The 71,790-nt window shown below is 51.6% G+C and overlaps 1 pseudogene; it reads left to right on the top strand.

Annotated features, from left to right (window-relative positions):
- The first annotated feature begins 29,559 nt into the window (after nt 1-29,559).
- On the top strand, nt 29,560-30,770 carry LOC101282823 (60S ribosomal protein L5-like; annotated as a pseudogene).
- Nucleotides 30,771-71,790: the final 41,020 nt, after the last annotated feature.

Raw genomic sequence — 71,790 nt, 5'->3', positions numbered from 1 at the left:
GGGGTCCCCAGAACCTGAGGTGGGGCCTGGTCCCCTGGGCCAGCGGGGCCAGCCCTGAGGATGGATGTCGGGAATCTGAAGGCTGCTAGTCAGAATCCTGACTCCGGAGTTTTGCCTCTCCGTCCCAACCATCCCTCCCCCTCCTGCCCCTGCCTCCCACCACCTAAGATGGGATCCGGAGGCATGACCTCCTCTCTCCTCATCACGGCCAGATCCCCGGTCAAGCATTTTTGGAAACACCCCTGTTTCCCCAGGCCTCTGAGTCTCCCAGCCGCCCAAAGTGCACGCAGCAAGAGGCTGGGTTCTCAGAGACAAGGAAAGAACTGAGATGCCCAGCAGAGGGGTGAGTGTGTGTGCGTGTGTGTGTGTCACTCACCACTGTGAGTGTGCATGGTATAGTCTCTGAACAGGGGAGAAGGCGTACATCCTGGGCCCGGAACGGATGTGGACCTGCAGGCCCGTGTGCACAGGTGTGAGTTTATGTGTTGCGTGCACGTGCTCAATAATGCGTCAAGGAAAATAGAAGTTTCCAGTGTGAAAGGCCCATATACTCCGCTTCCATTTGTCTTTTCACCTAAAGTACCTCATTTTCCCCTACAGTATGGCTTGACAATGACAGGGCCTTTAAATTCTCCTTTTATCAGAAACACATCACACATACATACGTGTAGATACATACACGTGCGTGACTATATTATTGGGTACATGCACATAGGTGTGAGCACATGTTATAAATGCATTGCACGTGAACATCCACACACATCGACGGTAAACACACTCCTGTTAACACCCACAGCTCCCGTATCCACGTCTGGCACGTGGCTGTCCACATGTCCTTTTTGCCAGTGTGCTTATATGTGGCTCGTGTGTGCAGGCATGATGTGTGAACACAGCACTGCCCTGGCAGATCCCTTGGCTTGGGTGTGCCTCGGGCCCCGAGGGGACACGTGTGCCCAGGGCTGTGCCCGCACCCATGTGGGAGCACATGGGGTCTGCGTGACCGTGTGAGGAGGTGTGTGTACAGGACAGCATGTGTTTGCATATCGGGAATTGGGGATGTTTAGTAATTAAATCCCTTTTCATCCTTCTGCACCTGTCTCCTTCTGAAAGCTGAGAGAACAGACGTCAAACGGGACGAGGGCTGGATTGAATACAGCCAATTCTGAAATATTTATTAGCTTGTGACTCCACTCAATGGAGGAGAAGGAATGCCAGCTAATCCACCCAGCAGTGCTCACAGCAGGGACATTTTTCAACAGGGACTTCTCATATTTCAACGACAGCCCACAATGTCCAAAAATGGCAGAGTTTTCATCTGGGCCCACGCGGGGTTCTCCAGAGCTCTGGTTAAGGACCTATATAGGGCAGAGATCAAACCTGGGCTCCTGTTCCTGGGTTCCCTTGTCCCCTGCTCACCGCTTCCTGGGGCCCTTCCTCAGGCAAAGTACCGGTGAACTGGTAGATAATCGTGCTGGCCTGTGCCAGCCACCCTTTACTGGGCCCTTACTCTGTTGCAGGCACTGTGTGTAGGGGTTTTTATACATTCTCTTATCAAACCTTCACAAAAATTGAATAAGTGCCAAGTAGTACCCACTTAATATACTAAGAAACTAGGAAATTCAGAAACATTTAACAAATAAGGAAACTGGGACTCAGAGTAATGAAGTAATTTGCCCAAAGTCATCAGCTATTTAGTGGTGGAGGCAGGATTTGAAGCCAGGGAATGAGGCCCCCAAACTCAAACTCTCAATGGTTACACCCAATGCCTCCTAAGGGAACTAATAAGGGCCTACTCCATGCACTGTGCTGAGAAGATCCATGAGAAAGAGTGCAGTGATCCATTGGTGATGTCTGTCACTGTGATAGGAGGAGATGGCCATATATCTGCTGTCCCTGATCCTCACCCCACGCCAAACCTGCTCATCACCAAGTCTTCCCTTCTTATAAATGGCAACACAATTCCTCTAACCGCCCAGGCCAAACACTTTACAGTCTTCCTTTACTTCCCTTTCTCTCTAACCCACACCCAAACCTTTGGCAAATTCTGGTGTCTCTAACCACTTCTCACCATCCGCATGGATGCTTCCCAGTCTGAATCACCATCACTTTCCTTTGGATTATTGCAATGGCCTCCTAAACAGTCTCTTACTTCCAATCTTGCCCCCTATGGTGCTGTTCTCCTACCTGGGATCTCCATCCCCAGATATCCACGCAACTTGCTCCATCACCTCCTTCAGGCTCTGCTCAAATGTCACGTTATTCGAACCGCACTATAGAAACTAGCATACCTCCTTCCTCTGGGTCTGGCACTCCCATTTCCCCTTATCCTGATTTATTGCTCTCCATAACTTTTATTTGACATTCTATGTATTTGTTATTTTCATTCATTTCAATAATGACAAATATTTATGGAATATTTGTGCCAGGCACTGTTCTTTCATCACTGGTTCTCAGTAAGTTGACTGTGATGTTCCTAAGTGTGGTTTTCTTCAGGTTTCTTCTGCTTGGGGTTCATGAAGCTTTTCAGATTTGTGGGTTTATAATTTTCATCAAATTTTGTAAAAATGTAGTCATTATTTCTTCAAATATCTTTTCCGTCCCCACAAGGCCTTCTAGAACTCAATTATATATATGTTAGACCTCTTGATGTTTTCCCACAGGCCACTGAGGCTCTGTTGGGTTTCCCCCCACCAGTCGTTTTTTCCCCCTCTATATTTCATTTTTGATCATTTCTATTGCATTACTGTGACTTTAAGGTCACTGATATTTTCTTCAGCAATGCACTGTCTAAACTGCTGTTAATTGCATCCAGTGTATTTTTCACCCCAGATACTGCATTTTTCATCTCTAGAAGTTTAATTTGAGCACTTCTTATATATATTTTTAATTGGAGTATAGTTGCGTTACAATGTTGTGTTAGTTTCTGCTGTACAATGAAGGGAATCAGCTGTATGTATACATATATCCCCTCCCTCTTGGACCTCCCTTCCACCCTGCCAACCCACCCAGCTAGGTCACCACAGAGCACCGAGCTGAGCTCCCTGCGCTATACAGCATGTTCCCACTAGCTATCTGTTTTAAACATGGTAGTGTATATATGTCAGTCCCATCCTCCCATTTCATCCCACCCCCCCACTCCCACCCCATGTCCACATGTCCGTTCTCTATGTCTGTGTCTCTATTCCTGCCCTGCAAAATAGGTTCAACTGTACCATTTTTCCAGATCCCACATGTATGCGTTAATATATGGTATTTGTTTTTCTCTTTCTGACTTACTTCACTCTGTATGACAGTCTCTAGGTCCATCCACATCTCTACAAATGACCCAATTTCATTCCTTTTTATGGCTGAGTAATAGTCCATTGTATATGGACCACATCTTCTTCTTTTTTTTTTTTTTCACATCTTCTTTATCCATTCATCTGTCGATGGACATTTAAGTTGCTTCCATGTCCTGGCTATTGTAAATAGTGCTGCAATGAACATTGGGGTTCATGTGTTTTTTTGTGTTTTTTTTGCGGTACGTGGGCCTCTCACTGTTGTGGCCTCTCCCATTGCGGAGCACAGGCTCCGGACGCACAGGCTTAGCGGCCATGGCTCACGGGCCTAGCCGCTCCGCGGCATGTGGGATCTTCCTGTACCGGGGCATGAACCCGTGTCCCCTGCATTGGCAGGTGGACTCTCAACCATTGTGCCACCAGGGAAGCCCCATGTGTCTTTTTGAATTATGATTTTCTCAGGGTATATGCCCAGTAGTGGGATTGCTGGGTCATATGGTAGTTCTATTTTTAGTTTTTTAAGGATCTCCATATTGTTCTCCATAGTGGCTGTATCAATTTACATCCCACCAACAGTGCAAGAGGGTTCCCTTTTCTCTACACCCTCTCCAGCACTTATTGTTTGTAGACTTTTTTTTTTTTTTTTTTGTGGTACACGGGCCTCTCACTGTTGTGGCCTCTCCTGTTGCGGAGCACAGGTTCCGGACGCACAGGCTCAGTGGCCATTGCTCACGGGCCCAGCCACTCCACGGCATGTGGGATCTTCTCATACCAGGGCTCGAACCCATGTCCCCTGCATTGGCAGGCAGACTCTCAACCACTGCGCCACCAGGGAAGCCCTGTCTGTAGACTTTTTGATGATGGCCATTCTGACTGGTGTGAGATGATACCTCATTGTATTTTTGATCTGCATTTCTCTAATAATTAGTGATGTTGAGCATCTTTTCATGTGCCTTTTGGTCATCTGTATGTCTTCTTTGGAGAAATGTCTGTTTAGGTCTTCTGCCCATTTTTTTCATTAGGTAGTTTGTTTTTTTGATATTGATGAGCACTTATATTTTTTATTTCTCTCATTGTGTACATGCTTTCCTCTACCCTCTTAAACATGAAGAGTATATTAATAATCGTTGTTCTAAAGCCATTGTCAGCCAGTTGTATCATCTGGGTTTATCTCTATTGATTGATTTTTCTCCTGGTTATGGGTCATATTTTTCTCCTTCTTTGTTGCCTGGTAATTTTTATTAGATGCTGGACATTTTAAAAATAAACTTTTTAAAAAAAAATTAATTTATTTATTTATTTATGGCTGTGTTGGGTCTTCGTTTCTGTGCGAGGGCCTCTCACTATCGCAGCCTCTCTTGTTGCGGAGCACAGGCTCCAGGTGCGCAGGCTCAGTAATTGTGGCTCAGGGGCCTAGTTGCTCCACAGCACGTGGGATCTTCCCATACCAGGGCTCGAACCCATGTCCCCTGCATTGGCAGGCAGATTCTCAACCACTGCGCCACCAGGGAAGCCCTAAAAATAAACTTTAAACTTTGGAATAATTTTAGATTTACCAAAAAAATTGCAAAGATAGTACAGAGAGCTCTTATATACCCCATACTCATTTTCCCCCATTGTCAGCATCCTCCATTACCATGATATATTTGTCAAAACTAAGAAACTGACATTGACATATTACTATTAACTAAACTTCAGACTACATTTTGGATTCACCAGCTTTTTCATTAATGTCCTCTTTCTATTCCAGGATCTAATCCAGAGTATTACATTGAATTTAATTGTCTTGTCTCCGCAGTATTCTCTGGTCTGTGACAATTTCTTAATCTCTTATTTCCTGACCTTGATGGTGTTGAGGAGTACTTGCCAGGTATCCTAGAGAATACCTGGATTCTTAAATTGTTTTTCTCATGATTAGATTGGAGTTTGGGGAAAGAATACCACCAAAGTGAGGTGCCCTTCTCATCACATCATATTAGGAGTTAGATGATATCCAAATGCTATCACCAGTGACGTTAAGCTTCTTCACTTGGTTAAGGTGGTGTTCACCAGGTTTCTCCACTGTAAAGTTACTATTTTTTCCTTTCCCTGCTCTATTCTCTGAAAACAAATCACTAAGTCTAACCCACCCTCAGAAGGATGGGAACTACCTCCTGTAGGAAGAATATCTACATATATTATTGGAATTCTTCTGTAAGACAGATTTACCTGTTCTCCCCCTTTGTTTATTTATTCAATCATGTGTTTACATCAGTATGGACTCATTTATATTTATTTTATACTTTGAATTACAGTTCAACACTACACTATTTTATTGTCCAAATTGATCCAGCTTTGGCCGTTGGGAGTTCTTTCAGGTTAGTTCCTGTGTCCCTGTGATATGCCCCATACTTTTGTTTTTGGAGCTCTTCCTTACTTTATGGTACTGAAAGATGGTCTTGCTCATCTTATATTTTCCCCACTCTGGTCCTAGATTTCCATTCTCTTTTTTTAATTGGAGAATGGTATTAAAAACCAAGGTCCAGCTGGGACCTTTCTTGCTGCTACTAGCCTATCATTGCTTCTAGGCCCTCTCAGCAGACATAACCCATGGATACACACATGTCTGTAATTAGGTCTGCATCTATCCATCTGTATCTACATTACACTAAACATGACTTCATACTGATGTCTCCAACTCGAATCCACAGAGTTCATTCTCTAACTTCCCCTCCTTGCTTATCTGTAACCTCCCTCTCCAACCACAAGAAAACTGTCTCCCACCATCTACCTTTCCATGTACTTATTTGTTCAACCAACATTTAAAATTGTACACTGTTGAGGACTGGATTTGGTTGTATGCCTTTAAATATTGCTGGCTTATTTCCAAGAGACAGCTAGGTTACATGCAATTGGCTTGATACCATCGAAGAAGGCTTGTGTTTTAACTTTGTTAGCATGTTTAGAGTAGCCTTAGTCTAGGACTCACTTGGCCCCTCTGCTAAGGCAATGCCTTTCCAAGGACTCTACCTAATGCCCCATGTAGTGGGAGGTCTTCCCAACTCTGGCTGGTGTTGGAGGGGACCCCTTCTCACACCTCTGCATGTACTCTCTGTGCATCAAATTCCTCTTCTTTATTTTGCTCCACAAATTCTGGTCACTTGGCCTCCCTGAACTCTAGTTGTGTCTCCTTAATTCAGGGAGACCACCAGACTCCACTTGCCTTCCTCTTTGCCTTCCCTATGCTCTGGCCTGGTACCTTTCTCTAACTGGTAAGCTGGGAGCAATCGTAGGACTCACCTTATGTTTTCCTTCTCTTAGGGATCACTGTTCTGTCCTGCCCGTTGCCCAATGTTGAAAACCATTGTTTCACAGATTTTTGTCCAGTTTTCTAGCACTTTAAGGTGGGAGGGTAAATCTGGTCCTCTTGCTCCATCACGTCCAGCAGCAGACGTCCAAGCACTGTTCTAGATGCAGGGGCCACAGTAGTGAGTAAATAGACAAAAAGCCACTGCCCTTGAAGCTTGCATTCTAATGCGGGGGTCAGCAAATTTCTGTAAAAGGCTGGAGAGTAAATATTTAGGCTTGTGGGCCAAGAGGAAAAATCAAGTCATAGCCACATTGCTACCACTTGCAGGGAGCCGGGCACACAAGCAGTGGGCTGCAATGAGAACACCACATACAGTCTCTGTGCTCACTGCTCAACTCTGCCCTTATAGCGTGGAAGCAGCATAGACACGCATAAATGAAGGAGCATGGCCATGTTCCAATGAAACTTTATTTATGACATTGAAATTTGGGCTTCGTATCATTCTCACATGTCATGAAATACTATTCTTTTTTTTAAACCATTTAAGAATGTAAAAACCATTTAGTTCACCAGCCGTCCATAAATAGCAGTGGGCCAGATTTGATGGGCCATAGTTTGCTAACTCCTGATCCAGTGGGAGAGATGGAAAATAATCAAGATAAATAAATTAAGAATATGGTATTTTAAATAAGTGCCAAGGAGAAAAACAACAACGACAACAACAAAGCCAACAAAGCCAACAAAGCCAACAACAAAGCCAACGACAACAACAAAGCCAAAGGCAGGCGAAGCCTTAGATAAGATGTCTGTCCAGGTAAGTCTCACTGAGAAGGTAACTTTTGTGTCAAAACCTTTTGAGAATGAGCTGCCTGATGTTTACAGTAAGGGAGAGGTTTATTTGCTGTTGGTCTAGCATCTGCCGCCTGACCTGACTGAGCTCCTGCAGAGCCGAGACTGTGCTCCTGCCTGGCACTGAGCCGTGCTTAGTCAAATAAGCGTGTGTGTGTGTGTGTGTGTGTGTGACATCAGCAGACCTGGGTTCGAATTCCAGCTCAGCCACCTTCCCACGGTGGAAGCTGGGGAAAGCTCCTTCACCTCTCTGAGCCTCGGTTTCTCATCTGTGAAATGGATGGTGTCCCACCAGGGGGTTGTGGGATTTATATGAGATGGCACATGGCTTGTCCTGATGCTGACTTACAGGCTGCTGTTTTATTGGAAAGAGACAGAAGCTCTGCCCTGGAGTAGCCTCTGGGTTGGCTCTGTGAAGCCAGGGATCTGGACTCTCCATCCCATGTCCATCACCTCTGGCCCAAGAGGACTTGGACTCCCCACAGCTGAGCCCAGAGCAAAGGGACCCCCACCACCACCACTTGCCATGGGGTCATGGGCAGAGGACGGAGCACTGTGCCAAGAGTCCGGAGCCCCAAGTTCCAGTTCTGGCTGCATCAGTGCCTCCCTTGAAACCCTGGGCAGGTCGTACCCTTTGACTGGACAGTGATTCCAAAGAGAAGGAAAACAAACAAGCTGGGCCTTACAAGTGCCCCAGCTGACGGCCTGGAGAGTTTCCAGACTACGGCATGAGGAAGGAAAAAACTCGTAAGCAGTGGAGCCAAGATTCAAAACCAAGCCTCAGTCTTTTTTTTTTTTTTTTTTGCGGTACGCGGACCTCTCACTGTTGTGGCCTCTCCCGTTGCGGAGCACAGGCTCCGGACGCGCAGGCTCAGCGGCCATGGCTCACGGGCCCAGCCGCTCCGCGGCATGTGGGATCTTCCTGGACCGGGGCACGAACCCGTGTCCCCTGCATCGGCAGGCGGACTCTCAACCACTGTGCCACCAGGGAAGCCCTGGGCATCAGTCTTAACCAGCACGCTGACCCACTTCCCACAGGGCCCAGCCAGCTTAGGCCCAGTGGCTCCCTAGAAAGGGATGGGAGCCCCCAGACACAGGTTCAAGTCTCACCATTGTCACTTCCTGGCCGCATGACCTCAGATGGTCAGAGTTGGAGGTTGATGCTGCCTGTAGGCAAGGTCTCCTCCTTTGCTCTTGTCATTCAGACTAATGTCACCTCCCAGAAAGCCCTGACCACACCCCCATGGAAGCCCCTGGTTACTGTCACTGTCCCCTGTCCTATCGGCCTCACAGGGCTGCTCACTACCTAGTTTCCCTTTCCTCGCCTCACGTCTTCCCCACGGACTGTAATCTCCATGAAAGCAGCACTCATGTGGTTGTCTCCCATCCCTGTGTCTCCAGCACCTAGGGCAGTGCCTGGCAGGGTCTTTGTGCTCAGAAGATACTGCTTAACTGGATGAAGCCAAAGAACCCTCAACAATCATTCAGTCAAATGCCCTGCCTGGCCCATTACACAGATGGTGGGGAGCGGCTGAGGACCACAAAGGGGAGGGGTGTGCCAAGGATCCCCTGGGGAGTTTGAGGCAGAGCAGGGCTTGAACCCCAGACTTGTTTCCCTGCCACACACTCCTCCCCACCCCGAGCCTCAGTTTCCACATCAGGACAATGGGTTTTGTTTTGGTGGGCTGAGTGTTGGAGCACATCAACCGGCTCTAGGGAGATGAGGCTGGGAGGTGGTGGGGATGACCTCTTCAGAGCCACTGGGCAGGAGACCTGCCAAGAGGAGGGTGTCTGAGCCTCAGAAGACCCCATGTGCCAGGATAAAGCACTCAGCGCAGTGCTGCAGCCAGTGGAGCGATTGCTATTACTATTATTATTTCCCTGTCTACCCTCAGCGTTGTTCTAAGGCTTGGATGTGACGGCGTGTGTGAAAGTGCATTGTTCTTTGTGAATCCACAGCACGGTGGAGAGGTGAGGGGCCCTACTTTACTGTCACTACCGATAATGATGACATTATGAACGTGTACTTTCATGGACTTCCTTCCAAAGGGTATAAATAGGATGGTTAAAATCCATCCACACTGACAGACAACCCTGAGAAATAGGAGAGCAGGGAGGACCCTATCTGACCTTCAAGGACCTAGAGAGGTAAAGCCGCTTGTCCGTCCTAAGGCTCATGGCCATGGCCCAGAGAGACCCACCCTCAGGGCCCAGGGAGCCCTCCCTCTCATGCCCCCAGGTCTCCTGGCCAAAATCCAACACAAGTTGCCCAGAGCTTCGCTGGTTCTTCCGAGGCAGGCCCACGTGGAGCCCCCAGTGCCTGGGGTGAGGGACGAGTCAAGGGCAGACGTGGTTGGTTTGGGTCTGATGCTGTTAAATTCACGGTGCCAGCCCCTCAGGACAGAAAGTCGGAGCATTGAAAGGGGCTCAGCCCACAGGAGCTGCCCAGCTGTTCCATTCCCAGACCCAGATCCTCTGTCCGCAGGCCCTAGACTGGCAGCTGAGCCAGGCCTGCCCACGTTCTGGACTCCCTCCTGAGGCCCAGCAGGTGCCCATGTGAGAGTTGAGCGGGGGTGCCAACTCTGGGGAGCCCCGGGGGGCAGCAGAGGGGCCTTGAGTCAGCTGGTGATCAAAGTCAATAAATCTGACATTTCCTGAGCACCCTCTGAGCCAGGCCCTATGCTGGGCCCCTGGGACTGGAGGTCAAAGGCGGGTTGCTGCCCTCAGTGAGCTCATAATTAGTCTAACTGTGGAGGGAGACAGAGGACCAGGCCACTACAGCATGGTGCGTTCATCCCAGAGGAGATGGCCAACTCACTGAAGCTGGTCGGGGAAGCTTCCGGAGGAGGTGACCCACTGTGCCGGCCGGAAGGACAAGCGGAGTTACTAAGGGTAAGCAGAAGAAAAAGGCGATCTCAGGGAAAGTGGCTTCCTGGTCTATAAAATGAATAACAGAACCCATCTCAAAGGGTGTTGTGTTTTACAAGAAGGAAGGGGAAAATTCTTTGAAACTGGGGATCACAGGACACATGCGAGGAAATATTCTTTAGGCCCTTATGTAGGTAGGGGTCTGAGGTCCCCAGGTTTCTCCATTAGACCGACCCCAGGCCTGAGTCCCTGGGTACGCCCAGCACCCACATTGCCATGGCTCACGCCACTGTCCACCCGAGGGTCCATGCCCTGCAGGAGTCCCCTAGGTCACCAGGCCCACCCCGGACCCACACTGGGTACTGGGCAAAAGACAATGTCCACCAAGCCCCCTGTCGACACACTTGTATCTGGGCCCTGAGGTCCTCGCCTAGTCCAGCACCCAGTCCTCCTGGTTCGAGGCGTTTTGCTGCTTGCTATGTTTCCATCCTTACCTTGATCATCACTCTTGACACGTAGAACAAGTTGGGACCTTGACGGCCCCTCACAGGTACAGTTAGGATCTGCCACCTTCCTGCCTTGGTTACACTGAGGGAAATACTCCTTGTGGTTTGATTCAGACATCACCACAACAACCATCAACAGGACAACCACCCTTGATCAACATGATCACCGTCATCTCCATCCTCACCCCAGGCTCGTTTGCCTCTGTGCCCCTGCCCTGTCAGTTTCCTTTGCTTGGCGTGTTTTTCCCCTTGACACCTCCATGGGGATGACTTGACTCAAAAACCAGCCCCTACTCCCAGGAAGCGTAGCAGCCCCGAGTCTGGGTTGGGATCCCCTTCGCTGCTCCCAGGCCCTGTTCTGCTCCCTTAGATGGGGAAACTCGGCACCCCGTGGTGCCCCCGTCTTACGGTGGCACTCTTCGGTGCCCCCTCGATGGTGAGCTCCCTGGGGGCAGGGCTGAGTCTTCTGCAGCTCTGTGTTCCTGGCGCAGAGCCTGGCTCAGAGTGGGAGCTCCAGAAATATTTGTTGAATAGATGAATGCGTGTTAAATAAACAAATGAAATGTTGCAAATCATGAATCAGAGAGCTTTTGGCAGGAAAGAAGAGGGGGACATGTCCTCTACTCCTCCAAGGAGGGGAGAAAATGGGGGATCAGACTGTGGAGGGCAATGGGGGTGTTGCTGGGTAAAACTTCCCTGGTGGGGGAAGGCCTGACTCAGATACGCTCTGTCAGCTGAGACGCCCTCTCAGACCATTGCCTCCAGCTGGATGTTTGGGGAAGTGGGGTCAGGGGTTCAACTGCCCACCAGCCTGGCCCTATCCTTGGAGACCCTCAGCCTGGGGGAAGCGGAGGGGGAGGAGGCAGGCCAGCCCCCCTCGCAGCCACACTCACCGTGGCCTCCACTCGACCCCTTTAAGACAGCCCAGGCGGCCTCCCTTTGCTGGTTGAAACTGTTCAGTTTTCGGACAGGACAGAGGAGGGGGGCGGGGGGGAGGTCACACCTGTTGTGGAACTTGAGAGAAGGCTTATTTATAAATGTTCAGGGCTCGGGATTCTTGCGGAGCTGATGTCCGGAGGGGAAGGTCACCAAAATGCTTGTTTATAAAAGCAACAGCAACTGGGAACACCATAAACGGGCTAAACGATGAAATTAACAAGCTACCCGAGGCGGGGCATGGCGGGGCATGGCGGGGCCTCCGCTGGCCGGGCACCACTGCTGGGCAGAGCCCCAGGCCTGCCTCCAAGCCAGGTCCCTCCCCTGCCCCAGCAGCCCTGCCCGCCCCCCAAGGTCCAGCCTCCCTCCATGACACCCCTACCCCACGCCTGCCCTTGACCCGTCCCCACGCAGGGACGCAGAGCCTGTGTGACAGCTCCTCCAGGGCACAGCCCTCGCTAAGCCACGCCACCAAGGGCCGTTCCTTCATCACCCCAAGGTGAGCACTTCTGGGCCCCCCAAACGTGCCACGTTGGTGCCAAGTTGGGAGTGGTGGGCTGTTTGGTTTTTCTGGCTCTCTGAGGCCAGAGGCCACCCTCCAGTCTACCCTGCCCAACCCTACCTGGGGGCCCCCTGGAAGTGGCAGAGGGCAGTCATTTCCCCCAGGCTCACCCCCTCCCGGGACTGTCTGTCCAATTCCCGGTTTCAGGAAAGCTGTGTTTTCCTTGGGTGACTGATGGCTGAACAGGTGGCTTCTGGGTTAGAGAGTGTCAAGTGAACAGCGGCCGGGAGAAGTGGCCCTTTCAAGGCTCACTTTCGCTGCCTGCCGCTTCTTGGCTGCTCAGAGCTCTCTGGCCTCCTCCCCCCGCACCCCGTGAGGGCATGTGTCAGGCTGCCCACCCATCCTGGCCCCGCAGCCCACCAGCCGGGGCCGACAACGCACGGATTCCTCACCGAGGGGGCGTGGGGACAGCTGAGGGGGAGCAGAGCCCTGCCCTCCTGCACGTCATCACACACTTACACGCGTGCACAGGCCGCACGTGTGATCACAGGCACTCAGGAACAGTCCCATCAGGAGGGCACGCGTTCTCTTGGATGCAAAACACCTGCCTCCCCTACCACTCCATTTCCATCAAACCCAGCAAGGATCGTCCAAACGACTCCGTGCCTGGCAGCGTGCTCAGACAGTACTAGACCCCACATGCACAGGCCCAGACACGCTGGGCCCCACGCTCACTCCATCCCCCAGCCTGCCTTGCACACACACGGGCTCCCCGCTGGCCTCCTCCTCCTGCTCTTTGCCTCGGTTTCCTCAAGCGTGTGTCTCTGTCTCTGAGTGACTCCTAGTCTCTCCCTCCTTCCTCCCTGACATCTCTCAGAGTGTGTCTGTTTCTGTTTCCCTTGTTTTCTCTTTGCTCTCTCCCTATCCTGTTCTAGATAGATCTGCCTCTTTTTGTCTCTCTCTCTCTCTCTCTCCCTCTTGCCCTCTCTCCTCTCCCTGTCTCTCCCCACTCCCTCTGGCTCTTTCTCTGGCACAGAACCCACAGCCTTCCAGCACATCCTCCGGAGTCATCATCATCAGATCTGTGTTCTCCCTCAGCCTCACTACTCAGAATTGCTTTTTTTTTCTTTTGGCCACGCCATGCGACATGCGGGATCTTAGTTCCCTGACCAGGGATCGAACCCACGGCCCATGCAGTGCAAGCACGGAGTCTTAACCACCGGACCACCAGGGAAGTCCCACTCCTCAGAATTTCTGAGAGGAGCTACACTTCAGCCTGGGCCTCGCCGTGGGCCCTGTAAGGTGGAGCGGGCAGCTCTCTGGAGTCACTGGTGTCCCCGTGGCCCACGGAGGACCCACAGGCCTCCCCCACCTGGGGAGCGGAGGCTGGCCTGGCTCAGACCCCTCTGGCCTTGGGCTAGGAGTGGGCTAATGACCTCTCGCCTCTCTTCGGTGCCGGAGTCGGGGAGGACCTGGGTGTGAGATCTGGGTATCTTGGTACCCAGCAGACCATGGCAGTGGGGCAGGGGCTTAGGAGGGGGCACAGCCAAAGCTTCTTCATGATCATCCTTGGCCACCATAATGAGCCGCCCAGGCGTGCCCAGAACCCTGTGAAATCTGCTTAAAATACTGGGCCCTGTCTCTCCCTTCAAGGGCTGCAGCCTCCCTAGGGAAGGGATGTCAGGTCTCTGTTTAGACCCTAAGGAGGGACAGCTGAGCCACCCTGGGGATGCTTTAGCCTCAGAAGCCAGGGAGGTGAGGGGCCTCAGACACCTTGTGTGGCCTAAGGCAGTTGGAAGAGCCTGGGAGGGAACACTGGGGACACCCAACCTGGAAAGGGTCCTCCATCCCACCCTCATACCTAGAGGGCATCCCAGCTCCTGAATCCACAGGGAAGCAGGAAAGGTCTATTCCAATGACAGAATGGGGATGGGACCCTGGATGGTCAGGGCTTGCTCCTGAGGCAAAAGACAGAGGTAAGGTGGGCCCAAGAGACCGCTCCCCGCCCCGCGCGAACCCCCATCCACATACCCTTGGCCTCCCACAGTTTTGCCTGGGCCTCATTCAATTACTCATTCATTTGGCAAATATTCATTGAGCACCTACTGTGTGTCAGGCACTGTTCCAGGTACCCTGATAGACCCACAGTCTAGAGACAGGAACAGACAAGAAGCAAGAAAACAAATATTTAGTTACAGTACATGCTGGAATAAGCTCAGTGAAGGAGGCAAGAGCATGCCACCTTGGAGTTTAAAAGGGAGGCTCCTCGGAGGGGAGGTGGCAGAGGCCTCTCTGAGGAGGTGGAAGCCAGGATCCCACACTCTACCTCATCCCAGACTGTGGGCAGATCCACAGTGGATTAATAGTATAAAAACTTCAGCAATAAGTTAACTTGTTGAGGACCTCGGTGTGCCAAGCCCTCTGCAATTTGCCTCTATGTATTATCCCTGTTAATATACAGAACAAGCTAGAGGCAGATACTCATAAAATAAGACTTTTAAAGATGAGGAAACTGAGGCTCAGAGAGGTTAAGTGGCTTGTTTAATGTCACACAGCTTGTGGGAGGCAGAAGCAGGATTTGTGTGACCCCCACCTCCTCCATGTCCATTCTCCCAGATTCTCCTTCTCCTTGGGAGCCATCTCTGGCCCCAGAAAAGAGCGAGTAGGTGGGGCAGGAGGAATTGGGGGAAGAAGAGTGTTCTGCACCCCCTTTCCAGGGCCTCGTTCCCCCATCAAGCCCTCTAGACTGGGACGCTCTCATCTTCTCCTCTACTGTGGACTGTGGGCCCACAGTCCCCCAGATGCTCCAAGCTGGCTCATGACTCCAGCCCCCAACCCCGCCAGGCGCCCCCCTCCCTTTCAGGCAGGCAGTCTGGGTGGAGTGAGGCCCCATCCCAGTCCCCAGTTGCCATTGTCTTCTCCAGACAACCATTAGCATATGTGCAATGCAATTACCCTTCAGCTCTCCTGGCCCTGGGCTGACGTGGAGGTCCCATCCCCAGTGATTTGGGGGAAAGGGGGGTTATTACAACTCACAAAACCTTAAATTAAGAGTGAATAAGGGAAGCGTCGCATGCCACTTCTGAAAGGCTGCCAGACGGGCTGGGGTGGGTGACGGGTGTATTATATGCCAAGCTGATGGAGGAACTTATGGATGTGGGGATGGTGGAGAGGCAGCAGCTCAGCTGGTACCCACCCATGGCACAGGCCCAGTGCCCACCCAGAGTCTTGCCTGCTGGGTATGGAACCCCAACTATCCCCTATGGCTGTAGGATTTGCAAAAGGCAAAAGTGGGGTTTGATCTAGATTGTACTGGGGCGGGGGGTGTGATCAGAGTCTTCCTGGGGAAGCTGAAGTAGATCCTGAGGGTTATAGAGAAGTTAGGCAGGCGAAGTGGGAAGGGCAGTGATCCAGGCAGTGGGCTTGGCTTGGGCCAAGGTCCTGTGGTGGAGGGACCACAGCACACGGCAGGTCAAGAGCCTTTCTAGACCACGGAGATCGGAAATGGAGCTGTCGATGAGGGGGTGACCCTGGGGAAGTCGGCAGGGTCCACTCCCCGATGAGCCTTCTTGGCCAGAGTATGATCTGAGATTTGATGGTAGGCGCCCGGCGGGGAGTGTACCATGTAACCATGCTGCTTCGAGCAAGGTCTCTCCTGCCACAGTGCAGAGAACAGACTGGAGTTGGGGGGGCTTTGGAGACCCTCCAGGAGGCCGACACAGTACTCCAGGGGAGAGACGGTGGCCACTTGGACTAGAGGTCCGGGGGCATTGGAGAGAAGGGACCGCCCTGAGTGGTATTTGTGGCAGGATGGAGCAGCGGTGGTGAGGGGGGCGGTGAGCACGCTGGAGTTTGAGTGTGTGCAGCCTGGGGAGCCTGGATGGGCAGGCCAGGTGGGGACGCAGGCTGGAGGGTGGAGGGAGAGAACGGGTTTAGGTTTGAGTATAAACATCACAGCCCACCTGAGCCTCAGTTTCCTCCATCTGTAAAGCGCTGCGTGGTGCCTGGCTCCCACGCGGGAAAGTTGGGGCAGAGAGAAATAACAGGGGTGGGAGGTATGAGGAGTACAGAAGTCACCTGGGCGGCGCCAGGTGTTCTCACTCCACTTGTCCAGGTGGAGGTGATGGAGGGGACTCAGGGTGGGCACGGGGAGGGAAGAACCCAGTGCTGCAGGCAGGAGGCTGGGACCCCGTTCTGCTGCTCCCCCACTGTGTGTCCATGGGCTTGTCCCCTGACCCCCACGAGCTCTCCTTTCCTCCAGGGGGGCCTGCTGGCGCTGGTGCCCTTGGAAAAGGGGCAAGGCCCAAGGCCTGTTTCCAGGAAAGGGAGGGCCTCAGCCCAGGCTCAGTAGGGCTCTGGGGAAGGTTGGATTGGACCTGCCCACCCACCGGCTGGGCAGCCAGGAACCAGGCTTTCTCTGTCTCCATCAGAGCTTGGGGTTGAAGGTGGGGCTCCGGAGGTCCCCTCACTTCCAATCCCACACCCTCTCCTGTACCTCCGGCAGGGCCCTGCGTCTCCCACGGCTCTGGGGTCCTCCCTCCTTACACACACCTCCCAGGCTGGCAATTCCACCCGGAGCCAGGAGAAGCAGCGACTTCAAGGTCAGTGGGGATGAGCTCACGGGCGGTGGAAAGATGGGGCTGAGATACCCCCATCACCCCCACGGGGACGGGGGGCAGAGAGGGCTCCCTCTGAAGCCCTGTGACCCTGGGCTGCAGGGGAGTGGCAGGGAAGCCGGAGAACTCAGCCCCTTCCCCCAGCCAGGAGCCCTGGGCCTCTGCTCGTATATCTGTCCCTGGATAATGTATATCCAGCTTATGGAAAATATTCATAATGCTCCTTACACCAAACTGGCCCCCTTCCATAGTGCGTGATCTAAAATTAAATCCATTTCAACTATACAGTAGATCGAGTCAAGCTAATATAAATGAAACATGATTAATAGGCAGAACGCTGTCCTCCTTCGCAGGGACGGGGCGGCAGGGCTGGGGGCCACTCTACCTCTCCCTCCCCACAGCCCCCAGATCCCCCAAGGCCTCCCCGCTCCCATCCTCATCCCAAACTCCCCTCCCCCTGAACCTGAAATGTGAACCAACCCTGGAATTTGCCCAAATGTTGCCAGACCATTAGAGCAAAGCGGTTAAGAGAGTGTGGTCTTTGGCGTCAGGACAGAGCCAAGCCCTTGAGCAGGTGACTCCGCCTCTCTGAGCCTCAGTTTCCTCATCTATACAATGGGATATTGACAACCCCTGCCTTGCTGGGCTGTTGTGAGTGGTCAGTGAGATGATAAGCTGGTAAAGCGCAGAAGTAGCCAGCATCCCCGTACAGACAGCAAGCATCGTTAGGTTGCCCCCTGAGGTCTGCTCTATGGGCCCCCATGGGAGTCGGGATCTGTACGCCCCACCGGCGGGGTTCTGCCGATCCGCCGGCAGAACAAGGGCCAGCCAGAATTCCTGCCATTGCAGTGATACGCTGGGTGGGTTATTTTTAGTTCGTTGGCAAGTGACTGTTACTGACCAAATGTTCCCACCACTGGGGACAGACTCTGCTAAGAGGGCACTTGTGTGCTGAGCCCAGGGTGGGGAGGGGTGTTTATGGCCCGTTCCCAGGGGCTCCACGTGTGTCCCCCTTGCACACACATTTGGACACAGTTTCCGTGGCCACTGGCGGAGAGCAGAAGGACCTGGGCGGAGCAGGGCAGCACGCACGCCTGGCCTTTCTCTCCTTCCTCTCACTAAGGACGCTCCTCAGCGTGGAACGAGAGGCAATGTCACCCCTGGAGAGGAGTGGAGCTCTCAGCCTGCTGGCCAGCACACCGTATCCCTCCCTCCAGGAAAGACCCGGGTTCCCACGGGCTGAGTGTGTATGCGCACGCGTGTCACGTGCGTGTCTGGTCATCGCCTTCTGAGCGGTGTCCTGCTCCAGGTATGGGTGCCCTTTCCTACCTGCCTGAACCCCCACTATCCGTGTTCCTGGGTCTCTCAGACCCACACCACAACCCCCGTTGCAGGTGATCTTCTGAACTTCCTTGTGTTCCAAAGGGGAACCCCGCCTTCTGTACAAGCCCCTGAGTCCCGGGGTGTTTTCATCCATCTAGTCCTTTCTTTTTCTCCCCGAGGGGTGGGAAGCAGGCAAGCCCTACGGGGTGGGAGGGGGTGCCGCCGACTCTTTCCTTGTCATTGGCCATTTGCTGCCTGCTTCACCAGGCGTGTTTTGAGCATGTTTGCATAAAGTGGATGCAGGCTGCAATTCCGTGATGAATTCTATGAATACTAATCCGCTACTACCCTTGACCTTGGGGTCACCGAAAGATCAAAACCAAACCATTTAATATTTTCCTTTTGCAGATCAATAGAAGCATAAATTCCCCCTCAATGACAAGTATAATTTCAAACAGATCTATAGAAGGCATGCGTGCATTTCCAGCCGCAGACACTCACTGCCTGCCTGGCCTTTTGGGGAGCAGACGAGGAGTTTCTTGCCTTTTCTAACGTTGAATTTCTTTTTGCCCTTTTTTTATGGCTCTGAAATGCTATTTTCAGCAGCTGCTGTCATATAAATATCTCTTGTTTTTCTTCTCCTCTTTCCCTCCTGGTGAAAAGGGCAGGGGACCTATTGAAAATTCCGCTTTATCTCTTTCAGTCGGGTTCAAGTACAGGTCGAATAATCGATCCCTCCTCCTTTTCTTTTTTAAGTTTCCTGTCGTTCTTTTGGCCGGATCAGCAGCGGAGAGAAATCAGGAGGGCAGCTCTCTTATGCAGATCCTCTCAGAGGTCTATATTGCTGGGTTTGTGTGCGAGTTTGTGCGTGCACATGTGCGAGCTGCCCCTGGGTGTGTGGGGGGGGGGGATGAGTGTATGAGTGTGTGTGTGTGTGTGTGTGTGTGTGTGTGTGTGTGTGTACCTTTGTGTACATGACCATAAAAGCTCATGCTAGTTCAAACTCTCACCCAGAACTTGAGGAGGGAGGAAATAGAAAATCATCAAAGAGAAAAAGTGGAGGACTGGAGAGGGCATTGTTAACCCCTGCAGCTCCCAGGCAGAGCCAGGTCGGGCCTGGGAATGTCTCCCAGCTGGCTTGCCACGCGTGCACCTCGTGAAAAAGAGCTTCTGATTCTTTATGAATACAACTCCGAGAAGGGGGAAAAGATGCAAAAAGAAGACGGGGCAAAAACCAAACCAAACCAAAACAAAACTGGAGGCGGAGGGGAGAAAAGCAAAAGAAAAAAGGGAATTAAACCATTAATCTGCCCAGATTTTCCACTTCACAGAGTAATCAGTTTGGAAGTGACTGAGATAAAGTGGAAGCCACGACTGCCATCACCTCCTCCCTCCAGTCCACGTTTCTTATTTACAGAAAAATGGGGAGCCAGGAAGGCAGCCTCCCTGCCCCCCCGACAAAGGCCCCCAGTGTCCCGCTCCAGAGAGGGATGAGGACCCCAGCCCTCAGCCGCAGCTGCCCGGTGCCGTGACACCCGGGCAACGGCCGCCCTGAGCTGGAGGTGCAAAGCCAAGATGATTTAATTTATAGAAAGGACAAGGATGTCGTGTAGCAGATTTAATCATCGGAGAGTTTAAAAAAAAATAAGGACCCGGCTAATGTCGTAATTTACATTTCAGGATAATAAAGAGAGAAAGACAGAAAAGGAAGGGCCCATAAGCCTGCAAGAGGCAGTCAGAAGGGGAGGCCAACCAGGGGGCTGAGGGAGCCCAATAGATTTGCCTGAAACACCAATAAATTTAAAAACAAACCCAGAAAGCTAAAGACAGCCCCTGGAAAGTGCTGGGAAAATGGACCATCGATTTTAGAGTTGATCTGCATTTTGTATTTTAATAATGCTCTCTCTGTCTTTCCTTTTCTCTCTTTCCCTCTCTCCCTCTCTCGCTCGCTCTCTCTTTTGCAAAATATAAAAGCTGATCTGATAAATATTAATTTGAACCATCATAATGTATTTGAAAATTCCAGCTAAAATGTCACCACATGGAACATTAATGTAATATTTCAAGGCCCTGAGAGCAATACTCATATTGATTGCATTTATTTCACTCTAGGGAGGAGAGATAATTCTTCAATGTGGGACACATCTGGGAGCCAAGGAGGCAGGGGCTGAGGGGAGAAACGCGAAATTATATATGGTCATAAAAAATACAAAACAGAAGATCCTCCCCAAAACTCTCCCCTCTCCCGTGGCGCCCCACACCCTAACTTGGCTTTTTAATTTCTCAGCGTGGCGTGGGGCACGGAAGGCAGGAGCTCGTGTGCCTCTGGGGCCGGGGTTGCCAAGATTCAGCCTCCTCTCCCTGGGCCTCACCACGTGGGCCCTGTCTCCAGGCATTGGCTGCCTCCCAACATGGGGCATCGGGGCCCAGCTGGGGATGGACAGACAGATAGAGGGACTGGCCCAGCTGGGGGCCCCCCAGAGCTGTGGGGTGAAAGTCTGTGAATGCACCAGGGCTGTGGGGTCCTGTGGAGGGGGGGAGAGAAAGAGGAGAGGAGAGGAGGGCAAAGGAGGGAGACAGAGAGAAAGGCAAGAAAGAAGAGAAGAAAGATACCAAAACAGAGAAAGAGGAAAGAGGGAAGGAGGGAGACAGAGAGGTGTGAGTGAGAAAGCAGGGAGAGGGAGGAGAGGAAGGGAGGAAAGGAGGGGAAGAGTGAGTGGGGAGGGGAGGGGGCGAAGGGAGGCGGAGGGGGGCGCCGACCGACTGGAGTCCCAGTTCCTCTCACTGTCATTAAGGATATTGATGTGCTCAGGCGTCAACCAGTCTTTGCACAAGTGAAAGGAAATCCGATGCTGGTGATGACCCGGAGCCCACGCCCTCCATGCCCCCTGCCGGCCTGGAGCAGAGACCTGGGAGGCCCGGGGGGAGGGGTGTGGAGTGGCGAGACCCCCATACAGGGCTGAGGTGCCAAGGCTCCGTGACTCTAAGCTTCCCCAGCCCGCGGCCCGCGCCGGGGTAGGGAGGGCACCCCTGGCACCCGCTTCTTTCAACACCCATGCCCACGGCTCCAGGGCTGGCTGCCTGGCCTCCTGCCTCCCCCTGGCCTGGTACCTGCATCCCAGATGCAGGCTGAGCAGGGGTGACCCCCTGACTGAGCCCTCAGCCGGAACTGGAGCCTCACCTTCCTCCTTGCTTCTTGGAGTGTGTGTGGGGTTGACCCTTATAGCACCCCTAGAAGGCCAGGGGCGGGGCAAGGAGAGGCCCCGGAGGCCCAGGGACTGGCCAAGGTCAGGCGCGCATCCTTGCTGTTCTTCAGATCTCTGCACAAATGTCACCTTCTCACAGAAGCCCTCCCTGGCCACCTCGAGAGCCACTGACACACACTCCCTATCACGCCTGCGTGTTTTAAGCAGAGCACTTGTCAGTAACTGGGATTATCTTAATTTGCGTTTACGTGCTTTTTATCTCTCTTCCCCCGACTTGGAGATTAAGTTTTTAAGGATAGGGACCTTGCCTGCCCCGTTCACCTTTATATCCCCTACACCAGGCACAGAGCAGATGCTCCTAGGCGTTAATTGACTTGATGGAAGGATGGATGGACGGTCGGAGGGACGGACGCTAAAGGCTCTGCCCTTACGCTCACCAACCCCTCCCGGCCTGAGCCCCCTTTGAGCCGTGTGACCCAGCATCGCCCGCACCCCCCGGACCCCACGCAGCCCCAGCTCCCGCTGCCGTCCGCTGCCTGCCGCCAAGGCTGCGCACCCCCGCCTCCCCTGAGCCGTCACTCGCGGAGCTGCCACAATATTGTGAAGGCTACGCGCTCCCGCTCCTGCGCGAAGCCCGCAGCCTGCGCCGGGAAAGCGAGGGAGGCGGCGGGCGGGCGGCTCGGCGATGAATAATGCATGACCAAGGCGCCCCCTACCGGCGGCCGCGGGCTCCGCGGGGACACGGCCCCGCCGCGCCCCGGACCTCGCCGGGACCAGGTGGACGCGGCAGGTCTCACTTCCCCGCCCAGGGCATCCAGGGAGGGAACTTCCCTCCCTGTCCTCCCTCCGGGCTCCAGCCGCCTAATCCTCGTCCTCTCCAGGGCACCCTCCCTCCTTCCCTCCATGTCTGGGGAGCGCTTCCACCCATCCCAAGACTGAGGGCCTCTTCTGGGGGCGTTTGGGGCGGTCGGGGAGGCTGCACGAAGCCTGGGGCAGGCCTGCGTGGTCTCTTAGGGATCCGATCCCCGGGTGGAGGTGGGATGGGGAAGCCCACTCCCTCTCACCCCAGGGCTTCTGCACCCTTATTTGGGCTGGGCCGGGAGTGCAGCCTCAGGAAAGACCAGCTGGAAGGCAAGGGAGAGCAGAGAATGCGACTTAATCTGCTTATAAAAATGAGTGCAAATTATTTGGTGACATTTTGGTCTCTATAGCTCATGGTAAATATCTAAATATATAATTATCTGATTAAGTTAACGTTATCAAAAACTTAATGCCAACACTATCACAAGTGTTTCCAAGTTTCTGTAGAACATTTTTTTTTTTTTAAGTTAAAATACAGGAAAGCCCACTATGTACATGTGGGTGTCTGTCATTTTAGAATAAGCGTCCTGGAAGTGTCTTCCTGGGAACCTCTTTTTGGGGAGGAATGGACCTTCTTGGCTGCCCTCCAGCTGGAGATGCCAGGTGGCAGAAGGCACGGGTCAAGGGTGATAAGGCCTGGAGTGTCCCCCAATGGCTGTGACCTCTGGGGTTCCACCACCACGACTGCCTGTTCCCCAGGCCCACTGTGTCCTAACAGGCAGGTAATGAGAAGGGAGCCAGAGGTCTCTGCTGAGTTTGAGAGGCTCTTTTACTCCCAGTCATGCAGGCCCCTGGGGAGCAGGGCCTCACAGCCTCTCCTCCTTGAGAACAGACTCTGTTGACACCCCCTCACACCCAGTCATTCCTCCTGTCGCCTGACCCATTGCCCAGCCTTAATAAGCCAGAAAGGAGGGGCGACCATTCCAGAGGCCGGGACCTCGGGCCTCTGGGAAGTGTCTCCAGCCCATCTGTTGAGCACCTGCTGAAAGGCTGACACGTGTTAGGATCTCTAGTGCCAGCAGCGCCCTGGGAACTTGGACTCTGAGCCCCATGTTACAGATGAGAAAATCAAGGCCCAGAGAGGTACAGTCATGGGCCCAAGATCACACAGCTCAGATCTGAACCCAGGCTTACGCTCTTCAGTGCCTGAGGCAGGGATGAGCCAAGAGGCCTGGAGCTGGGAGAAGGAACTCCAGCCTCTTGCCAGACAGTCCTCTTGTTTCCTGGACCCCACCCCCAGGAGATCTGACTTGAATCCTGAGCTGGACCACAGCCCTCCTTGTGAAATCTTGGGGCAGCACTTGGCCTGGGTCACTACAAATGGGTTGCAAGCTTAAGTGCCCCAGGGATTGGCAGGTATAAGCACACACAGGAAATATATGGTCCTCCAATAGTTTCCCAAATAGTTTTGACTCTTAAGAAAATGACAGTTCAGGGCGATGAAACCTGACAACCTGTTAGCATCCTTCACCCTGAAGTCTTGCTCCTTCGAGGGAGGCCCGGGTTCCAGCCCGTCTCCCTTTGCTTTGCTCTGTTGCCTCAACCAGCAAGTCTGACGTCTCTGAGACTGTTTCTTCATCAGTAGACTGGGAATAAAAGCAGTGCCCATATCACAGGGGGCCGCATGGGCCAGGCGAGTGGAGGGATGTGCAGGGCTTTGTAAGGCAACCCAGGGTCCTCCCAGGATAATTCTTGTTAGTAAGTTGGGGTCCTCGTTTGGTGGCTCTTTTAGTTTGGGTCTCCCCAAAAGCAGACCAGGGATCTGGGTGTGTGCCATTTGAGAGGGATCTCCAAGGAGAACGGGGGCGGGGTGGGGTGGGGAGAAGATGAGGAAAACGTGTCAATGAGCAGTTGCCACTGTGAGTAGCCAGGGCTCCTGACTCCTGCAGAGACTAGAGCACAGCTCAGAACTGTCCCAAGGTGAGAGTGTTGGGGCGGAGGGGGCGGGCGGCCATTTATCCACCAACTCCCATCTGTCACTGGTTCATTGGTTGAGTGAGAGTCACAGGGGGCCAAGCTCTGGCTCCTATGGCCAGAGAGATGTCCTTGGGGTGCTCAAGTCGGAGTGATGGGGGCTGTTGGTAGAAGCTGCAGGTGCCCTCTGGGGCAGGCGGAAGGACAAGGCAGGGCCCAGTGCCCACCCAAGTTCCCTTCCTTTTGCCTGCTACACTTGTCAACATCAGTGCCCACTCTAGGCCACACCCAGGCTCAGGAGTCAGAGATGGGCCAGACTCAGCCCCAACCTTGTCAAGGGGGAGGAAGGAAGCTCACTTTTCCACAGAATGAGTGCTGAGAGAGAGGTAGGTCTCCTGGCCTTTTTAGGAGCCCAGAGACTGGGTATTCAACTTAGCCTGGGGCTGAGAAGGCTTCCTGGAGGAGGGGACATTTTTCTAGCAGAATCTTGAGCCAGAGACTCGATTCTCTGTCCTGGGGCCTAGAGGGATCTCACCCCCTACTGTCCAAACTTCCTTCCGGCCGTGGTAACTTAATATTGAATGGCTGGGCGGGGCTGGCAGCCCTGCTCCATCCATCATCCTGGACTCCAGGCCATCTGTCCTCCAAACCAGACTTTGTCCTAACCCTGGCACTGCTGTGGGGTGGGCAGCAGGCAGTGAGGAGAAAGGGTAGTTCTGGGCCTAGGACCTGAGGGACTGCCAGAGGTTAGCCAGCAAGAAGTTCCCAAAGCTTCCAGAATGACGGGAGAGCTTGCTTTAAATTTGGATACAGGTCTAATTCAGACCTTCCGACTGAGTATCCGGGCGAGGATTTGAGCTTCTGCATTTTTAAGCACGCACCCCAGGGTCTTCTTGGGTTGGGGACCCACCTCCTGCTCTGTGCTGAGCTAGTGGTCACCTCCCCCCCACCCCCGCTAGAGACTTCCTGCGAGCTGGGAGCTCCTGGGAGCATCCCTCCCGCCATAGACATCATCCCCATCACCTTAATCATCTCCCCGCGACCTGGATCTGTGTTGCTGAGGAGAGGGAGTGAGAAAGAGGAGACTGTCTCCCCAGGGATGTCCTCTCTACCTCTGCAAGCTCCACCCTGCAGAGACACCCCCCCACCTCTGTTCCCTGGAGAGCGCGGGGGAGCATGGGGGCTCCTCTGTGGCTGAATCAGTGACCTCCCATTCATTCATATGCATGGATCAAATTTTGGAAATGCAATTAATTACCTGTTGTTGTGTCTGCTTTAATTATTGTCGTGTCTTCTATATACTTCACACAATGTAATAAACAGTTGGGGAAACAAGATCTTCATTGTGGCCAGGGCTCGGGAGAAGCTGGGCTCTGTCCCCAGCCCTGGGAAGCACTTTCCACCTGTCATTCATGGTCACATCCATTCATTCTTTCATGCGTTTGTTCACTCATTCTCCAGTCAGTTTGTCATTGATTCATTCACTCAGTCCCTCATGCATTCGGATACTCATTTACTCATTCATTCATTCATTTATCCAGTGAATATGTATTAGCAAAGGCATGTGACAGCCTCCAAGAGAGGTGCCAGGAAGGTCATGGTAAATAAAACAAGAAGGTCCCTGCCTTTTATGAGCTGGCAATCTGGTGGGGGAGACAGACGATAAATACATGAGATGAATACAAATAGAGCCAGGATGACCAGGGAGGACTTCTTGGAGGAGGCAACATTTAAACTCACTCCCTGTTTCATTCATTTGTTTATTCATCCATTTGGGCAGAGCAGGCTCTATTCCTGGAAAGAGCAAGAGATAGAAGGCCCAGTTCTGAACAAAGACCTAGGGAGAGAGACAACTGGCGGCCGAATTATTACAACACAGTGGGAAACATGGTGGTAGAGGTAGGAACCAAGTGAGAGCGTGGAAGCTGGAGAAACAGCCAGGGAAGTTTTTTCCTTGAGAGGAGGCATGGAGCGGGTCTTCCAGGGCCCAGAGAAGGTGAGTAATCTGAGCCTCCAGGGGACAGGCTCAGGGGCCATGCACAGCTCCTCTGAAGGGAGGGACCAGCAAGTCCCGGTCACAAGTGCTGTGCACAGTGGTGGTGGCATGGAGAAAGAGGAGGAGTGGGTCTGGTGACTAAGACCTCCTGGTTCCCAGCCCCCGCAGGGCTTGGAGTCAGAGGGGACTGGATAAGGCTGGGTCTTGGTGAAGGAACAGAAGTTTATCAGCCAGAGAAGGACACTCCAAGTGTACCCCGCACGTGCAGAGGCCTAGGGGCAGGAGGGAGCTGGTATGGAGTGGGGAAGCCTGACTTCATGGCAGAAGATGGAGCCTTAGGCCCAGGAGGTGGGAGACAGGTGACTGGATCACAGGGGCTGGGGGGGGGGGGCAGCACCAAGGAGCCCGAGCGAAATCCCAGAAGTAATCAGCCGTCATGGGCGGTCTGCAGGCTGGGGAGGTGATGTCAGAGCTGAGTATCTGTGCTTGCTTACAAACATGTTCAAGGGACTTCCCTGACGGTCCAGTGGTTAAGACTCCGTGCTCCCAGTGCAGGGGGCCTGGCTTCCACACCTGGTCGGGAAACTAGATCCCGAATGCCACAACTAAGACCCAGCGCAGTCAAATAAGTAAATATTTTTTTAAAAAATAAATATCCTAACAGACTTTAAAAACAAAAAACCAAACAAACAAATGTGTTCCAATGCCTGCTCAGGGCCGGGGATACAGCAATAAGCCAGACATGGCCTCCGCCCGTGGAGAGCCAGTGACTCCGGTGGTGAAGTGTCATCAGGGTGACCGTGCTAGGTACCCAGGAGCCCAGAAGAGCGGGTTGGGCTCAGGAAAGAAAAATGAAAAGCCAGCAACACCTAGTATTTATCAAGCCCTTCCTCCACGCCAGGTGCCTCACATTGGTTATCCCATTAATAATAATAATAGTAGGAGCAGCAGCAGTAATAAGTAACACTTATTTGGTGCCAGCTTCCTTCTGGTCTATGGGCTTTTACCCATATTAATTCCTTTAATCTTCACGACAACCCTGGGAGGTGGATATCATGATCAATGTCCCCATTTGACAGATAAGGACATGGAGGCTCAGAAGCTGAGCGACTTCTCCAAGGAATAAGTGGCCGAGCCAATATATGAACTCAGACCTTCCCTCTTCCCCAGTCCATGCTGGCCTCTTCCTGCCCCGCCCCCCACTCCATCAAGGGATGGGCTGGGGGCTGAGGGGGCGGGGGCACTGCTGGCAATGAGCCGATGGCCTTGTCCTCTCCCTTCAGGCAGCCACGGGCTGCTGCATTCTCCTGCCGACTGAGGCTGGTGTTTTATGAACCCAGAACTGCAGCAAGATTCTCCTATTAATTTATTGGTATTGCTAATTAAACATCATATTCGCAAATGTAAATTTCCTAATGGCCTCCCTTCCATTTCCGAAGTTTCCCAAAAGAGATTTCTTGTTATGGTTGTCAATTGAAATCAATTAAATCTCACCGGATGGGTGGGCTGTGGCTGGCTCAGGGGTCACCGAGGGGATCTGGGGCCTCTGGACAGGGTCTAGCTGGGGCCCTTGTTGACCACAGAAAAGGACCAGGATCAGGAAACTCTGGGGAGAAAGAGGCAGAGTAGGCCCAGCCCCAAGCTCCTGGGTGTCAGCTGCCTTCCCTCTGGCCTCCCCTAGTCAGGGACGGGCTTTCCTCTGGCCCTTGATGTGGTTGCTGGCTGGGCCTGTAGCTGTTTGCAAGGCTACGTCAGGGAGGCCAGGCTAGGATGAGGAGTGAGGAGGGAGGTGGAGGGAAGAGAGAATCTAACAGGAGGGTCCAGGAATGAGCAAATGCCAGTGCTTGGAGATAACTTAGAGATTTTTCCAGTCAAACCCCTCATTTGAAAAATGGGGAAACTGAGGCACCAGGGAGGAAGTGACATGCCCAAGGCCGCAGAGTCAATATGTGGAGAAGCTGGGACTTAAACAGAGATCTGCCTGTAATCCCTTTGAGAATTTGATGAGCTATGTGCCCTTTCTCCAGAAAAATGCACACAGGGATCACATAATTGCAGGGACCTTGCTCTCTACCATGGCAATCCCCGACCCCAGTCAGTCATCGTGTAGTGCTTAAAAGCAATGGCTCTTGGACCACAGGTGACCGCTTTTGAATCCCATATCCAGCAAGCTCTCTGTCTCTCTGGACCTCAGTCTTCCTGTCTGTAAAATGGAACGGCAGTCTCTCCCTCCCAGGGCTGCTGGGAGGGTTATCTGACAAAGCATGTGAGTGCCCAATACCAGGATGGGGCTCATCATGTCAGAGCCCAGTGTGGAGAGGCCTCTGGCCAGTGCCGGCCTGGGCTGCGGGTGGACATGGGGAGCTTGGGAGAGGGTGAGCCCACGCAGGCCGAGGCTTGGCTTCACGTTTGGAATGATGGTCACCATTTACTCAGCGCTGAGACACCACATGCGTCATCTCTGTAATTCTCCCAGCTGATGAGGAGGTGCCGTCTTTGCCTCCTTCACAGATGGGGAAACTGAGGCTAGGGAAGTCCAGGACTTGCCTGGCCTGGGGTTCCCTGGGGGAAGGTCTCTCTGACTCCAGAGTCTGAGTTGGTAACTGCTCTGCCTTTGCTGAGAATGAAGTGGAAGAACTAAGAGTGGACCAGCCACCAGGACTTTGAGTCCCTGCTCTGCAGCTCCTTTGCTGGGGGGGGGGCTTGAGCATGACCCCTGCACAGTCAGGGCCCAGGACACACCTGAAATATGTCAGAGAGGACTGATGGTCTCTGCAGGCCAGTCTAAGACACCAGGGTGCACACAACGGTCAGCACTGCCCTTTCCACTCCTACAGCTACAGGCCTAGTGTCCCCTTCCGACACCCCTAAGCACAGCCTCTGGGGAGACAAGCAGAAAAGGGAGCCTGTGGGGGAAACTAAGTCAAAGGGCCAAGGCATTGGCAAGGACCCAGAGGATGCGGAAGACCCCTTCCCTTGCCTTTGTCCCTGGTACCTGCGCAAAGCTGGGGAGTGGGACTGGCGGGGAAGGAGATAAGTGAGGGACATCTCCCAGATGCCAGGAAGCATCCGCCTCGCCCCAGCTCTCCATGGCCTACATGGCTTTTGTGTGTCAGTATCGTTAGGGGACCAGTGGGTAATCTGAGTGTGTTGGTTGCTGCGTGGGGATCTCCATTAGGGAACGTTTTAAAAATACACTCTATTGCTGTTTGTTATTAATGGTAATGACACAGGGCGCGAGGCTGCCCATCAGCTCCCTACTGTCCCTGGCTCCTAACGTGCTGGGGGGAACAGTCACGACCCAGAGCCTTGCATGGAGCGTGGGCTGGGCTCAGGGCACAGGACGACCCCGGGGTGCCCAGACATTAAAAAAAAAATTTTTTTTTGCTTTATCCACCGCCTTCCCCCACCAGAGCCGTGCTGGTTCTGCAGCTCAGTGGCGGCTAGGGCCTCTGTTCTGCAGGATGGGGGTTGTTAAAGTTGTCAAGAATAAGGCCTAGTTCAAGAGATGCCAAGTGAAATTTAGAAGACGGCAAGAGGGCAAAACTGACTACTATGCTCAGAAACGATTGGTAATCCAAGATAAAAATAAGTACAGTGCACCCAAATACAGAATGACAGTTCAGGTAACTCACAGAGATACCGTTTGTCAGATTGCTATGCCCGTATAAAAGGAGGTATGATCGTTTGTGCAGCTTGTGCTCGTGAACTCCCGAAGTATGGTGTGAAGGCTGGCCTGACAAATTACGCTGAAGCATCTTGTACTGGCCTGCTGCTGGCACGCAGGCTTCTTAATAGGTTTGGGATGGACAGAATTTACGAAGGCCAAGTTGAGGTGACTGGAGGTGAATACAGTGTGGAAAGCGTTGATGGTCAACCTGGTGCCTTCACCTGTTACTTGGATGCAGGGCTTGCCAGGACTACTACTGAGAATAACGCTGTTGGGGCCCTGAAGGGAGCTGTCGATGGAGGCTTGTCTATCCCTCACAGTACCAAACGGTTCCCTGGTTATGATTCAGAAAGCAAAGAATTCAATGCTGAGGTACACCGAAACCACATCATGGGGCAGAACATTGCAGATTATGTGCGTTACCTGATCGAAGAAGATGAAGATACTTACAAAAAACAACTCTCTCGATACATAAAGAAAAACATAACTCCAGACATGATGGAGGAGATGGATAAGAAAGCTCATGCTACAATATGAGAGAATCCAGTGTATGAGAAGTTAAAAGAAGAGGTGGGGGCTTCCCTGGTGGTGCAGTGGTTGAGAGTCCGCCTGCCGATGCAGGGGACGCGGGTTCGTGCCCCGGTCCGGGAGGATCCCACATGCCGCGGAGTGGCTGGGCCCGTGAGCCATGGCCTCTGAGCCTGTGTGTCTAGAGCCTGTGCTCCGCAATGGGAGAGGCCACAACAATGAGAGGCCCACGTATCGCAAAAAAAAAAAAGAGGTGGAACCATCCCAAAATGTCACTTGCCCAGAAGAAAGATCGGGTAGCTCAGAAGAAGGCAAGCTTCCTTAGAGCTCAGGAACGGGCTGCTGAGAGTTAATAACCCAAACCACAATTTCTACGAAGATTTTTCAGATAAAGACAGTAATAAACTTATTGAACAAGTTAAAAAAAATTTTTTAATGTGGTAAAATACACAGAACATAAAATTTAACATTGTAGGCCTTTCTTTTTTTTTTTTTTTTTTGCGGTAAGCGGGCCTCTCACTGCTGTGGCCTCTCCCGTTGCGGAGAACAGGCTCCGGACGCACAGGCTCAGCGGCCATGGCTCACGGGCCCAGCCGCTCCGCGGCACGTGGGATCTTCCCGGACCGGGGCACGAACCCGTGTCCCCTGCATCGGCAGGCGGACTCTCAACCACTGCGCCACCAGGGAAGCCCTGTAGGCCTTTTAAAGTATGTAATTCAGTGGCATTAAGTAAATTTTATGTAGCTGTCTAGTTCCAGAACTTTCTTATCACCCCAAAATGAAACCTCATACCCATTAAGCAGTCACTCCTCATTTTCCCATCCCCCTGGCAACCACGAAGCTGCCTTCTGTCTCTATAGATTTGCCTTTTCTGGATTTGCCGATTCTGTACCCATGAAACATCAACTCCCCATTTCCCCCTCCCCCCAGCCCCTGGTAACCTCTCGTCCACTTTTGTGTCTATGGATTTGTCTATTCCAGGTACCTCATGTAAATGGAACTCTGCACCGTCTGGCCTTTTGTGTCTGCCTTCTTTTGCATAGCATCATGTTTTCAAGGTTCATCCATGTTGTGGCATGTACCAGTGCTTCATTCCGTGTTCCGGCAGAACAATATTCCACTGTGTGGATAGACCACATTGTGTTTACCCATCATTCACTTATGGACATATGGGTTGTTGCCACCTTTTAGCTACCGTGAATAACGTCCAGATTCTGAGCACACAGTTATCTGCGTTCTGAGTAGGGAGATGTCTCGATTCTCCTGCACAGATGTCCGGATAGCAAATGAAAGGTCATCCTTTCATACTGTACATGAGTGTGTCCAAGCTTCAAACGCCCAGCTCAGGGGCCCAAAGGACCACTTTGGTTCTCTCATTAGGTAGGTGGGCTCCCGTAGGGCCCAGGCCCCCAGGGAAATTATCCACAGCTTGAAACAGTGCGGGTTCCTTGAGGTGGGGAAAAGAGGGGCAAGCGGTACCCCTTGGACATGTGACCCTGTGGGGTGGTGGGGGCTGGATGAGATGACCTTCTGAGGACCCTTGTAGGCTAGCACACAGGAAGAAGTCTCTGCCCACTTGGCAGACCTTGCGGCCTAGAGCATAGAACATGAAATGTCAGAGATGGACAAGGTCTTGCTGTTGTCCAGTTCAAGTGCCCCACCCTGGGCATTTTAGAGATGGGGAAACTGAAGCCAGAGAAGAGACGAGACCTCTTCATTGTGTCGCCAACACCTTCACAGCTCCCGTTGACTGGCATTTCCCAGCATGAATTCCCTTAAACCATACACTTTAAGGGGTGTTCTAATGTCATTCCCATTTTACAGATGGGAACTTGAAGGCTCATGGAAATGAACCCCTGTCTGAAATGTAGGGAAGGGACAGAAGTTCTCAGGTGTCCCCAAAGGAAACCAGAGGTTTTCCAGCTAAACTCACGCCACTGCGGCCAGTGGCAACTGCCCTCGAGGTTGGCACTAAGTCATCCTCTCCCAGGGCGCTTAGCACCCCTGCTGGCATCTCCATCCCTCAGCCAGAAGCTGGATGTCTTGGGAGGTGGCATAAATAATGGGAAGAGCACAGACTTGAGTGAAAATCCCAACTCCACTCCTTGGTAATTTACTTTATCTCACTGAGCCTCAGTGTGCCCATCTGTAAAATGGGGAGTCTTGCCAACACCCACTGCAGAGGGTTGCTTTAAGAGTTAAATGAGTTAATGTATCCAGGAGGCTTGCACAGAGCTTGGCACACAGTGAGTGCTCCAAAAATGTAGCCCAAACAAACCTGGCCTCCCACCAAGCCCCACGTGGGAAGAGCTGGACGGAAGAACATCAAACAGATCAGGGAACCTGGTGCTGCCCCCGGGGATTCGTAGCTGAGAAGAAGCGGCGCTCATGGTCTCCCTGGGATAATCAGAGAGGACACCACCTTAATTCCACCTCCATCAGACCTCTGCCAGAAGACACGACCCTTTCACCTCATCAATATTCAAGAGCTTAACAAAAAAAGCTATAACTAGGGAAGTCAGAAATAATGGAATGCAGTATTGATTATTTTATGGTGCGATTAGGGGTAATTACAGCTCTCAAATTTTATTTTAATGTTACTTTCTACTACTTTTAGCCTTTTAAAATTATCCCAAACATCCCCATTTAATGGAACACACATGCCTTCAATTTCAATGTGAAATACTTTTTTTCTGCTAAAGTGTGACCTCAATATATTTGAAGACATAAATTACACCATGTATAAACCATAAAAAATGAATGATGAATTTAATTCTGGTGAAGCAGGAGAGATTGAGGAGGCAGGCGGGCAGAGGTGCTGTTTATCCAGTGCAGAGGGGACGGTCAGAAGCAGGAGGGGGCAGTGGGGGCCAGAGGGGGTGCCTGACCTTCAGGGGCACAGGAACGGGGCTCGGCGCTCTCCAGGACACAGGCCGAGGAGGGACTGTCTGAGCTTGTGGCCACTTCCTCTGCCCACCTTCCCTGGGGAATGCGTTTCCAAAATCTTGCAGTTGCATGGTCTGACTTGAGTCTCCAGCCTAACTCTGCCCATCATAGGTAGTGTGGTGTGGTTGCTAAAATGCCGTTGCTCCATTTTATCTATTCCAGCATACAGATGAGCAAACTAAGGCTGAAGGAACTCACCTAAAGTCACTTGGGGAACAAGTGGGGGTTTTGGGTGCTGGCTGCAAAGCCAGAATTGGGTACTCTGCAGCCCAAGAGCTTCCGGCTGTCAGAGAAGAGCCTGTAGGAACTGCATTCCCGTGGACCTCAGGGCAGTGAGCAGAGTGGCTGAGGACACAGGATTTTGAGCCAGACACCCTGGGTTCAAATCCTGGTCCCCTTATAGTGCTATGAGGACTCTCTACCACTATAAAGCCCCTAGCATGTTATTTCTGATCTTCTCTTGCCCAGAGTCTATGCTGGGGTTCGGGGTGGGGGGCTTTGGGCCCAGCAACAGGAGTTTTCAAAATCTGGGTAGGGATTTCTCCTGCACCCTCAGGGTACGGCCTCCAAACTTCTGTCCTGGGCTTTCCTGGTTCCTGTACACTCCTCTTCCCCAGGTGACTGGTAGCTCATTATTTGGGGACCCTCTTGCCACCCCTACTACATCGTGAGACCCCGGAGGGCAGGGGCCAGCTCTCCTTGTTTGTTGTTGTATCTTCAGCAACGGCACATTGTGGGAACTCGAGAAAACTGCATGAATGAAATGCTCGGTCGGACTTCCCTGGTGGTTAAAAATCCGCCTGCCAATGCAGGGGACATGGGTTCAAATCCTGGTCCGAGAGGATCCCACATGCCACTGAGCAACTAAGCCCATGAGCCACAACTACTGAGCCCACATGCCACAACTACTGAAGCGCGCCTAGAACCTGAAGCTCCGCAACAAGAGAAGCCACCGCAATGAGAAGACTGCGCATCGCAATGAAGAGTAGCCTCCGCTTGCTGCCGCTAGAGAAAGCCTGCACATGGCAATGAAGACTCAACACAGCCAACAATAAATAAACAAAAATTAATGAATTTATTTAAAAAAAAAAGAAATGCTTGGTCAACTGGTCACTTTGCTAATTTCAACGTTCAGTTCTCAGCCCATCCGCAGCACTGGTCACGGGCGCCTCCCTCCTCCCTGGAACACTCTCTTGCCTTGGCTTCCCGGCTCCCACTTTTCCTCTAACGTCCTAGGTTGCTCCTCTCACCTCTGGTGCGTTTCCTCTTCACCCTCTTCACCTCAGGGGGTCCAGGGCTCATCCTTGGGGCTTCTCTCTCCCATGGTCACTCCCACTGTGACCCCATCCTGCTCGCACTTTAATGACCATCTAGACCAATGCTGTCCAATAGAAATAGCATGTAAGCTTCTTAGGCAGTTTAACATTTTTGGATACCTACATTTTAAAAAATTAATTAATTACTTTATTTATTTATTTTTGGCTGTGTTGGGTCTTCGTTGCTGTACATGGCTTTCTCTAGTTGTGGTGAGCGGGGGCTACTCTTCGTTGCGGTGCACGGGCTTCTCATTGCGGTGGCTTCTCTCTTTGCGGAGCATGGGCTCTAGGCACGTGGGCTCAGTAGTTGTGGCTCGAGGGCTCTAGAGCACAGGCTCAGTAGATATGGCGCACGGGCTTAGTTGCTCTGCGGCTTGTGGGATTTTCCCAGACCAGGGCTCGAACCCGTGTCCCCTGCAGTGGCAGGCGAATTCTTAACCACTGCACCATGAGGGAAGTCATCCCTACATTTTTAAAAAATGAAATAAAAAAGAGTAAGGTAAATACTGTATTTTATCTAACCGAATATATCCAAAATTATTTCATTGTCATTTCAATATAAATGATCAATATAAAAAGATCATTAATGAGCTATTGTACTTTTTTTTCATCTAAGCCTGTGAAATCCGGTGTGCATTTTATACATACAGCATGTCTCCATCGGACCAGCTTCATTTCAAGTGCTCAGTAACCACGTGTGGCTTCCGGCTACTGTGTGGGGCTGCAGAGGTTTCTACGCTGACCGTTTCCAACATGTATCTTCAGCCCAGATCTCATGTCTCAGTGGTGGACACTTACTCCTACCCAGTGTCTCCATTTGGAGGTCTGAGAGGCGTCACAAACTCCAAACGTCCATAGCTGAGCTTCTGTTCTTCCCCGCACCTGCTCTACCCACCGCCTTCCTGCCTCTACTAACGTTAGCTCCGGCCTTCCAAGGCTCAGATCAAAATCCTCAAAGTGACCCTTGACTCTTCTTCCCAGCCAATTCTGGTCCCCCATCTGATCCATCAGCAAATCCTGTCTGTTCTATCTTCAAAATATATCCAGAATCTGACCACTTCCCACTCCCTCCATTGCTGCCACTTGGTCCAAGCCACCAATACTTCTCACCTGGGTAACTGAAATCGCCTCTTCCCTGGTCTTCTCAAGCCCACTCTTGCCCTGGACGCTACAAACAATGGTCCACCCAGATCACAGAGTGGTCCAGTAAAAGCATCAGTGAGCTTCTGTCACACCTCTGTTCATAGCCCTTCGATGCTGCCGATCTCCCTCAGGGTGAAAATTCAAGTCCATGAAGCAGAAAACACATAAAACATGTTCCTGCCTCAGGACCTTTGCCCTGTCTGTTCCCTCAGCCCAGATGGCCCTTCTTATAGGTATCTACAAGGCCAATGCTCTCATCTCCTTTGAGTTTTTGCAGAAATATCACCTTTTCATTGAAGTCTTTCTTAATCTTTCTATTTTAAACTGCCATTTCTCTCCCCATCCCCTACCCCTCCTTTATTTTCTCCTTTTATTTCTAATACATATAATTTACCTATTTATTTGACTGACTGCCTCTCTCACCAGAATGTCAGCTCTACAAGGCCAGGAATTTTTGTCCTTTTGTCTATTTTATTCACTATTCCACTTCAGCAGTGTCCACATGCATGGTGCCTAGCCTGTGTTAGGCATTCATAAATATTTGATGGAGAAATGAATAAACATTCACCACTAAATGGATAGCCATTTGAACCAAGACCATTTATTGAATTCTGTTTATTTGAAATGTCATCTTTATCATAAACTACACTTTCATATAAACATGCATCTGTTTCTTTCCATTGATTGATTTATCTAATCTCATTCCAATACTACACTGTTGTAATTACTATGACTTTATGTTTTGCCAACTGTTAAGGTTACTCACCTTTGAAATTTTTTTCAATATTATTACACATTTTCTTTCTCATACAAACTCTACAAGTGGACTATCATGTTTGATAACAATTTATGTCAGGAACTTCACTGAGACTGCAGTAGATTTATTAATTCAAGAATTTATTATATTTCAATATTGTCATCACATCCAAAATATATCTTTCCTTTTTTTTTTTTTTGCGGTACGCGGGCCCCTCACTGCTGTGGCCTCTCCCGTTGCGGAGCACAGGCTCCGGACGCGCAGGCTCAGCAGCCATGGCTCACGGACCCAGCCGCTCCACAGCATGTGGGATCTTCCCGGACCGGGGCACGAACCCGCATCCCCTGCATCGGCAGGCGGACTCTCAACCACTGCGCCACCAGGGAAGCCCTCTAATATTTTTATATTTAAAAAATGTAGAGACTCGCATACTGCAAAATATATATATATATATATATATATATATATAGGAAAATATTTTCACAAAATTGGAGTAGGAAAAACAAGACCTGAAACCAAGGAGCCATAAAGGAAGAGGGCTGCAATCAAATTTTAACATTTTATTTATTTATCTGCTCCAGGTCTTAGTTGTGGCACGAGGGGTCTTGGTTGTGATATGCGGAATCTAGTTCCCTGACCAGGGATCGAACCCCGGCCCCCTGCATTTGGAGCGTGGAGTCTTAACCACTGGACCACCAGGGAGGTCCAAATTTTAACATTTTTATGTCACAAAAATCATCAGCAGGCTGGGAGAAAGATGATCCACATCCAGGAGATATAAAAATATTCCATTAGAAAAACGGACAAAAGATATAAACAGACATTTCACAGTAGATGAAATTTAAATGGCCAATAATCATATTTTTTTAAAGTTCACACTCAGTCACAGGCAAATGAAAATTAAAACAACAATGGATTTTTTTGTTTTGTTTTTTGCCTGACACATTGGCAAAAATTAAGGAGACTGATAATATCAAGAGTTGGTAAAGATTTAGTTCAAAAGCAGTCTCATACAATGTTGAAGGGCGCGTGAGTCAAATTTTCAGAGAACGATTTGTTAATATCTATTGAAATAAAAAAAAAATTTCACCCAGAAATTCTACTTCTAGGGCTTTCTTTACCAAAAAGACTCACTTGGGCGCACAAAGATGTGTATAAGGATGTTTATTATCTTGTTTGCAATAGAAAACATTTTTGAAAGAACGTAAATGTCCATCAATCAGAGATTGGATAAATACTTATAGCACAGCCGAACTATGAAACCTTGAATAGGTACTTAAAAATAGTGAGGTAGGTCTATAAAAATCTATAAAGATCACGGAGAGATCTCCATAGCATACTGTCAAGTACATAGAAGCAAGTGAGAACAATAAACATGGTGTGATGCCACTTAAGATAATTAAGATATTTGAAAAACTGGCAAAGGGTTTGAACAGAACCTTCTCCAAAGAAGATATACTAATGTCCAAAAAGCATGTGAAAAAATCTTCAACATCATTAGTCATTAGGGAAATGCAAATCAAAATCACGATGAGATAACCACTTTACACACACTAGGAAAGCTATAATAAAAAAGACAGATGATAGCAAGTGTTGGTGAAGATGTGGAGAAATCAGAGCCTTCGTAAGTTGCTGGTGGGAATGTAACCTCGCGTACCCGCTTTGGAAAACAGTCTGGCAGTTCCTCAAAAGGTTAAACATGGAGTTACCGTATGACCCAGAAATTCTACTCTAGGTATATACCCAAGAGAAATGAAAACATTATGTCCACACAAAAACTTGTACGTGAATGTATGTAACAGCATTTATTCATTATGGCAAAAAAGTAGAAACCCATATGCCCATCAACCGATGAATGGATAAGTAAAATGTGGTATAGCCATACAATGGAATACTATTGGGCAATATAAAGGAATGAAGTACTGATGCACGCTACAGCAAGGATGAACCTTGAAAACATTATACTTAAGTGAAAAAGCTATACACAAGAGACCACCTTTGTATGGTTCCATTTATATCAAATACACAGAACAGGCAAATCCACAGAGCTAGAAAGATTAGTGGATGCCAGCGTTGGGGAAATCGAGGGGAATGGAGAGTGGCTGCTAGTGCATAGAGGGATTCTTTTAGGGGTGATGAAAATGTTCCAAAATTGGTGTGGTGATGGTCGCACACTCTGAATCTACCAAAACCCATTAAATTGGACAAATCATATGGCATGCAAATTATATCCCAATAAAGCTGTTTTTTAAAAAAAGATAATTAAGATGCTTGCATTTGATACTTTCTAACTAGTTAACCATGATCATGGCCATAGACTCTTGCCCACAGTCCCAGTACCCCCTGTATCAGTCTCCTTTAAAATCAAGGTGAACAAACCATGATGGACAAAATATCAACATTTTAAATAAAACAGGATCATATTCCTGATTTTTCATTTGTCACAGGCTCCAACGTGGCTCAGTTCAGCGGTTACTGATCTTGTCTTTAAAGTGTTGATATTTTGTTCACCACTGAATTTTTGGCATTAGTATTTCTTTTTAAGACTATTGCATTAAAGTATCATTTATCTTGGTTTCTGAGAGGTTTGGGGGGCGCTCCTTAAGTTTGGCCCCCGAGTGCCTCATTCGCCCCACCCTTGTCTCTGTCCTGGGTCCCAGGACTAGTGCCCCTGGCCTTGCCCTTGTCCCCAGAGGTGCCACCTGGGACTCCCAGGCTCCCAGCGGCTAGAAAGTGGAGCCTGGTGTCGGGAGCCTGCAATGCCACTGTCCCAGGCTGTGGACAAAGGTCACAGCCTCCCGCCTGGGACGGTTGACCCGTCCTCCCCAAGACCTGTATAGGGAGAGATGGAGAGACAGAGACCAAGAGACTAAGACCTTAGAGAGATAGGAGATGTCGGGGAAACGGACGGAACCCGAAGAGGAGGAGAGAGAGACAGAGAGAGCCTGGGGAGGCGGAGAGGAGCCGGGCGGGTGCGGGGCCGAAGGTCCCACCGCGGGGCGCCCCTCCCTGAGCCCAGCCCGCCCCCGCCCCACCCCCAGCGCGGGAGGCCCCGGAACAACCGTCAGAGGCGCCCGGGGGAAGGGGGCGCTCCCGGCCGCCCGCCGCCTGATGCGTATCGATCTGCGCCCGGGGTCGGCGCGGGGGCACCAGCTACCAGCGGGAGGGGCGACCGCACATTAGCGCGGCCGGGGACCACTCCCCGGAACGCGGGCCGGGCAGCCCATTAGACGCCCTGGCCGGTCGGCCGCGCGACCACCGTGGGCGGGGCGAGGCTGGCCCGGAGGGGATGCAGCAGCCTCCGAAGCCCCACCTCGCCCCATTGCCCGCTCCGAACAGCTGGTTTCCTCTGTTTCCTGAACTCCTCTCCAGCCTCTAGGGCTTTGCACGTGCTGTGCCCTCTGCAGGGACCCAATCTCCCATCGCGCCTCACCCAACTGAACCTCGCTCGTTCTTTGGCTCTTGCTTGGAAGTAGATTCCTAGGAAAGCCTAAATTCCTTGGGAACCCCCCAGACCCAGTTGGGTGCCCACCTTTGCACCGACCTCCTGAACAGCCCCCCATGAAAGCTGGGGGCTAGTCACAGGGATCAAGGATTGACCTCCCCAGGTGGTCTGAGTCTTTTGGGGGCTTCTCCCTGTGTCGCATCTTGGGGATCCTGGCACCAATAGTGGCCCCAACTGGCACACCTGTAAATGAAAGAATAAACACCAGAGCTAGTCAGGAGGCAAAACCTGCACAGCCCACGGGGACCTTTGACAAGGACCTCTTGTCCCCCTTACTTATCCTTGGAAAACGGTGTTGGGTATAATTGGGGTCGAAATCTAGTTCTGCCACTTAGCGGCTGCATGACCGCGGCAGGTTATTTAACCTCTCTGGACCCCCATTTCCCCATCTGCAGCTTTATCAAGGTCTGCATTCTAATTTCTGCTCTTACAGGAGACCCCCAGAGATCTATACCCAAGCTGGGGAGGGGACTGGAAACCCCATAAGGGGTGGCTGCAAAGGGCATGAAATGCTTCACCGGGGTGTAGAGCATGCAGGAAAAACAGGCCACCCTCACATGCTGCTGCTGGTGGGGGTCAGGGAAGGGGAACTTTCTGGTCGCAGTGACTCTCCCTCTTCGGGCTCTTTCTCATCAGCCTCATTTTTCTCCCATGCATCACTTTTCCCTTGACACCACTTCTCTGCCAACTACCACCCTGTTCTCTGCCCTTTACCCAGTAAGATTCCGTGAGAGGTGCCCCTGAGCCCCCTGTTCTCTGGTTCTTCCCTTTCCATCCTCTCTTGAACCCACCCCCATGCAACAGCTCTGGTCCAGAACACCAATGACTCCACAATGTGAAGTCCAACAACGGTCAGTTCTCAGCTCTCGATTCACTGGCCCCTCAGTGCCCTGGACCCAGGTGGTCCCTCTATCCTCCATGGAACCCTTTCCTTACTCCGCTGGTTCTCTCCCTTCTCCCTAGCTGTTCCTTCCCGTCTCCTCTGCACTATCAGAGGCTTGGTCTTCTGAGTCTTCTCCATGTACCCCCCTCCCTCCGTGATCCCCCCCAGTGCCATGGCTCTTTAAACACCAATACACGCTGACAATTCCCAAATGTATATCTCTAGCTCAGCCCTCTCCCCAGAGCTCCGCGCTTGTCTGTCTACTCAACATCTTCACTTGGGTAATAGGCAGAGCTGCCTCTAACTCATACAGCCCCATGCAAGTTAGCAGAAGGTGCTTTTCTTAAGTAATTAAAAAAAACAAAAAAACCCCCACTTCATACTACATATTATTCTGTCCAACTATGGGCAGGCCAGCCAGGAGAAGGCAGAAAGCACTGACCCGCTGCAGGCCCTGCTAGGCAACGAACGCCAGGCTGGCTCTTGTATAAAGGAGGGGGATGGGAGGAGAGGGAAGAGAGCAGGAGCCGGAGAGGTGGACGGGGAGAGGTAGAGGGGGCACTGGGTCCGGGGTTTAATCAGTAGCATCCAGCTTAAATTCATCTGAATGGCAGGTCCATAAATCAGGCTTCTTGTTAAATCTGTGGCCAGAGCATATGCTTCCCGTTAGGAAGCGGTGAAGCCTCTGCAGCATGGCTGTGCCCCCTTGCTCATCCCCCTCAGCTTGGCCTGGATCTGCCCCAGAAGACTTTACTGGGAGCGACAGCCCTGGCTGGGGCTCGCTTGTACCCAGGCGCTAAGGCAAGTCACTCAGTGTACAGTCCTTCCACTGCCCCTGCTCTGTGAGGTGGCTGTTGCCTGTTTAGAGTTCGGTGGGGGTAGGGAGTGGAAATCAGGCCTCTGAGAGAGTCTGGTAAACAAGAAGAGCAGCCTCAGGGGATGCCCCGAGCATGATTGCAACAGGACATAATCCTTCACACGTGTGCAGGATCTAGAGGTTAGACAAGTCTATGATTATAATGAAACCTCCTCAGAGATGCTGCCCTTGTACAGTGTACAACCTGTGCAACCTTACATGGCAGTCCTACTGACAGGTGCCTGTATTATTCAGGATAGGATAAATTATGCTGTGTTAGCAAACAACATCTAAATCTCAGCGTCTTAGAACAACAAACATTTATTTCTTTGTGATGACACACGTCCAGGGCAGGTGGGCAGAGGGCTCTCCTCCATGAGTCACTCAGGGTCCCAGGCTGATAGAGCTTCCACCTCGGCCAAGCTCCGGAGATAGTCTCCACAGGGCACCAGCAGAGCCGGAAGTGATTAAAGCCCCAGCCCGGAAGTTACACATATCACTCCCACCCACAACTCTCTGGCCAGAGTTCATCCCCTGGCCGCATCTAACTTCAAGGGGGCAGGAAGTGCCGTCTTCCTGCACACCCAATGGAGAAGAACAGGATATCAGGCTGGCAGTGACGGCTGCCTTAGCTCCTCAAACCGAATTCCTCCCAGGGTTTTCTCTGCTGTGCTAAATGCATCTCTCCCTCTCCAGGGTTCAAGCTCCGACTTTGGAGGCATCCTTGATTCCTCTCTCTTTTTAATATCCCATAGACAAGCGATTTGCAAATCCCGTCAACTCCATTTTCAAAATATATCCGGAAGGAAACCACTGCTTTCCACCCCACACCACCAGCCTGGTCTGAGCCACCATCCTCTCCAGCCCAGCTGTCACAGGGACCTCCTCGCTGCCACCCTGGCCCTCTACAGCGATTCTTCACCCAGTAGCCAGAGAGATCTCATTAGATGTAAGCTGGACCACATCACTGTTCTGCTCAGAACCCTCATGGCTCCCACCTCCCTCAGAGAAAAGTAAGTGTCCTCACAGTGGCCCTCAGAGCCCCGAGATCTGTACCCCCTTCCTTACCTCTCTGACCTCACTGCTCCCACCCTGTACCTCTCTCCCTAGTCTAGCCTCACTGGCCTCCTTGCTACTCCCTGGACAGTCAGCTCACTGTTGCCTCAGGGCCTTTGCACTTGCAGGTCTCTATCTGGCATGCCCTCCCCTCAGATCCCAGCCTAGCTCCCTCGTCCTCCTCCTTCAAGACTTTGCTCTAATGCCCCTTCTCAGTGAGGCCTTGCCTGGCCTCCTTATTTTAAATTGCACACCCACCTCTGCATTCCCATTCTATTGTTTTTGTTTGTTTGTTTTTGGCCAGGAAACTTACTAACTTCCAAAAACCTAAGGATTTCACTTGTTGTGTTTACCATGTGTCTCCCCAGCTAGAATGTAGGGCAGAGATTTTTATCCGTCTGGTACACTACTGTGTACCTATTATCTGTAATAGTACCTGGCATATATAGTAGGTGCTCAGCAAACATTGTTGAATGAATGAACAAACCAAAGCATGGCACAGTGGCTAGGAGCTCAGGCTCTAGAACCAGGCTGCTGGTGTTCAAAACCCAGCTTTGCCATTTACTATCATGTGATTTGGGGCAATTCCCTTAGCTTCCCTGCCCCTCAGTTTGCTCATCTGTACAATGGGAATAGAATAGTACCTACCATGTGGAATTGTAAATTTGAACGAGCTAATGCATTTAAAGCTGTCCAACGCCTGGCAAAGAAATGCTTGGCATACGTTGGCTATTACTATTTTAAAACATTGACCCTACAATTCTACTTCTATCTACTGAAACGAAGAACTAGTGAGAGGTTGTTTTGATTATGGGCAAACATTTACATATGACTGTGCTCATCACTGTGTTCTTTTAATAGTAAGAAGTTGGAAACAACCTAAATTTCTAAGAAGATAAGATTTGTTAAATAAAATATGGTACACCCTTTGAAGGAATACCAGGCAGCCATTAAAACTCAAGTTCTCAAAGAATATTTAATGGCATGGGAAAATGTTCAGAGCCTAATGCTAAGTGAAAAAACAGGATGTAATTCTTAAATTAAGTTGTGGATATCTGGCTGTTTTATTTATTATTGTTCCTTAAAATGTACATATACTCTTTCATACGTATTAATTCATAAAAATGCAGGAAAAAAAGCAGGACACAAAACTACATGATCTCAATTTAGATTAACATGTTTTTATGCGCCTTCCTACACCCCTACACGTTCAGAGAAAAAATAAAAACAACTGAAAAGAAATGGACCAAAGTGTTAAACAGTTGTTCCTTCTGGGTGATCAGGCATTGAAAGAGCTAAACAATCTTTCCTATTCCTTATTTTATTTTTTAGATTTCTTTCAAGGAAAGTGAAAAACTGAAATCCTTTAGTAATCAGGAAAAAGGAGGGTTTTAAAGATTCAGGTCAGAGTTTTCCAAATAGCACATTAATAGGTGATCATTGAAACATAAGCTGCAGGATCAGAGAAAGGAGACCACGGTAGGGTAAAGGGAGTACAAGCAGTTTCACCCCTGCAGGACGTCTCAGAGCGTTTACTGTAGCACCAGTGATGGCTGTCAGTAAGAGGGGGCCCTTTGCTGCACAGTAGCTCATGGCGAATCCCTGGGTATGAACTGGCACTGGGGGGGCTTGGTGCCACCCTTACCTGCTGTGGGGCCTCTGTGCTGGTCTCTACAGGCTCCCCACACAGGATCTGGAGCCTGGGCCTGGGTCTGCCTCTTTTAGTCCGTTTGCCAAGCCTCTGTCCATCTGGAATGTCCTTCTTCTGCACTAACCCCAACCCTACCCATCCTCAGGGCCTCTCTCCCTCTGGAAGCCTAAGGCTGCCCAGCACCCTTGAGTGCCAGTGACAAGGATTGAGTTACCAGACTGGGTTGGGGGTTTAGCAATGCTTCCACAATGGTTTCATGATTGTATTTAGAAGAGGGAAGTGATCTGTCTTCCCAGATGACCTGCAAGAACCCCAGAGGCCAGGCTGCCTCTGGGGGCTTCCCCCGGTCTTACAGGGCACCCAGCACAGCCTGGACAGGTGCAGATGCCCCATGAGGAAGCCCACTGCATCCCTGCTGCCCACCGCTCCCAGAGGGTACCTCCATTTGCTCAAGCCAAGACACTCCGCTGACACCAACTCTTGCAGGGTCCCATCCCCCAGTTCCTGCTCTCCTCCTTTCTGAAGACCCACTGCCCACCCCCTCCTCAAAAAGTCCCCCATGATCCTCGGGCAGGCAGAAGTCATCCCCTTCTCAGTCATTGCTAGAAAGAGCTACTTCTCTGAACGCACACCTGTGCCAGGTCCAGGGGCACCGAGACAAATGTGACACGTGGAGGGGCACGGGCCTGTTTTTCTGGAGGTGACTCACCTGGAGTCTGAATCACTTTCCTTTCCTAGGTTTCGGTTTGCCTATCTCTCCAATAGCAACAGGGAGGAAAAATCCCCTTTCTAGTCATTGAAGACTCTGTTGTCTGCGTGCACATAGCCAGACTGGTCTGGAGGGGGCCAGTTATTCCCGCCACGTGTCTTCTTGGGGTACACGGATCTGTCTGAGTGGAATCCTGAGACAGAGCACATCTGTGTAAAGTGTTCATTTTTGTGGCTGTGATGCCTCGAGGACCTGACTCTGTCCCTGTGAATCCTGCTGTGCTGTGCTCTGTGTGTGTGTGTGTGTCTTGGGTCCCTATTGAGCTCTGCAGTTCTCTGGGCCTGGATCACAAGGCCAGAGTCCCAGCCAGGCTGGGGTCTACAGGGGGTCATGAGGCAGAACATCATCCCCCTATTCCTCCACTCCCTGCCCAGAGAGACACTACAAAATTCCCACCAAGCAAGGGAGGGCTGAGGGGACCACCCCTCCCAATGCACATGTGTCCTGGCATAACCTGGTCCCTGAACCCAGCCAGCCACGTCCTCTAAGGGGCTGACCAGGAGCCCAAGGTGACAGAGGCTGGGCAATACTACTGGGTCCCCCCCACGGTCCAGGACTCACTGTGGTGGGTCCCATAGGGCCCTCCCTGTCCCCCGCAGCTGGGCTGAGCAGCTGGGAAACACCTTCCACCCTGCCTACAGGGACCTAGCTTTGACTCGCAGCCACAAGCAAATGCAGTGAGGACCCCTGGCGCCCCGGCTCCCCGCCTCGTGGCCGCTTTTCCCACAGAATCAATCATCCTGCCACTGTGTTTGCGGGAAGTGGGGGGGTGGGGCTGAGCAGAAGGCTTGCAGGGTACCTGCTCCCCAGTGGGGTGGCAGCCCACTTGGGGCAGTGAATGGGGCTCACGGGCACCAGCACTCCCAGCAGACCTGCATCCCCGGCTCTGGGCCCCTTCCCTGCTGGCGGAACCAGACCCTGAGCATAAGGAGAGGAGTGGGTGGGAGTTACCTCAGGGGTGTGGCCAAGGGTGGGGCAGACGAGGCTGCACCCAGAACAGGCCCCCCAGGAGGCGGGGGTGGAGGGAGGTGAGGGGAAGGGTGAGAGTAACTGCTTAAGCCGTGTTAGGTGTCCCCCGAGTGGGAAGTTAGATCAGATTCTTTCATTCATGGGTTCAGGAGTCTTCCCCACGCCCCCGCAGACCGAGGAGCCCTCTCCACCCTCCCGGAGCTGGCAGGTCATGACCCAGGAGTCTCGACTGTGGGTGTGGGCTGGGCCGGGATAAGGAGGAAGAGCCCCAGGCACCTCCTCCATGGTTGGTGGTTGGCCTCTGCTGCCTGGATTTTACCATTAGAGAGCCATCTCCCCACCCCAGGGAGGGTGACCACCCCTGCCCCTCTTTGGTTACAGGGAACGCCCCACAGTTGGGGAACAGATGAGGAGCTGTCAGCTCGACTACACCCTCCACTCCCACCATCACTATTAATAAAGACCACGATTAACGCCTAACATTTACACTGGGCTTTAGCAGGTGAAAAGTGCCCTGTGAGGATGGGCAGGGGAGCAGGCACTATTATTTTCACACCCATTTTACAGATGAGGAAACTGAGGCTCAGGGAAGTCCACCTGTTTGCACAAATGAGCAAATGGCAATGGGCTAGAACAGCTAGAGGTGCAGGGAGGAGGTCTGAGTGGGCAGGGCGTGTGGCGGGAGGTGGGGTGCTGAAGGGGCGGGGAGGACCAGCTCCCAGGAGACGTGTTCTCCTGGGAAGAGCAGCAGACTAGGAGTCCTGCAGCCTGGGTCGCGCCCTGGCTCCTGCACTGGCTCGCTGAGCAAGCCTCATCTCCTCCCTGGGCCTCTACTTCCCTCTCTGTAAAATGGAGTTAATAATCCCTGCCCGGCCCTGCCCTGTGGGATGTTGCAGGGACCAAACCAGTGTTACTGGCTGGGAACTGGGTTTAGAAACTGCAGGGAGCTGCCAGCCTGTAGGAGTAATCAGCCCACGTCTGCCTTCCTGCAGCTCTGGGCCCAGAGGAAGGCAACCCAGCTGGACCTGGTCGTAGAAGCTGGAACTTTTCCCAGCTTGGAGTCTCAGAGCCACACACCTCTGAGCCCCATCTGGCTCGCCCATCGCTGTCTTCTCCAGGCTTCGAGGGCTGAGGTGGCGACAGAGAGCGGCAGCCCGACATCCGCGGGGAGCTCCCTCCACCCTCCTCAGATCCTGGGTTGAGGAGGGGGCGTGGGGAGTCCAGGCTGCCAGTATGAATATTAGCTGGTGTGAACTAATTTGATGGTGCTGATAAAGACTGGGCTGCCTGGAGCCCCTGAGCCCCATCCAGCCCCCCACTCCACCCCCACTGAGAACATGGAGGCTGAGCTGTCCCCGCTCCATTCTCGGTGATGAAATCCCAGCTCAGTCGGACTGGCTAGCGCTGCAGTTACCAAATCGCTGTAATTGAGATTAATTTGGGTGCCAGATTGGGTCGGTCCTCACCGGCACCCATTAATTAGTGGGGGAGGCTCAGAACCCCAACAGCTGGGCCCTGCCCCCAGCAGGAGCTGGGGCCGTGGGATGAGGGTGCTGAAAGTTGCCCAGGTGGGTATGTGGGGTGGAGCCGCCGGCTGGACAGAGCCTCACCCACCCCATCCAGAGCTCTTCCTCCCCTGCCCAGGAGGGGAGGGTGCAGCGGATCTTTGACTCAGGCCCAAAGGCAGCTCTGGGTCCAAGGGTTAAAGGGCTCATTACAGGGGTGGGGAGGACGGGTGGGGGGCTCAGAGGCTTCTTGGACATCAAACAGCTCTTGCAAAACTTCTAGATGAGTTAAGTGCAAATGAATTTGAAACAGACAATGACGGTCCCTTTATTGACACCTGGGCAGAAAAATGCAGGGAAAATCGCCCCAGGGGGAGCTCAATTAGGGATTTTTTTTTTTTTTTTTCCTGAACCCAAAACTCACAGGGAAAAACAATCCCACCCATCTACACAGGCTACACCGGGCGCCAGAGGCAGGCTGGCACTCCCTGACTCAGGGCTGGGCTGGCAGTGAGCTGGGGACACACGTGAGGCCCTGGGCACACATAAGTGAATGGAGAGCAGCAGCACAGACCTGTGCAGAGCTGGGAGCACCAAGCACACACGTGTGGAGGTGGCACAGCCCTGGGAACGGAGCGCAGCCCGGGCTCGCTGGTGGAGGATGCGGGCATGCGTGTGTGGGCAGCTAGAAGGAGGCCAGATGGGGGTGGGGGCTCAGGGTCTTCTGGGGTGAGGCGCAGAGCCCCAGGGCCCCCCAGGGCGACAGTGAGCAGGGCTGCCCCAGTCACGTGAGTGCTCCTGGCCTGGACGGGGCCCTTGGGATTGCCAGGCAGGTCCCCACCCGCCCTGCCCCACTCACCTGACTAGCTCCAGTTAATTGCCTGGGTGTTTTATTTTTTCCCTGTGAATCTCACAGAGGGACAAAAGCAGGTTCTGAGTCACCAGGAACCAGCCCCCGCTTCCACCTACTCTGGAGCCTTACCCTTGCCCCTACCCCAAGGACCTGAGGACCCTGAGGCAGCTGGGGCCTGGCCCAGGGTGACTGCGGAACCACCGCCGGGTCTGCGAGGTGTTCCCGCTGCTGACCAGGAGCCAGCCCCCCGCCCCCCCCCCCCCGGGGGCCCAGGGCGTGTGACCTCCCTGGGGGCCTAATGGAGCAGCCTCCGCACTGCACCATATTTACAATTCATGGCTCCAGCTGAGATTGCATTAGGGCCTGGCTGTCACTCTTGATGAATGTCGCTTGTTTTCCAGAAAAAAACGGGCTCTGGATGCAGAGTGACAGGGCGGAGGGAGGCGCCCAGCCCTTCCCCTGGCTGAGGACCAGGGCAGGGCCTGCCTCCTCAGCGGCCTGTCAGTGGCCTCGAAACTTGACCCGCCCACGGGGCTCTCAGGGGTCCCGCACGGCCTCTCCCGTTCGCCAGGCCCTTCGTGTTGCCTGCCGTGTGGGGTTCTCCCAGCAGCCCTACAGAGGGACTCTGCTAGAGCAGCTCCACTTGACAGATATGCAAACTGAGGTTTGCAGGAAGAGGGAAGCTGATGAAAGTGTGTTGGCTGGAAGTGAGTTGGAGAGTGGTGAGGAAACTGAGGCAGAGTGCTCATGGCAAAAGGCAGGGACTCTTGTCTTGGGCTGTGAGCGCTGCTTTGCTCGCTGTATATCCCTGTCTCTAGAGCAGTGCCTGGATTACAGTAGGTATTTGCAGAAAGACTGAGTGAATGAATGAATGAATGAATGAGCTAATGGCCTCAGCAGCTGTGGGATGCTGGAGAGGCTGAACCATGGGTCCAGGCACTCAGGCCCTTGATGCCCCCTCTCCTGACCTCCCTGCTTCCCTCTGCCCTCGGCTTGGGAGCAGGCAAGCTGCTGACACAGCCTTACGGGTTTCCCCCCCCCCCCCGTGGCAAAGGCCTCTGACAGGGGTGGGAAGCCGGCTCTCACCCAATCGGAGGCCAGGTTTCTTGGCATTCAGCCCCACAGCCCCAAACCCACACAAAGGGACTGGGGGAATGCAAACCAACAGAAAAAAAAACCCCTATTCTTTGGGGGTCTAGAGCCCAAGTCGGATCCCAGATATGACATCGTAATAGCGGCTACTGTGGCCACGCACCATGCTTGTGTCATTTGCTCTCCGGGACAATATACCACTGGGAAGTGCTGTCTTTCTCCCCATTTCACAGATGTAGAATAAGACTCAGAGACTGAGAGGCAGGTTGGGACCGCAGCCCATGTACGTGAAAACATCCCTCGTGATGACTTGGATCCTCCTGCCAGTCCTTTCCGGGCTCATGAAGCAGCAGGGTGCTACTCCTCTTGTGGCCCTCCCCTCCCCAGTTCAAGCTGCTGTCCTGGCATTTTTGTCCAGTGCGGAAAGCCTCACCTAGAATACCAGGTGTCCACTCCCATTAGCTGCCTGTCCATCGGTTCCAGAGTGGTCCCAAGGTCATCACTGTCAAAGGGCATCCCTCACTGTCCAACATGTGGGTTTCCTTGGCCAGAAGTTCAGCTCCGGAATCCCTTGAATGACCCTCCCTGGCTCCCCAGGGACCAGACAGGTTTCCAGAATCAAGATGGACCAAGTCCCTGCCCCTTCGCCATATGGGCAGATGTTGGTCTTGTCTCCCTGGGCTGTAAACAGCTGCATAGCAACTCTGGAGAGTGTCAGAGGCCATGGCTCAGGGCCAACATTGTACCCACCCTCCAACTGTATCTTCCAAGCGAACATGGAGCCAGGCAAAAAGAGCATTGGCCCTGGAGTGAGCTGGCTCTGCGTTCAAATCCTCCTGTTGTCCCAGCTGTGTGACCTTGGACCAATTCCTTCACCACTCTGAACTCCAGCTTTCTCATCTATAAAATGGGCATGATCGTGCCTCATATCGCATGGTGGATGTGGGACTCACATGGGCTATATGTAAAGCACCAGGTGCCCCGTAGGCGCTGGCTAAGTGGGGTGGAGGATGACCGGTTCTACGGACTGGGGATGCAGTTCAACGCTCTGAGCCAGCGGACACCACCCCCAAGTCCCTGGGTCCCGTCCACTCCTGTCATCAATCAACGCTGCTGGGCCGCTTCTACAGCCATCTGCCAGCACCAGCTGCTGCCCACCGCCACCAGGGCACCTTGCGGGCCCCAGATGCCCCAGGGACCCCGCCACACCCTGTCCTCCCCCGCTGACTGCCCCAGCCCACCTTCAGGCTTTCAGATGCAGGGACCCCAGCAGCTTTCCCCCATCCCAAGGGCACCCCCTTTATCCTCACCCCAGGGCCTTCTGCATCCCCAGGGGCTCCTCATGAAGGCCTGGGGCCCAGGGACCAGGCTGGAAGGCCCTCTGCTCCCACAGCCTGGCCCCCGCCCGTCCTGCCCGTCCAGCCCGTCCGCTGGCTCTTACCACATCCTGCCGCAGCCCTGCCTCTATTTCATCAGGCCAAGGATTGCTTTTTAAGTAAATCTAAAAAACTCCACTTCCTCCTTGGCAAGTTCATTTTAAGTCATTTTATCTCTTTCCCCCCTATATTTTTCCCAAATAATGTGATTAAGTGACTCAGCGCCGTCTGCCTCTGGCAGGCCTGGCCTCTAATTCAGTTTGAGGACGGCCACCTCTGACCCCACTCCACTCTGGCTAAGAGAACACTTAAGCGATATCCTACCGCTTCCTACAGAGAGAGGCTGGGGGGGCGGGCGGGGGCGCACGGGGGGGGGAAGCGAAACAAACTTTCACATAAAATTATGGTATATGGATAATTGAGAAGTTTAAAAACATGAATCTAATTGTACAGTCCCCGGAGAAACCCATATCGAGCCACCCTATAAGAGGCCTGGAATCTCCCGATGATGATTTATTGCTAAATCCTAGTATTTTTCAATACATTATAGTTTTTAAATTGTGTTTAAATTGAGTGTAGAGGAGCAGAGGCCATTAGGAGATGCAGAAATGATGATTATATTTAAATATTCATGCACGCAGTACCTTATTATTGAATCTGAACACTAACAAAATCAATATTAAGTGCGGTTTGACATGAATTTATTTATGAATTTCGACTTTCTAAGTACTGTATTTTTTCACTCAAAAATTGTGAGTATAATGTAGTAATGATATCAAAACACAGTGTCAGAGAGCATTAGCTGGGGAGGTTATAAACCTCTGGATTAAGGGGCCCCAGATTGCCCTCAAAAGTGCTTAGTACACAAAACCCAATTCCTTTTTTTTTTACCTTCCCTGTTTCTGAATTGTGCAAATCCACATACACTCAGAGAGGGCGGTGGGGCAGGGTTGGGGAGGGAGGGCAGCTCAGCTGGAGTGGCAGGCGGGGCTGCGGGCACTCAGCTCATCCAGCCCGGGGTGCCGGGGATCCAGGCTTCTCTGTGGGCTCCTCCCCTGAGCTCCATGCCCGGGGAAGCAGCCCTCTGGCCAGGGGGCTCCTGAGGGTCTCAAGGAATCTGCTGCCACGACTCCCTAAAGGGAGATACCATGGGGGTTGGGGAGGGGGGTGTATGAAGGTCTCTTTATTTCCCAGACTTTTGATTCTGGGGGCAGGGTGAAAGCTGGTGGGATCTGACCCCAGGAAACCAAGACATACGGAGCTAGGAGAGCCTTTGCCCCTGCCCCCAGATTCTGGGTCGGGCCCCCAGGTGCATATCCAGGGCAGGTTTAGGGCCCCTCCTGCTGCTCAGGCCACCAGGACCCAGACCTGCGTGCTGATGTTGGCCAAGGTGATGAGTGTGCCGGCCCCCACCTTCCCCGGCCCCCTTTCCTTCTGTTCATCCACAGCTTCTCTCTCGTGTGGCCTGGGACCCTTCCCCTGGCTGCTGCCCCGATGCCACCCCTGCCAGGAGGCCACCTGCAGCTGTAGGGTTGCCCCTCCCTGTCCTTCCAGAGATTTGATGTCTGCCTGTTGGCTTAGGCAGCATCCCAGCCTGGCACAGCCACAGCTGGCAGTGGTCCCCGTACATGTGGAACCCCCTTGGCACACTCCATTCCTATATGCCGAGACCTTACAGAGCCCTGTGTAGACAAAAACACACGCATATACACACCACTAGAGTGAAAAGGGACCAGTGGCCAGCTGGGGTGACAGCCCATTTTTCAGATGGAAAGTGACTCCTGGATGTGTAGTCTTTTGGAAAACATGCAACGTGCATTTGAGAAGAACCAAATACAGAAATACAGTTAACGATCCCTGACTTAAGTGGATACCTCTCAGCCCACCCCGCACTGTCACGCAATCCTGACTCTAATGATCAGTGGTCACAGTGTCTTCCAAATAGACTCATGACCCCCCATCCATAAACCCACAAACACCCCACAGCCCGGCACTCACCACACCCCGCCCCCAGCGGACCCCCCCAATAATGTAACACACAAGCACACACACCTCGACACCCACAACTCCCCAGCTCTCCTACGCAGAAACGATCACACGGGCACACACGCTAGCACACACCCTCAAACACAGTCAGACCGCAATCATCTTTAAACATAGCCCCACACACCTCAACACATGGATGCGCCCGCACAGATACACCCCCCCACTTCCCGACACCCCAAGTCCTCAGCACATGCACAGCCCTGTCCTGAAGCTGGCCGGGGGCCAGGTGGTCAGTGCTGTCTGTCCAGCTGCGTGCCGGTGGATGCAACCTGGGGTCAAGGGTCAAAAAGCACTTAGAAGCTTTGCTTCAGAATATTCATCAGCCTTTGGGGAGGGGGGAAGAAGCCCACACAGGGGGAGGGGGAGAAAAAAACTCAACCTCGACCCTAAACTCTTTTCCAGTAAATCGATGTATTTTGCTATAATTTTATTAGGAATATAAAAGGAGCCTTTTCAAAAGTGCTTAGGACGCAAAAAAAAGAGGCGGGCGATGGAAACATTAGTCTGTCTGTATTAGCAATCCCATAGTCACATTTTATTGTTACTGTCAGGATGCAAAAGCTGTGCTTAAAACAAAATAATACATAATGTATTACTGAGGCATAAACATCAGCGAGCCGCGAGCGGTCGGCGTTTTTATTTTAAAAAGAAGATGCAAGAGAAAAATATATCGAGGGACAGAGGGTGGGGGTGGGGTGCGGGCAACCTCTGGGAATCAGAGTTGAGCTGGGATCCCAGACCCGGAAGACTAGGGAGCCCAGAGCAGGGGTGGGGGCTGACCCCCAGTGATGATTTCAATCACAGTGTCGCCCCTTTTTCTGCTCCCCCCCAGGAAAAATCTGTCCCCCAAAGTAACCCCAGGCTCAGGGAACTCCTACCTTCTAGATGCACCTTAGCACCTTATGGTTTATAAAGCTCTGGCTCTTTGTCCTTCCCCAACCCTGACCCTCACTGCATCCCGGGGAAGGAGCCCAGGAAGCTATTCTTGTCCCTATTTTGCAGATAAAGACATTGGGGCTCAGAGAGGGACAGTTATCTTTAAGTCACATAGCCAGTGAGTGATGTGCTCAGGACTAGAATCCAGGGCAGAGCATCGGAGTCCCAGTTCAGTGCCCCTTCCACTGATACCAGCTACTGAGGTGCCTGCCAGTCGCCAGCGTGGGCCCCTAGCTCCCTGGGGGTGATCTCTCTGCCCCACCCTTGCCCCCTGTAATCCATTCTCCAATATCAACAAGTATAATCTTCCAAAATGCAAACCAAATCTTGCCTCTCCTAGCACCCTCCAAGCATATTCCATCCTGCTTAGGAGACAATCTGGCCCTGGCAGGGTCCTCCTCCATCTGGCCCTGCCCTCCTCTGTCACCTCCTCTCCCGCCCCCTGCCCAGTGCTCACTCTGCATCAGATCTACTGACCTTCCCTCTGTGTCTTCAGGCCACTAAGCTCACTCCTGCCTTAGGGCCTGGGCGCCTGCTGTTTCCTCTGCCTGGGAAGTCTTTTCTGGCCCTTTACATCAAATACCACCTCCTCTGAGAAGTCCTCCTGGATTACCTGATCTAAACTTGACCCTGCATCACTTTTTGTCTTATCTTGTTTTATTTACTTGTTTATTGCCTATTTTCCCCAAACTAGAGCATAAGTCCCAGGAAGGCAGGGACCTTATTGGTCTTGCTCATTGCAGCATCCCTAGCTCCTGGCACATGTACAGTCCACACGTGCAGATGGAAGGATGGATGGATGGATGGACAGCACTGCCGCTTGGCTGTCATAGTGGGCTGAGACTGGAGGCTTATCCTGCTCCAATCCCCAGAGTTCCCAGGGCAGGCCCAGCTTCCTGTGTCTGGGGGCTCCACCACCCCACCAGATCCAGGGGCCCCAACCTGGGCTGGTCCCACCGCAGTCTGCACAGTTGAAAACAGGGCCTCCGGATTTCAGCACCATCTGGACCCAGCACTGCCTCTAACACCTGGGACAGCTTCTCCCCCATCCTGTTCCTGCCCCCCAAGTTTCTCCCACCTGTTCTTGGCCCTCTGGGGAAGCTGGCTCTGTTTCCCCACCCTGGGTTTCCCCTCCAGGCCTTTCCTGTTATCTCTCCTCCATTTCCTGGACCCCTGGTCAGGCAGGCTGCTCGGGGAGCACGACTCTTCCATCAACCTCCCCTCCATCCCGCTCTCAGACCCTAGCTTCTCCCCTCCCAAACCCACCCCAATCCTCCAAGTTAGCCTCCCTACTCTGAAGGCTTCCTCAGAACCTCTGGTCAGCTAGCTCTGGGGCCCCATGGTTCACTCTGGGGGCCACTGACCCTTATGAGAGAGCTTTAGGGAAGCAGTAGCTAAGAAGAACCAGGAAGACAGGGTTAGAGTCCTGGCCATCCTTCTTATTATCTATGTGACTTGGATACATTGCTTTAACCTCTCTATGCCTCAGTTTCTTCATCTGTAAAATGGGGACAGAAATGGTGTCTACCTCATTGGGCCTTTGTGAGGCTTGTGGGGGAATGCACGGTAATGAATGAAAATCCTTTAGCTTGGGCTAAAGGCCGCCTAATCCTTGGGCTTAGAGGCCGCCATGCCATTCAAGGGAAGGACCATGGGGGCAGGAGGTCCAGCCAGTGCCAAAATGGAAGCCCCTCTACCCACCCCTGCCCCCGAGCCCTTCTGGGAGAGTTCCCCACTGTCTCAGGGCTCCTGGTGCCACCTAGTGGTGGGTGGGGGCACCAGGGCACCTAGTAGGGGCAGGGCGGGGCTATGGGGTGTGATGGATACCAGAGAGGGGAGAAGTGGCCAGGCACAGGTATCCACCTGTCTGGGCCAGCATACACCCAAGAGGCCACCCCGCCTTAGGCATGGCAGCCTTCCTGGGAGAACAGAACCGGGAGGAGCCACCTCCAGGGCCCCCTGTGCCAGCTCAGGAGTCCCCAGCCAGGCCCACTAGCCACAGCTCAGATGCCTTCACTTTCACTGAGGGAGAACAAGAACGATGGAGAGGGGAGCTAGGAATGTCATCTGCAGCCCTCAAGTGGCCCCAGCCTCCTGCCCATCACACCCTGTCCCTCCTCAGGACCCAGGGCAGCAAGAGGTCCTGTATGTCAAGGCTGGATGACCCTGTCCTTTCAGGCGTCAAGTCCTTCCATGCAACACATATCTGTTGAGTCCTTTCCAGGCAACAGGACACTGGGGATACAGAGGGAACAAGATAAATGCCTGTTTGAAAGTCAGTGGGCTTGTACTGGGGTAGTGACAGGTGGGGAGAGAGAGGGGAAGGGGCAGAAAAGCAAATAGCAAAAATTCACGGTGTGTTTAACCAGCGCAGAATGTTAAAGTACTGAGGGCTACAAAGCAGAGGGGAGGGCAGGCAGGGGAGGCTGTGATGGAACAGGGTTCGAGGGCCTACCCACGGCCGCAGCATCACCTGGTGGTTAGGGCCTTGGGCTCTGAGCTGCCAAGATGCCTGACTCTAATCTAGCTGTGTGGCTTTGGGTGAGTTATTTAACCTCTCTGGGCCTCTTGTTTCATCGTTGCTGAAATGAGGAATAATAAGAGCTACTATCTTAATAACTGATGGGTGGGTTTTTCCCCAGGACTGAATGAGGCTCAGAACACAGGGAGGATCTGTGGCTTTGGTAGTAGCGTCAGCTCCAGGACCATCTGCTTCTCAAGACCCCACACCAGCTTCTTCACCACACACACACACACACACACACACACACACACACACACAGCCCAGGAACACCGGGGGCCATATCCATGTAGACATGCCCAGGTGGCCTCAGGAATCAGGGCTGAGCCTGAACAGGTGTGCAAGGCCCTGGATGTGCAAGGCCACGCGTGCCTGTGGATACCCAGCCCAGGGAGTCACCTGTGCATCCTCACACGTGGTGGGCATGCACACATGAGCCTGTGAGCACAGCTATGCATGTACCGATGTGTCTACAGGGTTGGGGGTCCGCCCATGTGTATACCTGGCGTGCGGGTCAAGGCTGCCAGGAGCAGGGCTGTGCTCGTGGGTGGGGAGGGCCCTGACAAGGGCTGTAATTACCACCAATTGCCTGGGGAAGTTACTTGGGGGAAAACCTGCTCCTCTTAGCCCGTCTCCAGCCTGGCGGGGTTACCCCTGTCACAGCCGCTGCCTGTCAAGTGCCTTCCTGGTGCTCACTCGGAGATCCCCCTGGAGAGTTGAGCAGGGGCTCAGCCCTGGGGCTGGAGAGTCTGCCCAGGGGGGGCCGCACTCCTCTCTTCCATCGACAAAATCATGGGCGGTGCTGAGGTTGGCTCTTTGTGCAGCGGTGTCAGCTGTTGCAGTTCTTGGCCCTGCCCTGCCTGGAGGTACCCAAGGACAGGAGGCCACAGGATCTCTGGGGTCAGACAGAACTGGGTTCTAATTTCCAGCCCCACTTCTTCATGGCTGTGTGGCCTTGGACAAGTCACGCCACCTCTCTGCGCCTTATTCCGTCCCCTATAAAACAGCAGGATTTCTGGCGGGAACTGACATCGTGGGAATGTGTGACGCTTGGCCCATGGCACTTGGTAGGTTCTCATTAATGGGCCTTCCATTATGTTACTGGCCATGGAGCATGCGGACACCGTGCAGAGCCCTTTGCCTGTCCCATCTCAGTCTTCAAATCCTCCCAGGAGTTCTCCACGGTGGCTGCTTTATTGCTACCCCCATTCTTCAGATGAGGAAACTGAGGCTTGCCGAAGTGGAGTGATTTGCCTGAGTCATACAATGAGTGAGGGGGAGAGGCAGGACCTGCGTGCAGGCAGACTCCAAACCCGCATTCTTGCCCGGCTGCAGTCCTGGCCCTGCCCTTGGCCTGCTCCTGACCCCACGGGACCCTCCATCAGGCCCAGTTCGGCACTCCAGGGCTGGCTTTTGCTGAGGGTCACCAGGCTGCAAACAAAGGCTGTGAAAAGGAACTAAGATGGCCAGGCAGAACTTCCTCGCTACACCCCATTTCTCCCCCCATCCCCTCTCCTTCCCTGTTATTAGGTCAGGGGTGGAGAAGCTGCCTCACCCCTCTCCAAGGATCCCAGAGCCAATGAGCTGGAGGACCCTCCAGTTCCAACGTTCTCATTTCACAGATCGGGAAACTGGGACCCGGAGACGGAAAAGCCCAACCCCAGGTCACTCAGCGTCCAAATCAGGCCCACTTGTCCAACTGTGATCTGTACAATGAGAGCGCAGAGGATGCAGGCAGGGGGCGGAACCCAAACTTGAGGGAGGGCTCCCCAGGCTCCTGGGAAGAGCGTGCGTTCTCTGTACCTTCCAATCAAACAAGCTTTTCCTGGGCACTTCCTCTTTGTCAGACACAGCTGGTGATGGTCTGGGCAGGAGGCAAGGGTACCTGGGAAGAACGGGACCTGCGGCCTGCACACCAGGAGCTTGCGGCGTGGTGGAGAAAACTGACCACTAAAGCTGGGACCTCCACTGGGCTCTTGGCCGGAACCCCACACGTGACCTCTCTATGTGGTCTCTCCACGTGGGTTAGCTTGGGTTTCCTCACAGCATGGTGGGGCTAGTTTCCAAAGGCTAGTGTCCCAAGAGAACAAGTCAGAAGTGCGTGGAGTTTTAATGATCTGGCCTCGGAAGTCACACACTGTCACTGCCATCGCGCTCCATTGGTTGAGGCAATCACAGAGGTCTGCGCAGATTCAAGGGGAGGGACACAGACCCCGCCACTGAGAGGACTGTCAATATCGCACTGTAAGAACTTGTGGGATGAGAGACATTGTGGCAGCGCATTTGGAAAACACAGCTGGCTACAGACACCATGCACATCTTGAATACTGGGCTAATGGGGCTGACTTCCCCTGGTACAGGAGGGAAGGAAAGGATAGCAGGGAATAGAGAGAAAAGACAGAAAACCTTGGGGGTCCAGTCGCCAGGCAGGGGCAGAAGCTGATACCCTGGATTAGGACTTCCTGGATGGTCCACCAAGGATGCTGCCCAGACCCAGCCCTCCTTGCACCCACCCAAGGCTGGGGTTCCAGGGCCCCTCCATAACTTTGGAAGGCTCTGAGGCACAGGTGGGCTGTCCCCATGGAGCCCCTTTATTCCGGGCTGAGGGTCCCTGCCTCTGGCTGCCTTCTCTCAGGGGCTGCCCTGCCTAGGCGCTGGTGAAAGAGAGCAGCAGCAGGCCTGCTTCTCCCCCATCCTTGCTCTCACACCCCTGCCTCTGAAGGAGCCCAGGATGCCTCCCAGCAGGTGGTAAACCTCACAAAAGGGCCAGCTGTCCTCTTGCAGTCTAAGACAGGGATCAGTGTGCAGGAAGGGGGGAAAAAGGAGGCTTCCCTCCCAGACGCTGCCAGGCTGGGCCCTGCATCTCCCCACCCTCATGGGCCGGGACAGGGGTGGCCTGTCAGCTGCAGAGCCCCTGCCTTGTCATCAGACTCACAGGTCCAGGTGGCAGTGTCAGCAGCCGGCAGGGTCTCCCTCCCTCCACCGGACAGCCTCCATCAGCAAGGAAAGAGCTGGGGCAGGGTCTGGCCTTCCAGGCTGATAAACACAGTGAGTCTGGGGTTACCTGCCTGGAAGTCTGTCTTCCCAAGGTCCCGGTGAGCAGTTAAGGGCTGGCAGAGCCTGCTTCGTCTCTGTGACCCGGCACAGCACCTGGCACATTGTAGGTTCTTAGCATACGCTAAATGGACAAACGAACGAATGAATCTTTTCAATGTCTATATTCCCAGTGCATAGCACTGTGCTTGGCACATAGACACCCAGGAGGTACCCAACAATCATTTGTTGAATTAATGAGTTTCATTCTTCTCTGGATCCCTCATGCCCAACACATAGTAGGTATTTAGGATCTATTGAACTGAAATGACAAAGCAAAACTCCTGAGGGCCCATCTGGTCCAAAGGGGACTTCAGGAACTTCCCTGGTGGTCCAGTGGTTAAGACTCTGCGTTTCCACTGCAGGGGGCCCAGGTTCCATCCCTGGTCAGGGAACTAAGATCCCGCATGCCACGCAGCATGGCCAAAACAAAACAAAACACACACAAAAAAACCCAAAGGGGACTTTAGAGATGGGCTACTGTTTATACTGGCCCATGGGGCCCCCGCCTTAGCATCCTGGGAGGGCCTGGGCTCTGGGCATGCCCCATGAGTTCCCACACCCCACCATCTCCCCACCCCTACCCTCCTCCACGTCCAGGGCAGGGGTGAGGGGGGGGGGAGCTTTGGCCCCCTTGGTACAGGAACAGATGCATCAGAGGCAGGAGGGAGAGAGGGGAAAGGCAGACAGTCAGACAGACAGCACCATAATGGGCCCTCCCCACGTAGGTGACACCAGGGCCGTCATAGGCATCCTTGGAGGCCCCTCCCCTGACAAACCAGGTCATCCTTATGAGCCCCCTCCGTGGAAAGTCTCCTCCCCCTGCAGCCCCTTACCCCAGGGCCCTGCTTCCGGACCCTCTGCACACTCAGTAAGTCGGGGTTGGGTGGGTCGGTGGGGAAGGGAGGGGGAGATAAAATTCTTCCTGGCAGTTTCAAGAGTTTTGGCATTTTCACAAGGGTGCATGTAATATTTAAATGACTTCCCCTCAGCACGCCCTCATGCCTGCCTTGGCTTCCCCAGGTGAATTTGTAGGCGCTGAAATGGTCTAATTTCCCACACAAGCCATGTCAAATATAATTTGGGTGCGAAGTCGGTAATTATACGTAACATCAGTCTGATGTTAAAAACACTGAAAAATTTAGCAAGAAGAGAGTACTGGAGAGACATGAGTCTGAGGCCCAGCCAGAAACAGGCAGGCCCGGGCTCCGCAGAAGCCAAAGTCTTTAATTAATGATAGCATGTTTTCAGGGACTCAAAGGACGCAGGTCCCCAACTGTCTGAAACTCCTTTGTCTACCAATTACCAGCATCTGGGGAGGGGGAGGCAGGGAGGAAGTCGAAGGGGGGCACCCAGATCCTGGCAGAGAGTTGCCGAGGTTTGGGCTGGGGCTGCGGCTCACCTGAGGAGAAAGATCCTGCTGTCAGGTGACCCCACTCTGCTCTTCCCTCACCAGAGACCAATCCCGGCATCCAGGGTCGGCGGGAGGAGGGGGCTCGTCTCCCCTTGACTCTATGGGTGAACTGTGGGGAGGGGGCGAGGTTTGGCTACTAGCCAAGCAGCCCCACAAGGCTTAGAGGGTCCGCAAACAATACCTGTCCCCCTCCTGATTTAGATGGGGCTTTTTCTTTTCTTTTCAGTTTAACGGACTGTTTCTATGAGGACAGGGACCACATCTTGTTTGCTCAGCTCTGTGTCCCTGGATCTGGCACATAGTAGGTGCTCAATAAATATTTGTTACCCGAATATACTGTATGAAACAAGCTCAAATTACTCCTCACTCTAATCCTGTGTGGACCGAAAGGGACCCCAGCACAGGAGACATTTGAGGGACTAAGGGGACAGGCACCAAGCTTGGATTAGGGTGGTGATTCCACACTTACAAGTGCTGTGACCTTGAGACAGTTTCCAAAACTCTGCCTCGGTTTCCTCATCTGCAAAATGGGCATATTAATAGATCTACCTCCTAGGATGACTGTGAATTCTGGATGAGATTCTCAGCATCAAGCGCTCTGAACAGTGCCTGGCAGGTAACTCTTGTTTTGCTGAGGGAGATGGGTGAGGTGTGGCTTTGTAGAACAGCTCTTCAGAAGGGTTTCCAGAGGCTGTATGAGGACCAGGAGAGAAGGGGCGGCCAGCAGGGCACAGGCACCTGGAGGAACAAAACAGAGATTTCCAGTGGACAGCTTGGAAATGTTTCTGCCACTGGGGGCATGACAAGAAGACCTTCTCCCTTGACTCCCTAAGAAATCTTTAATAAAATATTCTCTGTCTCTTGGTACATGAAAGGGAGTTGTTTCTGTTTGGGATGTATAGCCTCCAGGTGGGCAAGGATGTAAGCGGACACCTGTGAGAGGTGACCATATCCAGAGGTGGGTACTATTATTGTTATTGAGGTTTTTTAAAAAAATTTATTGGAGTATAGTTGATTTACAATGTTGTGTTAGTTTCAGGTGTACAGCAAAGTGACTCAGTTATACATATACATATACCCACTCTTTTTTAGATTCTTTTCCCATACAGGTCATTACAGAGTATTGAGTAGAGTTCCCTGTGCTGATGTGAAAGCAAGGCTCAGAGAGGTTAAGTGATGGGCCCGCACTTCACACTTTGGCGTGGTGGGTTTGCCTTCCCACTCTCTGCTCTTAACCCTCTGTCCTCCACTGAACGTACCGGAAATTCTGCCAAATAATAACAAAAGCCGTAGCTGACATGAAGAACTTTACTGAGAGTCAGACGTCCTGGTTTACCCCCACTTCATCCTAACCGCCCTTGGAGGCAGGAACTGTCGGCATCCCCATCTTACAGATGAGGAGGTTGTGGCTCTGAGGAGTTAACTTGCCCCAGGTCACAGGATGTGGGACATGGAATGAAATCCAGGCCGACCCCACAGGAGCCCTTAACTGGGAAGGGACCACCTCCTCAAACGCTGCCCTTATCCTGCACCCCTGCCACAGCTACACCTTCTGCAAAGTGGTCCTCAGCCCTGAACATTGGAATCATCTGGGGACATTAAAACCACTGATGCCCAGGGCTTCCCTGGTGGCGCAGTGGTTGAGAGTCCGCCTGCCAATGCAGGGGATGCAGGTTCGTGCCCCGGTCCGGGAAGATCCCACATGCCGCGGAGCGGCTGGGCCCGTGAGCCATGGTCACTAAGCCTGCACGTCTGGAGCCTGTGCTCCGCAACGGGAGAGGCCACAACAGTGAGAGGCCCACGTACCGCAAAAAAAAAAAAGAAAAAAAACCACTGATGCCCAGGTTTGAAGTGGCCTGGGTCCTGCGTGGGCAACAGGATTTTTTTAAAGCTCCCAAGCTGTCCTCATGTTGGGAACCCCTGCCTTTGTCCTGCTTCAGCTAAATCCTCTTAAGCTTTTCTATAACTATAATTCTGTGCAAATATAACGTTCACACGGATCACCCGGGGATCCTGATAAAATGCAGGCTCTGATGCAGGGGATCTCTCTGGGTTGGAGCCTGGGCTTCTGCATTTCTAGCAAGTTCCCAGGTGATGCTGAGGCTGCTCCTACAAGGACCACGCTTTGAGTACTGAGGCTCCACGCCAACGGCTCTCGAGCGTGTCTGCACATCCAACTCATCTGCGGAGTTTGAAAAAATTTGGATGCCTGGGTCCCAGCCCAGAGATTCTGGTGTCACTAGAAAGGAAGGCCGGCAATTTTGGGGGCAGGGGCACTTTGAAAAAATACCAAAGCCCAGGCCACATCCCCGGCCAATTAAATCAGAGTCTCTGGGGCGGCACCTGGGCACCTGCATTTTTTAAAGCACTCAGGTGATTCTGACCAACAGCCAGGCTTGAGAACTAGAGCTTTGAGCTGCGTCTCACATAGTGTTTGCTGTCACCAAATCCCGTCAAACCCAAGATTTTATTTCCTTCTTCAGGACTTCACATTCATCAGGACTGGGGTGGAACCCCAGCATTCTTAACGCACTTCCCAGGGGCTCCTGATGCAGGCAGAGCCCAGGCCACGGGTCAAGAAACGCTCCTCCATCGTCCTCATGCTCAGCCGCTGCTCAGCCAGCCCTCTACGCAGCATCCACCTCAGCCAGCAAGAAGTATTCACCGGGCTTGTGAGGCCACATTCCTCAGGGCTCCGGGAACCTCCACCTGGGGAGATGAGAAAGGCCACAGAGGGAGACCGGAGGCGAAAGCTGAAGAGTGGCTGGCCGTGGCTGTAACCTGTCACACCTCTGCGGTTGACCAGCGCTCAGAGGTCAGCTCCGCCCTGGGACAGGCAAGGATTCAGGACTGCTGGCTTCTGAGGAAGGCAGGGGTCGGGCAGAGACTGGAAAACCAGACAGGAGGACTCCTGTCTAGCCAGGTCCTCCCGGCCCCGCCCCGCCCCCCCCACCCCGGCTCTCTGTACCACCCACCTGGGCAAGTCAGAACAACATCCCCACCCCATGCCTCTATTCCCGCGTTTCTCAAATAAAAAGAATAAACTCTCCCCACCCCACCGTGTATGTGTGTTTTCTTTTTAGATTAAAGTAGTGATTGCTCAAGGCAATGAATTAAAACAGATCAGAAGCATATGAGGTGAGGAGTCTCTTTTGCAGGAACCACTGTTAATAGTTTCTTGTGTGTTTCCAGACATTTTCTTTGCAGGTACAAACACACCAACATCTGTATACACTTTTTAAAAAACGAGATGGTATATGTTGTTACAATTTTTTTTTGCACTTAGCAATGTATCATGGGTACCTTTCCATGGAATTCCATAGGATCTATCTCATTCTACTTGAAGGTTGCATAATATTCCACAATATTGATATACCATTTTTAATTTAGCTATTCTTCTGCTGTTGGACATTTAGGCTGTTTTCTTTTTTTTTTTTTTCCCTACATAGGCAATGATGCAACAGACACCATTATATGGCCACCTCTGAATACTTCTACAAGCATGTCTCTAGTACATTCCTGGGAATAACATTAAGGTTCACCCAAATTTCCATCTCTCTCATTTTATAAGAGGTTGACAAACTGGCATTTGCAATTTGCATGGATCTTTAATGAGAAGGGACGAGTTGGTGTAACTCTGTCTAGAGTGGACAGGGCTGCCATGAATTTTGCACCACAGTAGGATTTCACTTAGAAACTGATCAGCAACACCTCTCTTATTTCCATCCTAAACAGCAGCACCAACACTATCGTCAAATCATGACTGCCAGTACCACTGTCCCCACCAGCCAGACCATCAACACCAATGCCATCACCACCAATGCCATCACCGTAACCACCAACACCGTCATTTCCATACCAGCCTGTGTTCTCAGTTGCAGACAACAGAACCCACTCTGATTTAAGTGGAAAGGTATTATAAAAAGGTATTAGGAAAATAACTAAATGTAAAACCTAGAATTAGAAAACTCCAAGAAAAAAAAACATAAGAGAAATTCTTTAAGACCTTGGATTAGGCAAAGATTTCTTAAGACAAAGGCACAGATCATAAAAGATAAAAATTGATGAATTTAACTTCATCAAAACTTAAAATGTCTGCTTTTGAAGACATTGTTATGAAGATGAAAAAAGAAGCCACAGACTGGGAGAAAATATTTGCAAAATGCCCAACTCATGAAAGACTGGTAACCACATATACAAAGAACACTCAAAACTCAAAAATAAGAAAAGAGACAATCCAATAAAAATATGGGCTAAAGATTTGCATAGACACTTTCCCAAAGAAGGTATATGGGTGGAAAATAAGCACTTGAAAACATGCTCAACATCAGTAGTCACTAGGAAAATGAAAATTTAAACCATAATGTGATACCACTACCCACCTATTTGAATGGTTCAAATTTTAAAAAACTGACAATACAAAATGTTCGCAAGGATGCAGAGTAGCTGGAACTCTCATACACTGCTGGTGGGAATGCAAAATGATGCATCCACTTTGAAAACTTGTTAGGCAGTTTCTTGTAAGGTTAAACATATACTTAACACATGACCCACCAATCCCACTCCTAGGTATTTACCAAAGAGAAATTGAGGTATATGTCCTTGCCAAAAACAAACAAACAAAAAACTATATGTGTAGGTTTATAGAAGCTTTATTCATTACCAAAAATTGGAAACAACCTAAATGTCCATCAGCAGGTGGATGGATAAACAGATTATGGTATATCCATTCAATGGAATACTATTCAATAATAAAAAGGAACAAATTACTGGTATATGCAATGACATGGATGACTCTCAAAAGGATTATGTTAACTTAAGGAAGCCAGACTCAAAAGGCTACATACTGTGTAATTCAATTTATATGACATTCCAGAAAAGGCAAATCTATAGCAAAAGAAACCAGATGAGTGGTTGTAGGAGGCTGGCGATAGACGAGGGGATTCAACAGCATCAGTGATGTTCTGTTAATGTTTAACAACCAGCTCAGGACAAGTGAGGTTTTCTATATATATATATATATATATATATGTAAATGTATGTATGTGTATATAGGTATACATGTGTATGCCCATGTATATGCTTATCATAAATCTTACTGATATAAAAGATGTGTAGCACATATATTTTTTTGTTTGAGCAAAATTCACCTAACATACAATTGTACCATTTTAAAGTGTACAATTCAATGGCGTTTGGTGTATTCACAGTGTTGTGCCACCACCACCTCTCTCTAGTTTCACAACATTTTCATCGTCCCTGAAAAAAACCCCGATACTCATCAAATTCTCCCCATCCTCCCCTCCCCCATCCCCTGGCAACCACTGCTTTGCCTTCTGTCTCTGTGGATTTGCCTGTTCTGGATATTTCACATAAATGGAACCATACACTATGTGACCTTTTGTGTCTGGCTTCGTTATTCGTTTAGCATAACGTTTTCAATGTTCACCCAAGTTGTAGCATGTATCAGTACTTCATTCCTTTTCATTGCTGAATAATATTCCATTGTACAGATCCCCAGTAATTTGTTTATCAGTTTATCCATTGATAGATATTTGGGTTGTTTCCACCCTTTGACTATATGAATAATGTTGCTATAATCATGTACGTACAAGTTTCTATGTAGATATATATTTTCATTTTTCTTGGGTGTAATACCTAGGTAAGGAATTGCTGGGTCATACGGTAATTCTATGTTTAACTTTTTGAGAGACCACCAAACTGTTTTCCACAGTGGTTGCACCATTTTATATTCCCTCCAGCAATGTACAAGGATTCCTATTTCTCCATATCCTCGTCAACATGTGTTATTTTCCCTTTTTTTTTTTTACTATAGCCATTTTAGTGAGTATGAACTGGTATCTCACTGGGTTTTGGGGGGGATTTTAAAAGATTTAAGTTTTTTTCTTTTTTCTTTTGGCTGCATTCGGTCTTTGTTGCTACGCACAGGCCTTCTCTAGTTGAGGTGAGCGGGGGCTACACTTTGTTGCAGTGAGCGGGCTTGTCATTGTGGTGACTTATTTTGTTGCGGAGCATGGGCTCTAGGCACACAGGCTTCAGTAGGTGTGAAACACAGGCTCAGTAGTTGTGGCGCACGGGCTTAGTTGCTCTGCGACATGTGGGATCTTCCCGGACCAGGGCTTGAACCTGTGTCCCCTGCATTGGCAGGCAGATTCTTAACCACTGTGCCACCAGGGAAACCCATCTCACTGGGTTTTAATTTGCATTTTCTTAATGATAAATAGTATTGAATATTTTTTCATATGTTTGTTGGCCATTTGTATATCTTCTTTGGGGAAATGTCTACTCAATTCTTTTGCCCACTTAAAATTGGATTTTGTGTCTTTCTGTTATTGAGTTGTAATACTTTAGATATGCTGGATATTACACCCTTATCATATACATGCTTTGCAAATATTTTCTCCCATTCCATAGGTTGTCTTTTCACATTCTTGATAATGCCCTTTAATGCACAAAAGTTTTTAATTTGGTGAAGTCCAATTTATCTAATTTTTTCATTTATGCTTGCGCTTTTGGTGTCAAATCTAAAAATTCCATTGCCAAATCTGAAATCATGAAGATGTACTCTCATGTTTCTTATAATAGTTTTGGCTCTTATGTTTAGGTCACTGATCCATTTGGAGTTAATTTTTGTACAAGGAGTACAATTTCTCTGGTGCAAATACCCCCACCCACATGAGGTCACTGAATTCAGAGTTGAGAAGAGCTATCATTACATAGTATTTCTACCAAACTGATGTAATAAACATGATCTCGCAAGCATAAATAGTAAAATGTAGCGAAATCTTTAGGAAGTAATGATTTTATTACGGCTGTTTTTAATATAAGTTATTTGTAGGTTTATATAATTTAACATTTAATGAGGGCTGTGTTTAACAATCAGCTTGTGAAGTTTCTGAAAATTCAACAATTGACTCTCGCAAGGTAGCCAGCTCTAGCAACACCATGATCGACTACCAAGTGGCACTTGGGAACTTTCGAGGGTGACAAAAATGTTCTACATCTTGACTGTGGCAGCAGCTATAAGACTGTATAAGTTTGTCAAGATATATAGAACTGTGCATACAAACAGGCTAATTTTACTGGATGTCAGTTATACTTCAATAAACCTGAAATAAGGGGCATATGGTAACTCACAAACTTCCCAGAGGCACCACAGAATCAGATTTGGAGGCTGGAATAGCACCCAGGGCTAGTGGCGAGGCTTCTGCTACTGTCCCTGAACACAGGTATGGCGGCTCCCACCACCAAGGTGGGCAGGGAAGCCCCTGCCAGGACCCCACCCCTGCTGCCACTGGACTCTGGCTGTCTCTCCATCCTACTCTGACAAACTCATCTGTACTGAGCCTGCCAGTGCCTCTTCCCTGTCAGAACCCTGTGTCTGCATCTGATTGATGGAGGTGAGATCACACAGCTACACTAGCTGCAAGGGAGGCTGGAAAGTGAATTTCTTTCTTTCTTTTTTTTTTTTTTCCCATGCCATGTGGCATGTGGGATCTCAGTTCCCTGACCAGGAATCGAACCTGTGCCCCCTGCAGTGGAAGTGCAGAATCTTAACCACTGGACTGCCAGGGAAGCCCCTGGAAAGTGAATTTCTGATTTCTACCTTGGTGGAGTAGGACTCGTAGAGTGGGAGACACCTCGAATCTAGGAAGAGAGTTTACAGGATGCAAAGTGGCCACATGAGCATGAAAACGGTCCCCTACTATGACCACCAGTTACCGTCACCAGCACATGACCACGGATACCAGCAACAGTGTCATCCTAGTTATTGTTATAAGCCTGGTTCCAGCCCTTCCGTGTGAAGGCCACACAGACTGTTAGAACCCACGTGGAGACAGGTGTCAGCCAGGCCCCTTCGTAGAGAAGCTTACCGTCTGGTCGGAAGGCCTGGTCACCCATCCTACGGGGCAGTGTGTGCTCAGCTGCCACAGAAGGACAGGAGGACTTGAGACAGACAGCTACAGGAGCCAGAGGGAGAGGTCCCCCGGGAATGGGGAGGAAAGGGAAGGCTTCCTGGAGAAGGGGGCATTTGAGCTGAGCTTTGAAGGGTGGGAAAGACTTAGACAAGGGGAGCAAGGAGGAGGGCACCTCATAGGAGGACCCGTGTGGGCAAAGGCATGTTAGGGTGTCTGGCTGGTGAAGAAATGTAGGCATTGCTTCGCAAAATTCTTGACCACAGCTTCAGAGTGAGAAACACATTTTACCTGTAACACACACATATGCCTAAATGAATAAGAATTTCACACAGCAGCACCTACCCCACCACATGCTGTGCTCTTTGATGTTTTCTATCCTAGTTGATCCTGTTTTACTATTTTTTTCAAGTGCTAGTCATCACTCATTAAATTGACGTCATGACCCATCAGTGGGTCACGACCTGCAGTTTGAAAATCACAGATGCATGCAGGGGCCATAGATCTGGGGGAAGAAGCAAGCGTGGGGCTATAAAAGGCCTTGAACACCAAACGACAGCATTTTTGTTTGTCTGGTTTTTGTTTTTGTTTTGTTTTGGCCACACCGTGCAGCTTGTGGGATCTTAGTTCCCCGACCAGGGATTGAACCCAGGCCCGAAAATGCCGAGTCCTAACCACTGGACCGCCAGGGAATTCCCAAATTCACTACATTTGGACTCTGCCCTATAGATTCTTGATCCCGGAGGTCAGGTGCGGAGTTGCGATTTGAAATGATTACTATACACCATCTATCAGTCTTTAAAATGCACATAATATTTGACCCAGCAATTCCACTTCTAAGAATGCAGCCTGGAAAGACACCCATCAAGGAGCTCAAAAGAGGGTGTTTGCTGCCACACTGCTTCTCACTGGAAAAATTGGAAGCAACTAAATGTGGAATACTATGCAGCCCTTCAAAAGAATGAGGTCAGTCTTGATTGTGAAGAGATCTCTGGGACATTTTGGGGGTTGGGGGGAGAAACAAGATCAAGTCACAGAGCCAGAAGTGTTGTTTGCTTTCAGTTTTGGATAAAACACACTTGTACATGTGTACGCACATTTACATGTGTGGATGACTTTTTAAAAGATCTAGAAGGAAATTCGGACACATGCTACAACACAGGTGAAGCCTGAGGACATTATGCTAGTGACATAAGCGAGTCACAAAAGGACAAGTACTGCATGATTCTACTTTTATGAGGGACCAAGAGTAGTCGGATTCATAGAGACAGAAAGTAGAAGGGTGGTTGCCAGGGGCTGGCTGGAGGGGGGATGGGAGTCAGTGTTTTATGGGGACAGAGTTTCCGTTTGGGAAGATGAAGAAGTTCTGGAGATGCATGGTGGTGACGGCTGCACAACGCTGTGACTGTACTTAATGTCACTGAACTGCACTCTTAAAAATGGTTAAAATGGTGAATTTTATGTTATGTATATTTTATCACATACACAAAAAACGATTTAGAAGACCCTACACCAGATCTAACAGTGGTTGCCATGGGAAGGGGAGTGAACTGGGGTTAGTGCAGGTAAAGGGGGTCTTTCACATTTCACTCTCTATGCTTCTGTATGTTTGTAATCTTTGCAATGAGCGCTTGTTCTTGGATAACTCACATGATTTTTTAAAATCCAGTTTTTAAAAATATATACATATGTAAAGTTCAGGTGACCCTAGGAGGGTCAAAGGGTGGACATGAGGGAGGGGTTAGGGTCCAGAGAGGCCTGGAGGTGCTGGAGGGTATGGCCAATAAGGGGTTACCTTATTAAGACCAATACTGAGCACGGTGCGTGGGATGTCTAAATAGCTCCCTGGAAGAGGTGGTTATAATCCACTGCAGGAAACATTAGGAGCTCTGGGACCCCAGAGGAGGTGCTTAACCCAACCAGAGAATCAGGGAGGGCTTCCTGCAGGAGGTGGCCGGAGCAGGAGTGTGGACTACGAGAAGGCTGAACAGTAGCAGCAGGAGACTCGGAAGCAGCACCTTCTGCAGTCCACAGCCGGGACCCCCAAGCATCCCCTGGGCTGGAGGCTGTTGGTCCCACCCCCCCATCCCCCACACAGTTCCTGCCCAGCCCCCCGCCCCCCCAGAGAATGGCTGCGGGGCAGTATGGGGGCAGTAACGCAAATCACCTCCTGGGTGTAGCTCTCATTATTTCTCAGTGACTGGCGCTGCAGAACCACTTTGGCCTGGTGGAGGTGGGAACAGATGCTTTGCTCCCTGCTCTTCCCCCAGCCCTCCTGCAAGAGCCCCCAACCCTAATCACATCTGGTTCACATTGGTCCTGTTTGGTTCCAATTGTCTCACTTCCTGCTACCGTCTCTGGGCACCCCGCCCCCCCCATCTGTGGGAACAGACCCCTCCCCCTGCCCTCCCCTCAGCCTGCAGCAAGTCCCGCACAGAGGAGTCCCCCAGCAGCCCTGTGGATCCCCCCTTGACCGCTCTCGTGAACGTGATGGGTCATCTCACTGTCCCCCCGATGTGCCTCCTGGACATTATTCTGGGGTGCCCTGGCTCTGGTGATGCCCACCTGCATCCTACCGGGTCTGACCCAGACATCTACTAGGAACCCGCTATCCCGTGCCTTGCCCCCTTCACCTTCTGGGGAGGGGCCTCCTGTGTCAAGCAATGTGCCGGGCTCCTCCATCCCCACACCCAGCCCTCTCTGGGAGGTCCTTGGTGAGAGTGAGCCAGAGAAGGCATGTTTCCCTGGAGGGCATTTCTCTCCAAAGGAAATAATCCTAAAGCCATTTCCAGGGGTTGCTGGACCTCAGGGACAGAGCTGTACA

The sequence above is a fragment of the Orcinus orca genome, chromosome 1 (assembly GCF_937001465.1).
Source record: "Orcinus orca chromosome 1, mOrcOrc1.1, whole genome shotgun sequence".
NCBI lineage: Eukaryota > Metazoa > Chordata > Mammalia > Artiodactyla > Delphinidae > Orcinus > Orcinus orca.
Note: the sequence above shows the minus strand (reverse complement) of the source record. Positions and strands in the feature narration are given on the sequence as shown.